Below are 72,089 nucleotides of genomic sequence, written 5' to 3'. Positions count from 1 at the left end.
CAAAGCTTTATTACTCTGAAATTTCTGTAAGTACTGATGCAGAGGAGAACCACTTGAAACATGCAAAGCAAAAATCAATACTACCGTGTCGGGAATTGTGCACATTAATCATTTTGATCTAAACAAACACTAACACAGAGGAGAATCACTTGAAACATGCAAACATATGATGTAAGAAATGAGAGGGTCACAGAGCAATTCTTCTAGAATTGCATTGTTTTAATATTAGATAAGCAAATTGAGCCTGGTGCCCAATTGAACTTAAACCAGAAGTAAATATGTGTGTATGTGGGTGGGTGTGAGTGTGGCTTTTTGGCTGTTTTAGGTGTGGCCAAAAAAAAAATATCAAAAGGGGCATATTTTTGACAGAATTATAGACAACAATCTCACAGAAGTGCCTTTTATAAGTATAGGCAAAATCAATCTGAGGGGGCTCTTCATTTCACAGAAAATTCCCAAGGGCATTTTTACAAAAATCTTGGATTAGGCAGGGTTCCACACTTGAGCAAAAAGCTCATATGGGCATGTTGAGCTAGTTTTAAGTGTAGCCAAACCTGCTTGAGGGGGGCTCTTCATTTCTCGGGTTTATAATACAGTCAATACAACTACTAGTCATATCTTTCTTTTTTAGTTACAGGTTGAAATATTTACATCACAGCTATTGTTGCATATTTGTTCTGCATATTCTACGCTTCAGTGGTAAGCAGTTACAATTCAAATATATATATATATATTTTTAAAACATTACATTGTTTAAATAATTATTTGCACGTTGATGCTCATGTTTATATGTACGCTCATGTAAGTCATATAAAATAACATTGGGACTTGGACCAATAAACCAGTAAATATTAACACGATCTTTACAAACTTATAGCAAATCCTCAACAGAAAATTCGGTCATTTCCGAAGTTAAGTAGCACACATAAACGCCATGAAGGAAAACTGTCTCATTTTTATTAAAAGTGACTGTACTTATTACATATACATAACAATAACACAAATTTCCTGTTTTCACTTTCTATGACCAGACTGACTTTAGTGTAATGCGACTTGTCTATATATTTAAGGGAGGAATGAAAGCTGTTGTTTGGACAGACACTTTGCAGATGACAATTGTGTTCGTTTCAATGATTGCTATTGCCGCCAAAGGTTCCTATGATGTAGGAGGGCCTTCTGTTGTGTGGACCAGAAATCTCAATTCGACAAGAATAGAATTCTTCGAGGAAGTATTGCGTTCAAAAATTTCGACGACCTCCGTGGTGGAAAGGTCGTCACAGTACTGCGGGGCCAGAGGTCACTTGTTCGAAACCCAGCCTGAACATAGGTGATTTTTGTGAGTGTCCCTTCATCAATTTCATCAGATCATCACTCATCACTCATCCTCATCTTTGCAATTAGCTAAAAGTGGTAGAAGAGCTAAGTAAAATAAACCAAATCAATCAATCGTTTCAAAATATCTTCCTCTTCAACTTCCTTGGCATAACAGCGTTCAGACATTAAGCAATGGGAATGTATATGTGCGAGTAAAATAAGAAATGAAATACAATTAATTGATTTATCTCTCCGATATGAAAGGCCTTCCCAATGGTGTGGTAGTAACATCGCCGCCTTGTAATCAAGCGGTCCCGGGTTTGATACCCAGTGGAGGATTCTACTTTCAACTGTAGGTGCAGTCCCGTGCGCATTAAGTGGACATAATATCAAAAATTAAAATTCTAACACTCCGATATGAATTACGAATTGTCCTTGTTTCTGATGTGCATATTAAGTTTTATGGGGACCAATCAGATGAATTAATCAACAAAAAAATTTAAAACATTATTTTCAGCAATGTGGAAGCTTAAGGGATGGAAGAAGAAGAATAGTCATCGCATCAGAAAAGAAAGTATAAGTTTAGAAATTAATTAATCATTACCTGAAAATTTGCCAAATTTAACGTTGCTTTTGTTTTCTCTTCAGTTGTACTCACTATACACAAGTATACAGCGAAATAACACTTTCTCAGTTACCTTAATCTTTGTACATTCATTCATTCATTCATACTTTATTGGTTTTAGCAGTATAACAGCTCTACACCAAGTGTCCTAAACATACGTCATACATGTAACGTGATACTGTTCCATCAAATTACAAATTTTGACTATATACAATTTTCATGTACATTATATATCTACATCAATATCATGCAAAATCTAAAATTGATAATAAATACAATTGTTATATCTGCTGACTATATCAAGTTACATATTTTAAATATTTACAATTTTCATATGTCAATATTAATATTATGAAAAATCTAAAAATGAAAAATACGATTGTTACATCTGGTGACGATATTAAAGAGGATAAAGACGTTGGGAGAGGTATTCCCTTTTTTATTAAATTCTTGAATAAGATCTCCCTTTGAGTGGTATAAAGCGGATATTGAAATATAACATGATGAGCATCTTCCCGATCTAGATTGCACTTGCACATAGGTGAATTAACTAAATTAATTTTATATAAATGGTGATTTAAACGTATGTGACCTGATTTCAATCTTAGTATTAAAAACTAAAAACTTTCTGGGTATATTAAATGTATACAACCACGGATTCTTATTGTTTAAATTTAGTACATTTTTATATGAATGACCCATATAAGTAAATTTGTTGGATTTTGTTTTTAACTCTTGGTAACATATCTGTACATGATAATAATATATTCGCTCTGTGATCCATAATTCTTGCTTCTTTAGCATTTTTCTCTGTCAGTTCATTATAATGGAAGTCTGAATGTGCTGGTATATATGCAAAATGAATTGTCCTTCCTCTGTAGTTAACTTGCCATATAATCTTATTATGTAAAGTTCTGCTGATGCCATATATAACTTTTTATATGAAGATTGCACACTGTATAAAACACTTCTAGCATCTGTTAATATTAGTATCCTTTTCTAAAAGGATCCTAAAAGCACATCCTACTTCTTTATTTTTTTATGCATCTGTGTATATGAATCAATAATTCTCCCAATTTTGTAAATATGATTGAATATTTGTATAACTTGTTAATGAAACATTCCTTACCGGTATTTAATCATATGAAATTTCATAAATTGGATTTTTGCTATGCGTTATTATTGTTGAAAATAAATCTTGAAGTTCTATTTTACATTGTAGGAAAGTTGACTATTGTCCCTTTATTTTGTTCTCTTGATATAAAATCCATTGGTCTTGCATAAGTTTATTTATTGAATGTTCTTGTGTTTCCCAGCAAATTTATTTGTAATGCATTTGCATCTATACTTAAAAGGTTTCTCTATGGATTCTAAATACACTCCAACATTGGGAGCTGAATTCATGAGTCCCAATGATCTCCTCAAGACTTTTCTTTCTAAACTATCTATCTTACATAAAATTATTTCTGTAGCATTTCCATATATGCTGCATCCGTATTCTAGCTTAGGCCTAAAAAAGTTTTTGTAATATATCAGCATTATTCTTGGGTGAGCACCCCAATTAGTATTTGCTAAAATTTTTAGCATGTTGAAATTTTTTTCACCTTTAGCTTGTAAATACCTTATATGATCCGTCCACGTTAATTTTCTATCAAAATTAATTCCTAAATATTTTATGTTTATTTTGAAATGAAATACCAGCAATTTGTGTCAACGTATTTGGAAATTTATGTTCACTTTTGTTATTAAAACGTACAGCTTCTGATTTGTTCTGTGATATGATAAAGTTCATTCCCTCCAGTCAACATTTCACTTCATAAAAATTATTTTCTATTTTCTGATTACCTTCATATGGATTACAAAATGATCCTAATATACTCAAGTCGTCTGCATACTGAATTATTTTTATTGTAGAATTATGAAATTGAAATATTCCTCTCATATATATATTAAATAATAATGGACTCAGTGAACTTCCCTGAGTTAATCCTTGTGATGTGGTACGGGGTCCACTAAGTGTGTCCTGAAACCAAAACAATATCTTCCTATTTATCATAAAGTTCCATATTATCTTCATAATTATATTCGGAGTATTTGTCTGACTTAACATATCAATTAATATATGAGGATCAACGCTATCATATGCACCTTGTATATCTATAAAGTGAGCAAATGTATATTGTTTCTTATACATTGCATTTTGAACATGCAATGTTAATGTTGCTAATGCATCAATACAACCCTTGTTTATCCTAAAACCGATCTGATATGGATAAAAATATTGTTCTTTCTCAAAATACCACTCTAATCTTTTTAATAATAATCTTTCAAATAACTTATCAATTGTAGGAGCCAACGTAATAGGTCGATATAATTCAGCTTCTTTCGGATCTTTATTTGATTTAAGTATAGGTAGTATCAGATGTGTTTTCCAGTTTTGTGGAACATTCCTACTTCTCAGAAAATTATTATAAATATTTACAAGTACTTTTAATGCATTGTCCGATTGATGTCCTATCATTTCATACGTTATTCCATCGTATGCTGGGGCAGTTGCTTTATATTATTTAGAGTTTCTCTTAGTTCTTGCAATGTTATTTTTGAATAAAATTCATCACTGGAACTTATATTATTTATAATCTCGTTTTTTTTATTTCTTACATAACTAGGTGTAAACTTTTTTTCAAAATGTTCTTCCCAAATTGTTATTATAGGTGAAACTCTAGTTTTATGTCCTTTCCTAAGATAATTTATTTTTTTCCAAATTGTGTTTGTTTTAACAGATGGTGATAATGATTCACAGAATTCTTCAAATACTTGACTTTTTGCTTTATTGAAGATACGTCTTGCTTTAGCTATTACTTGTTTTAAATTTATCCAATTATTTGGCAAAGGTTGTTCAGCAAATATTTCAGACAATCTTATTCTTTCTTCTTTTGCATCTTTACACTCACCATTCCACCAACTTATAGTAGCAAATTTGTTTTTATTATTAATTTTACTCCGTTTAGTTACAATATCCATTGCATACGTTATTAATTGTAAATAACGTCGACTCGTTATATCTTGATCCTCTTTAATATCTTCCATTGAGATATAAGAATACAAAATTACAGAATATAATTCCATATCGATATTTTTAACATGTCGGTAATGAATATATTTCAGGTACTGAGTGTGCATCATTTAACAGTGTAATGAAAATTGACAAATGATCACTACCCCTATTCACAAAATCAACTTCCCGAAACAATTTATTTATTATATTATTTGACACCATAGTTAAATCTATGGCTGTTGGTGATTTACCATTCCATGGATAATGAGTAGCTGACCTATCGTTCATGAAATGTAATGATCGATCACCAACCAAGTCCAAAATACTACATCCTAATGCATCTCTATAATTACAATCTCATGCTTCATGGTGAGCATTCATATCACCTGTAATAATAACATTGTCTTGAACATAATAAAACAATTCATTAAAGTGTGTTACTTTAATATGTTGAGATTTATAACTCGATGGAATATAAATTGAAACTATTGTATACTCTAATGTGTTCATCTTAATTTTCACTGCTATTAATTCTACATTAAATAATTTTATCAACCCTAATGATTCTGATAATGTTACTCTCATAAATGTTATGCTTTCATGTATACAGGGTGTTTCGTAAGTTCATTTACAACGCATGGGAGGTGATTGTACGAGTGAAAATAAGGTGGAAAGTTCATGTAACGAAATTATGGAAACGGCTTTGTTGCCGAGTTATTAACGTTTGAAAACGTGGGAAAATGATTTTCCGAAGTGAATAATGGCAAAACGGGTGGAGAGAAGTCGTCGGTGTTGGGCGGTCCACTAAGAAATTGGGTACGCTCTTGTCAAAAAATCACGCGGAAATGTTGTGCAATGTCGGCGCAAGGGATTCCCCATAGGACGCGAACGAAGATGTTGACGGGAGTTGGGTGGGTGTGCGTTCTGCGTGAGCTGGTAACGACGAAAATTGGCATGTGTTGAATGGCACCAAAAAACAAAGAAAATTTCCTGAGCGAAGGGCACCATGACGTAAAAACGAAAATTTTATTTGCACTTCTTACAAATATATCATAAGGCCCCAATTGGGTATTTTTGTAGTTAATTGTTTCATGATCTTTAGATACTTTAACTTGATATGCACTTACTTTATCCTGTGACAGGTTTTTCTGATAGGTATCACTTTTGTCTTGACTAGTTACGCTAGTAGGAACCCAAACTTCCATACATTCCGAAGTGTCTGTGTCATTTATTTGAGTATTCATTTTGTTTAATGGCGTCGAGCCATATTAATCACTAATATCATATTAATCACTCTACTTCCATATACTATACCAACACGTCCATACTATTCTAAAAATATTAACTGGAACAAATTTTCAAGACAAATCAATCTCTCTGCTGAAAAATACCAACAACAAACTTTAGGGAAAGATTACAAAAACTATACATCACTAATTAAAGAGAATTTGAACAGATCTACAATTTCCCGTCCACGTGACTCGAAAAGAAAGATTGCTCCGTGGTGGACGACAAACTGCCAGAAATTCATAAACGCTAGACAAAATGCATTGCTCAAATATAAAGAAAACCCAACAATGAACCATTTCGTGAAGTACAAAGTAACAGGTACTTATAGCAAATTAAGGCAGAGTTTTGGAAAGAGTTTTGTTCCTCATTAGCAAATGAATCATCCTTAACCACAACATGGAAAGTTATTAACATAATGTCTAATGCCAATAATATTAGTAGATATCATGGAGGAGACATAAGCAGTAAATGGATGACAGAATTTCACCAAAGCCTAACACCAGACTCCAGCGACTGTGATTTTAACGCCATATTAAATTCAATGAATGAATCCACACCATCAACATTGGAATGTCCATATACCAGTGCAGAATTAAGAAATGTTATAAGTGAAAGGAAACCTTCGTCGTCACAGGAATGGATGGCATATGATATGAATGTATACAAAACTTACCGCAACTGGATATAGATAAATTATTACAACTTTATAATGTGATATGGACTAGTGGGCAAGTTCCCCTTCAATGGAAGGAAATTGTTATTATTCCAATCCTTAAACCAGGAAAAACACCAGGATGTTCTAAAAATTATCGGCCAATAGCACTAGCATCATGCTTATCAAAAATTTATGAACATCTTATACTTAATAGAATTACGTGGTGGATTGAATATAAGAATATATTACCAAAATATCAAATGGGATTCAGAAGAGGAATGGGGCAATAGATTTTTTGACTACACTTATTTTAGACATATGGTTGTCAATTGTTTGTCGCGAATTTTGTATAGTTGTTTTTCTGGATCTTTCTAGTGCATATGATGCAGTCCTTATAGATTTGCTTCTAAAAAATCTCAATCTTTCTAAGCAATTCATTAAAAGTATAGTTGGATTATTATTACACAGAAAAATTTATGTTCGTTACGGCCATCAATTTCCGATTGCTCGCACAACTAGTCATGGACTTCCGCAAGGTGTGGTGTTAAGTTCAACATTATTAAATTTGTATACTTATGATCTTGGTAAACAAGTATTGACGTATGCTAGATTATTGCAATATGCAGATGATATTGTTATATACAAAAGCAGCAAGAATCTATCTGATGGTATAGAGAAAACACGACTGGCTTTATGCAAATATGCACGTGGAAAAATAATCTGTAATTGTGTTCCACTGAAGAAGATTACAAACTCCAGTTGTGTTAGACATTAATGGATCACACATAAAACAAATTAGGACACATAAATTTCTTGGCATTATGTTGGATGATAAATTGAAATGGAAATCCCAAGTAGAACACATGGATGAAAATGCTCTTAAGGCGTTTAACATTATAAAATGCCTCACAGCAGTAGCGTAGCGTCCTAATACGCCCATACGCCCGGCGTTCCCTGATTTAAAATTTTAAAAATGTGTAAATGCTGTAAATATAAAGTAAAACGTGACTAATTATATACATGTTTGAGAATTATGGCATTATAAAAGCTATTTTTCGCGATCCATCTACAACGCTCCACTAACAGCTCTCCTTGTAGCATGTCTTTGCTTGCCGCACGCCGGCTAGGTTTGGCGTACAGGACCATGCCTGCCTGTAGGCAGAGAGGAGGGAAAGCTTGTGGCTTGGATCTCTACAGCACGGGCGAAATGCTCTCGCCATACGCGGGCGTACGGAACACCTGATTGGTTCTAGGGGCCATGTGACATTTCCTGCCTTCCGATTCAAGGCGCTGTACTTCCGATGCAGACCACAGAAGTAGAATTCCTACCCGGTTTTTCGTGCCTCTGCTCGTGCTGTGTGATGCTACAATACGCAATATTGACTGACGTATCTTTAATGACCACTGCATTGTGTACTTTATCGCAAGAACAGTGAAGTGTATTAAAAAATAAAAGAACAAAAAAGTTTTTGTCAAACAAGTTGATAAAGTCCTCGTGGTAGAAGTTCTGCCTATGGCTGCTTTACCACCTAACCCACAAAACTATTTATTTAAAAAATATATTTTTTTCGTTAGTATCCAACTGCCTAATATTGTGCCAGTGGAAATGTTTAGTATTCGTTTCAAAACTCTTAACATCATATGATCTCTTGACAAAATTATTTTAAAATGTTTATCAGCATTCTCAAGATACAATCAACAGTGGTCTGAAACTCTGAATTACTACTAATAGGTACTGTTACGTCAGTAGAGTGTACGATTGTTGGATCATCCACCCACCTTCGTGTCAATGTGTTTTGCACAGCGCGCTAAGACGCCAGAGGTTTCCGGTTCGAATCCCGGCCTACGCATGTTTGTTCTTTGTGAGTGTCTCTTCACCAACTTCATCAATATCATCACTCATATTCATATTCCCATCCGAAATGCTCATGCTACGCCACTGCCTCACAGTCAAGAAAAAGTGGGGAGCAGATCCTAGACTACTCCACCTTGTTCACAAGCAAATGCTAAACTCAAGATTAGAATATGGCTCTTTCTTGATTAAGAATAATCTAAATTGGGCATTTGGGAAAATATCTTCAATCAGGGACGTAGCTAGGTTGATCAGTTTGGGGGGGGGGGCAAACATAAGATTTTTTTCTATCAAACTATTATAAATTAACAAACTATTTATACACCATATAGGCCTACACTGTATACATACATTATATATGTATGTGTGTATATATATATATATATATATATATATATATAAATAGTCTTGAAAGAAAAGGAGCAAGGGCGTATGGTTACATCGTCGCCTTGTAATCAAGAGTTCCAGGTTCGATACCCGGTGGATGCTCATAGTGGTTCGGATCTCACTTTACACTGTAGAACCAGTCCCGATTAGCCTTACTGTGTATAAAGTGGACTTAAAACACCAACTCAATCAATCAATAAATTGGAAAGGGACATTATTTTCTTCTGTAGCCCCCAACAGTCTACGGATATACTCTCGCGAAATCCACAGCTATTATTCGGGAAACTAAATGCAGAATGAACTCATTAGCTTAATGGCTGATACAACAACAACAAGGTTATTAGTCTTTAGATTTGCAAATTTGCTGGAAGAAAATTGAGAAGTAGGTAAAACCCTTTTCCGTGGTTTTAGATATAAAGTGCCGGAACAAGACTTACAAGTATTGACAACAGTGCAAATATGAAATGTGTACGTAATTAGTTCAAGCTAGGCATTTCATGTATACAGTTTATACCGGAATCGAATCCGGTATCTCGTAGTTCAAGGCGACCGCGTTAAGCACTATTCTTTAGGGCGGGCCCGAGTCTTCTATGGCATCTGATTGTTCATTTGGAGAATGATGACGATAAATTTTATGCACACGTCTAATTTCTTAAAATTAATCTTATTTGTGTGTGGAAAACTATTTATACACCATATGATGACACTGGATAAAACAAAGTTCCCACACGCTCAAATGATTACGCTCTCGTCTTTGGTTCGGCAGGATCAACAACCCATACAGAACACATCTCCAAGGGACGTCCATAGGACGTCCACAATGTCCAATTCAGATCCATGGATATTGTAGATGTCCATAAGACGTCCTGTGGATGTCCCGTTCTGGATATCCAGAATGAGATATCCCTTCCTGGATATCCAGAGAATCTCCGATCCTAGATATCCATAGGACGTTCCGTTCTGGATATTCATGGGATATGTGGTATTACGTCTACGTCCACGTGTTATCACAAATTTGACATAAATGTTTTGATATCCGTGTAAAGATTCAGTCATAGTATCTAGTGTCAATTATGTTAGCACTGAAACTCTGTTGTAATAAATCGTATATTAAAAACATCTTCCACGAGAATTACGTTGCCCGTAGGCCCATTGTCTTTTCAGCGAGTCACACATGCGCGCCAAGCAGGTCAAAGTTGCCACGAGGCTTTTTTTGTGTCTCGTCTCGAACACAACGGCAGTTTGCATGAGGACGATGCCTTGGGAGGTAGTGAAGAATAAGCGCTGCTTACTATGCTTAAGCGTGTGAATACAAAGTACTTTTCGGATGTGTAGATACGTGTGTGTGTGAAATTGTGTGCGTAAGTGCGTATGTGTGTGTGAGTGAGTGAGTGAGATGTAGTCAAGGAAAGTTCTTTTCGTGTCCAAAGTATGTGCGAAAAATATCAGCATGAAACGCCGCTAGGGTTCGACTACCTGCACACACGCCCTCACGGCACAACGTTGCAGTTGCAGTTTCTCAGAATAGTACTTGACTGCAACGTACCGGGTTCGACGTTGTGACGGGGAACGTTATTCAGTTTTACCCATGATGTTAGCTCTTTTCTAGCCGGCGATATGATGTTCTTATACACTCAGGGTTCGGGTATATAGGTATAATGAAAGTTAGCGTCGACGTAAACAGTTTATTGAACTGGGGTGAAATTAGATATCCGCACAAAACAAAGTCACAATATCTCCTGATAAGATTTCACTGCACTTTTGTCGTTCTTGAAGTTCCAGGTTCGAATCTCCTCTGCAGAAGTCTTGGAGAGGGAGGACAGGGACCATTCAATTTTTCTCCAGTGGGGAATAAAGGACCTTATTTTTCTTTTATGGCATTGGGTCGCCTCTGTGCTGACTTGGGGACAATAGGGCATTAATTAAACGACTCAAGGAACATTTAAATCTGCTTTCCTAGTAAAGAGTAATATCAACAAAGCAACGGAAATTTACTATAAGCTTACAAAGGATAATGCTTAGTTAAACTTTATTTACTTTAATTAATTACTTGAATAATGCTAAGCTGAAGGCAGTAATAAAACACTGCTCATTTTCCCTTAATGAAAAATTAACTAACGATGAACATCACCCTTCGTATAATCTACCTGGTAGGCCAAGAAATATTGCTATCGCTCGTATAATCTACCACAGTAGGCCAAAAGATGACGTCATTTCTGCATCGACTGTTGTGAAATGTATAATCTACTAGTAGGCCAAAGAATACGGATACCCTTCGTATAATCTACTAGTAGGCCGTCTCCCAACAGTAAATATGTCCACGAGCTAAACCGTAACCCAATACAATGCGTATAATCTACCTGTAGGCCGCACAAGGAGTCCGTTTCTGTTCTACAGGCAGGCCACACTGTAGGAGGTTGAGCTTGAAACAATGCGTATATTCTACCCGGTAGGCCGAGAAATATTGCTACCTCTCATATAATCTACCAGAGTAGGCCACACTGTAAGAAGCCCTCTTGTATCCCTAAGCACCCGTGTGCTTGCAATGCTGGGCTATTTGCGGGAGCAGAGCCGAAGAGTCAACCGAGAACTGTCTGGCCGGGGCAGCGTCGCTGCTTATATACAATTCCGAGCGCCGCGCCAGCGCCTCTAGTGGATTCTCGTGAACTACGAGAGCGCTGCTTAACATGAGGTGCCATCTATACAGATTAATAATGAACTATTAGAAACAATAACGCTCCCTAGCGAGATATGGTAGAACTACGTTCTCTACCAAGCATAGCAGTGAAACCCTATGCAGAAGCGATAACACAATAGATAAGATTATACAATGCTATTCAACAATGACAATAAAAAGAACAAATGCGTAACTTGTGGCGATCTCGCAGGATCATTGCAAGCATAATGTCCAAATTAGGTACAATTTTAGTCCAGAATATATCCTTATCCACAATGAAATAAAACATCCAGAAAACCACGTGACAATTCATGTCCGAAACAAGTCCAAAAGTCATCCATATAATGTCCAAAACACATCCATAAATGATCCACAGGATGTCCAAAGCATGTTCAAAAGTGATCCACAGAATGTCCGAAACATATCCAGAATGTCCAAAACACATCCAAAAATGATCCACAGAATGTCCAAAACACGTATTTCCTGGATATCTTATGAACGTCCCCTGAACGGACATATGGATATCCAGGGAACATTATATGGATGTCTACTGGACATTCCGGGACATCCTATGGATGTCCAGAATTTCTGCATGTATATTCAGAGGACGTCCATTAGACGTCTCCTGGATATGTGTGTGCTGTATGGGAACCTGCCCGGGTTCGATTCCCGATGGAGGCACATAGTTGTTGAGATCTCACCTTAAACTGTAGGCCTAGTCCCGATTAGCCTTACTGTGCATAAAGTGGACTTAAAACACCAGTTCAATTAATGAATCAATCGAAAGGTTCAAGGTTCGATCTCTGGTGGTAAGGCCGGTAGCCAGAATTTGATTTCGGAAGGGCCTTATGCCTTATCGGTAGCTACCTAAAGACGAAAAGGTTGGGGGGGAGTAAATGCGCTGAAGATGAATTTCTTGGTATATTGCAACTTTCCATATACAAGATGTTTAATCCTGTTAATGAAGTAAATTTAATTACATTATTAAAATCAAATATTTGTAGGATTTTGGGAGGGGAGAAAGGACTGCAGCCTCCAAAATTTCTGTGCTGTTCCAACATCGTGAGGACAATTTGGGAAGTACTTGAAAGCGATATGGAAGCAAATTCTGCTCTCGAACCTATGGGACTCGATGTGATGACCACGCGCAACCGAATGAAAGAACTCTTCGCAGGCCTTGTCCCTCAATATTAATTTTACTGACTAATTGTAAGTTTTTCTCGGCCTCCTCGATGACGCAGTAGTAGCGTCGCCGCCTTGTAATCAAGGGGTCTCGGGTTCGATAACCGGTGGAGGCACATAGTGGTTCGGATCCCCGATTAGCCTTACTGTGCATACAGTGGACTTAAAACACGAACTCGATAATTGGAAGGTTTTAGATGATCTAAACATGGCTTTTTATGCATCGTACAACTTTGCTTCTTTTCACCCTACTTTTACAGTTTTTCTTCCTAAGAATTCTACTGAGTATAACACGCTACGAAAGCAGAGGTCCAAGGTTCGGACATTGAACAGGTATGGTTGTATCATGTCTGTCCCATCGCTTTCCTTCGCCTCATCATTCATCCTCATCGTCGCATTTAACCCAAGAGGTAGAAAAGCGGCGTAATATGAAAATATATAAATGATTGATTTGGTTTATTTTACTTCACTTTTCTGACCCCTTTTGGCTAATCGTGAAGATGAAGATGACAATGAGTGATGTGAAATTGATGAGAGGACCATCATAAAGAACACACACACGCCCAGTCCGGGATTCGAACCCAGGACCTCTGGCATCGTAGTGAACCTTGTTAACTACTGCACAACAAATAAAAACAGAAAATGCTTGATAAGTAATTTGCTTCTCCATAAATCATTATTATATTATAAGTATTATTCGCTGTATGACTAGGGATTAATTATATTTGTATGTCTAGTCAACCTAGCCACCTAAGCAGCAACAGCTTCCGCATTTGCAGGTGGAGGCTAAATGAAGAAAAATCACAGAAAGTCAGAAAAATATACTTGTAACATAATACTTATAGAGCATGCAGACGGCTGTAAATAAAATTGCTACATACCTAGTTTTCTTCCTTAATTGAAACGTGGTTTATTCTTCATTATAGATAAGATCAACCACCCTCAAAGTCGAACCCAGGATCTTGTGTGGTAGTCAGACTCTCTTTTAGAATGCCAATATGTTGGGTATTTGGTCGATCAGTCGATCCTGATCCATTGTTTCCAGAGGAAGACAACCTGCCAGCTTCTCATTCGACATTTTACTCGCGATGTAGGAAAAAGAGATCACAAACACTTCGCGATTCTATCTTCTAGCGTTTGCAGAAGTATACACCGCTCGGACCACAAATCCTACTTCAAACTATCTGACAGATATCAATTGTCCACCAAATCAACAGATGAACCGACCGCTTCGATGTTTCTCCGAATTTTCAGAAAGTTGCATTTCCCCTCCTTTGCAGGGCAGGTCATTAGCAGGAGGGTTGAGTGCATGTGAGAAGAACCGCTATGTCATTCATTCCCGCGGCGAGAAAGGCACAAGCAATAGAATTCTGTTCTTGGAATTTGAAACGCATGGGGATATCTTTTCTGAACCATAAAATAATTAACCCAGAAAGTTCTAGCCACCCGCAGCTAAATCTTCCTGTTTGTGTCGTTATTTCGGTGCCCATGGTGCCAGTGCAGGGCCAGATGAAGAGAAAGTGCGGGTTTTGGGGGAATCCTGGATCTGGTGTGCAGCAGGGAGGAAAAGTGCATTTTCAATAGGTTTCAGACTTCCCTGACTGGGGCGGACCACAAAACCATTAACTGCATCCTCTCCCAATACATTTGTTTGTGTTCAACAAGAAAAGGGAAAAAACACGGAAATAAGATAGAAATGCCTTGCTTGGGTTCGTGCTACTGAAAATTGAAGAAGTGTTTCAAACTGCAAGCAAAATTTACTGAAGAATTATTTTGCAATATTTGTCATCAAAGTAAAATTTCCAGCAAATACAAAACAGTTTCCCGGAGCCACGTGGACGTTTGCCGGACCATTACCCCGCGTGCTCCCCCTAACGACGTCCCTGTCTTCAATACAATATCATATTTTATGCAGAATCTTTGGTCTATGGAAAGGAACACCGAAACAAGCGACGTTTGTTGAATTAGGAGAACCACCATTTCAACTACGGGCACAATATCTTGCGAGAAAATTCGTAATGAAAAAGATGTCTTCCATATTCAGTCCTATAATACAACAATTATCACTTTTACAATCTTTAATGTCATCAACCCGTACAGCTAAATGTAAATTAAATCTTCCAATCGTATTCACAGCATACAAGTCGATTAAGGATTGCATACCGAAAGTTATTAGATTTTCAACGTCTCCGTGCTTTACGACAGACTATTTTAAATTAGCAACAATACTTCCCGTTCACTTTCCTCCATATCCAGATAGAGATACACGAACGTCAATGCCAAGCATGGTGAATAACATATTCATGCAATATGTACACTCTGTAGTGCATGAAGATTTATACTATATATATACAGACGCATCAAAGGCAGCTGGTAACAATGGAGCTGCAATATATTGCAACAGGCACGTATCCCACAGGGGGCTCGACCCTCACCTCAGGAAATTTTTCAGTTAACGTTAGATAAAATTAGGTTTTTGGCTTCTTGAATAATGTGAAAATAATTTAAGGAGAGAAATAATTATCGAGGCAAGACGGAGAATGTTTTATACCCCCTGTTATTGTTAATAGCACGTATCCAAGGTGGGGTTGAGGTGGCTTGAGCCCCCCCCCCCCCCCACCAGGATTTTTTTTTATTTTACACTAGATAAAATTAGGTTTCTTCGCTTTTGGAATAATGTGACGATGATTTAAGGAGATAGACAATTATCGAGACAAGACGGAGAATGTTCTATAACCCTGTTGTTGATAATATTGCACGTAAGCTTTTCTTGCGCTTTCGGTGTTGTCGCAGCGCACTTAAGCACTATGTAGAGACTTATCAGCATTTGGAAGTTGCACAGCAAAGGTAGCACCACACGTAGGGCGATTCGTTGTAATTTCTAATCTCTGGAAGGCGGGAGAGGGCACGTTCTTGAATGAGAGAAGGAGTCAACTACTGGCAATAACGAATCGTTTAATCTGCGGAACGTTCTAGAATATAGTAATGAGGATATAAATACGCGGATTCAATTTTTCGTTGATCTGTATAAAGAATCGGTTAATGAGATTTCAGAGGTAAGTGTCACAATTCATACAGTCGATTAGTGATCAGTCAGCGTCCTCTGGTTGCTTATAGTAATTCGAAAATTAAGACATTGACAACAGCAGAACTCCCGGGGCCTCAGTGTAGTGCTAGTTCGGGTCGAGGGCCGAAGAGCAAGTGCCTCTCTCTCTCTCTCTCTCTCTCTCTCTCTCTCTCTCTCTCTCTCTCTCTCTCTCTCTCTCTCTCTCTCTCTCTCTTTCTCTCTCGTGAATATTTCAGCAGTACCGGATATTGGGGTGGTTTATTAAAACAGAAATAAGCTGCATAGATCAACTGAAAATCAAAGTTTTGAGTGATGATTTAGTTTTGCCAGAACTAAATTTCGTATATGCAGTCCGAGAATATCATAGTATAAAAAAATACTTTGTTTAAGCTTACTGGGTTCGAAACAAATTCAAACACTTAACTACCATAAAGAGACAGCCGAAATTTTTATGAATGTCGAGATGAGAAAGCAAGAAGATGTTGCATATGTAGACATTTTAGGCGGAAATTTCAGGCTCTACCAGAACCCGAATCAGGGCTCTACCAACTGAGCCACCTAGCCATCCTTGACTTCAACCGATTTTTCGTTAAAATGTCTACATAGTACATGTCCTGTGTATATCAAATCGTAAGGTGTTGCCTGTATAGTGAAACAGCACAGAAAATATAGGAGAGAGAAGAAAACTGAGGAGCATTCCCACCGGTTGAGGAGATTTTTTTTCTTCTGTGGTCAACAAGAGCTACTACTTCGAGGTGACAATGACAGTGGCCTACTAAGGGAGATTTCACACCGTGTCGCCTGAGGATTTCACAAGTCGAAATTAGGTTTGTGCGGCCTTTTGTGTCGCTACGGTGTGAAACGTTGCTGTTGATTGGTCCATTCCAATCGACATGTATCGCGTGTCCTTCGGTCTGAAACCTTCTTAAGTCTTGAAAATCCAAGTCACAAGGATGGAAAATTAGAGCCTTGTTAAGGTTAGGTGTGAAGGCAGGCAGATGACAGCACCCTAAAGGATCATACCCAAACCTGCAGGAAGAACGCATCTTACTTTAATCTCCAATACGGAATAATAAAAACTTCTGGTGAGTTGATTTTTAAAAATGTGTCCGAGATAAAGAGTGGCGTTCCCAGGATTTTCGGAAGGGAGAGGGGTTACGCATACCTACTATTTTTGGTGGTCAGTCCTGATTTTGTCATTTTTTCCTGTCTTTGACGTTCTTCTTTTATGTTTTAAAAAAAAAAGGAATACTGGGTCAAATGGGGTTATGACCTCACCAACCCTCCCTTGGGCACGTCACTGGAGATAAATGAGTAAGCATTTGATCATACTGGGAGACGAAATATTAGATGCGTTGGGAACAGAAGGGTTTTCACTGTGCATTAATTGTTTCGTGATCCAGTTGTATTCGAGATTTCCTTTGTTTCGTGCCGATATATGACAAGACAGTGGAAGCTGTGACAGGCATTCTTGAATACTTGTGAGTGCTAAGGCCTGAATCTGAACAATTTGGTGGGTTTCGGCTTTTATAAGAGCTGCAAACATGGAAGGACAAGACACGTTAGTGGTATTCAGGCTCGAATCAGACAGAAATATTCCAGAGCTGTCTGCGTCCAGTTCGCAGCCCACAATTTGAATCTCGCGTTGTCGAGCGGATTGTCCATCCCGTGCATGTGTAACAGCTTTGTAAAAACACTCAAAGACACCATAGATAGTTTTATGCCTGATGAGAAGAAATTAACAAACACACATACTGAGTTGGTTCCGGCACACAATGTTAATGCATGGAAACAGAGGAGTCGAGTGGTAAAAATGTTCCGATTTCACGTTCTGATTAAAATGACAGCCTTACAGTGGCGACGATTTAAGGGATAGTTGCTCCCCATTTTTTTGCCTCAACATTATGGCCTCTTAATGTTAAGCCTTGTCTACCAAGAGAAAGTAAACCTTCCTTGCCCCGCCTCCGCCCCCGTTTTGGAACCCAATGGCCACCACTGGTCTAAAATACAATTGTTGAGCACCCCCCCCCCCGAAAGGAATTCCTGGATATGTGCCTGTGTTGCAATAATCTAATGGAATACAAAATCTACCCATTACCAGCAGAATTTTCATTATTCACGGCGGAAGAATTCGCTATTCGTTAAGCATTGTTGTACATACAGGAGAAAAACCTCAAAAGGATAGTGATCGCCACTGATTCAGCGTCAGTCTTACACTTCCTGGGATCGATAACAGGTGATTACTATGTAGACTGGTACATTGTTAACATAAAAAGTTTGTATCACAAACTAACCAACTCAGGATACAGTATTTCTTTTGTCTGGACTCCTGGGCATACATCCATAGAAGGGAACCACATAGCAGACGCATTAGCCAAGTACGCAGCTGAAGAATCAAGTCACCGATTGCCTCAGATTAAATTTTCTGCAAAAGCGCTAGAGTCGCATGCTAAAACAGAATTGTTGAAAAGTTGGAAGAAACAATGGTCAATTACAGGGAAGACTGACTAATGGGAAAAAATATTATTCAATTCAACCTCTTATACCTAAAGAACCTTGGTATCAAGACATTAACCTTTCAAGAAACTCTTTAACAAGCCTTCTTAGATGTCGGCTAAATTACACCTCTGCCCCTAAAGACTTGTACACTAGGAAGATTGTGCAATCCCCAATCTGCCAGTGTGGTGCAACTGAAGGAACACCTAATCATATTATATTTGAATGTCGTCTTAATGCAACTACGCGTGATTATTTCTTAAGAGATCTAAAAGAAGCAGGATATAATGGCGCATGCGCCTTGTCAACACTTTTGAGGAAGCCAACTAAGAAAATAATATATGTACTTATCAACTATATATAAAAAAAGTAAAGTGCTCCTCTGTGCTTAGCACCACGCCATGAAGGCGTATAGGGGGTGTGGGGGTAACGCCCCATACTTTCTTGATCCGGTCGTGAAAGGGTAGATGTGATCAGCATCACGCCCCTGACCGCCTTTACCCCCCAGGGTTTCCCTCAGATACCCATGTTATTCGACGCTATTGCGAGAGAAAATATTGTATTATAAAATTATGAAATTGTAAAATTATGAAATGTAAAACAAATGTAACTGGTGCAGTACTGAAAAGCTACAACCAAATATATATATATATATATATATATATATATATATATATATATATATATATATATATATATACACACACACACACACACATACATACATACATACATACATACATATATATATATAAACAAAAACAATGAAGAGCCACTTTTCAAGCTCATGCTTTGATTCAATTGAAACTGAAAGGACCACCTAAGATAGTAAAATATGCAAGGTTGCATATCCATATTTTTGTATTTCCTAAATTACAGTGTTGCAAACTGTGCGATTTTGACCATTTTACCAACTACTCCTTAACTTTAGATTGTAATATTTCGGCAATCAGTCCACCTATAGAAGTGATTTGTACGTTGTTGGAAAGGTCTTGAACATGGGCGTAGTTAGGTAGGGGCTAGGGGGCTAAGTCCCTCTAACGCATGCCATATGTGCTCAAAACAATTAAGTAAAGAGAAACTGCACAAAAATGTAAAATTTGTCATGAAACTTTCACGTTTTGCTCTTGTGGTGTGGCAGTCACACAAGGAAGGAAGTCCAAATTATGTTTTCATAGAATGCAATATATGTTAAAGTGCATGTACAGTGGGATCTATGAGTATTACCGTGCAAATTGTCCATGACTATTTTCATTAATTTTTCTCTTACATCCTATGTGTTTTTAAGCTATGGATTTTTATGTATGCTGGTGAGGAAGTTGTCAACAGCTTGTTTTGAGTTTTCTTTTAATTCTTGAAGCTGTTATTGGGTCAAATGAAGTGCACGAACATGGTGATGAACAATTTGCAAGGTAATACTCATGGATCCCACTGTACATTTTACGGGACCATATGTACCGGACAAGTTATCAAAGAAAAAATATCACCGGTATTTCTTTTGATCTTCCACCTTGAAGCGCATGGTAAACATTTTTTTATTTACATTTTACTTGGGATTGCCGCTAAGCAATTTTTTCCCATATCTATGGTAAACATTGTTGCATTGTAGCCTTCTTCTTCATCTTTATTTTATGGCTCATACCGGGTTTGCAGTTTCTAGCCAAAGTTGCTGAGTTCAGGTTCTAACCATTCTTAATATCTATGTTCCAAACTGTTGTTGAATATCATTCACTTTCTTCGAAACACTAACGTCTTCCTGTTCTTATGGTATAACAGTTTTGTGAGGTAAGTAGTGTAATTGGATTGTTTCTACGCCGTACTTGGTACGAGCCCTTTTTTTCCCTCTTTTTTTATCAATTGAATATCAGTTTTTGACATATTTTGACAATTTTTGGTCGATGTTTTAGCGTTTAGCGATGTTTCAGTGCAATTTTCAATTTTTCCCACCTCGTACTTGGTACGAATGCCACGATCTTACGTGATATAACTTAACCTATCCTTTTTTATTACGTGCTAAACTACACGAGAGCCTCTACATAGTAGTGTAATCAGCCCGTTTCACCAACATCAAGTGGGGTTCACCAAAACCTCAAAAACTCACTTTCTCTCCACGTTCCGCGACTCATTTATTGCGCTGACGATGTTTCACAGCGAAGAAAACAGCACCAAAACCTCAAAAACTCACTTCGATCAATTGGGGTTCACCAAAACCTCAAAAAACTCACTTTCTCTCATTTATTGCGCTGAAGATGTTTCACAGCGAAGAAAATAGCACCAAAAAAACTCACTTTCTCTCTTTCCGGTAATTTTACCGGAACGTTGAAACGTTTCGGTAAACGTTCTTATACGTTCTTAAACGTTTCAACGTTTATATAAGAACGATAAAAACGTACTGTGATACTCATCTTCACGATTAGTCAAACGTATCATTCATTCGCTGTTCATATTTTCCATCGTTAAATTCTAATAATTATGTATTTTATCTAACAACAGATTAAATTAAATACCGAACATTATCGAGAAGCAATTCCCAAAACATTATCCTAAAATATTAACATTATAATAAGCGTCCTTGCATAGCCATTTCAGTCTTCAAATTGCTTCCAATAGCTTCCATACGTTGATTCGCAATTAGTCAAACATGTCAAATGTAACTGCTATTAGTAAACGTACGAGGAAAAATAAGTTTTGTAGAAATTCTCTTCTCAATAAGAATACTATATTACTACCTTTATTACATTAAATATTAATTAATTAATTAATTCTCTAGCACTCTTGATTCTGAAAATTCGTTGTTACAGTTCAATTTGTACTTATCCTGAGCAAAATTTATATATATTCTATTACAATCTTTACAGATTTCTTTTAGATTCATCTCCATCTTCGTTTTGGTCCTTTACCATCAGGTTTTCCAACAAGACTCCTGTAAAATCTCCTTTATTCCTTTCTCATTCGTGCCCACCTAAGTATTCGTGATTTAATCATCAATCTAATAATACTTGGAAACTAACATAAATTATGTACTTCTAAATTATGTAAACTTCACCATTCACTTGTTTCTTTATCCCTTTTAGGCTGAAATATTTTCCTAAGGATCTTATTTTCAAATACTCTCAATTTATGATCCTCTTTCAATATAAGAGACCAAGTTTCACACCCATATAATACTACAGGCAAAATTACTGTTTTGTATATTTTAACTTTTAGTTTCTTAGATATTAAACGAGAAGACAAAAGTTTATGAAGAAAAAAAGTAACATGCATTTCCTAAATTAAGCCTACTTAAGAGACCTGTAGGAAGACCAAGACGAAGATGGAGGGACAACGTTGAGATGGACCTAAAGAAAATCGGTAGGGATGGAAAAGAGTATATAGAACTTGCTCAAGATAGGGACAAATAGAAGGCCTGTGTTGCTGAACCTTCGGGTTTAAGAAGGCTAGGGAGTTAGTTAATTAGTTAGTTAGTTAGTGTGTCTCACTGCTACACGGAAAATCCTACAGGAGTTTTTATTTTTCTTCGAAGCTTCTAACATTTTAAGATATATCCTACCATATTCTACATATTCAACGAATTCATTTGATTACAATGCAACAACGTTTTATTATTACATCATATGTTTCAATATTTTCATAGTCATCTAAACATTTGACAAAACATTTTTTTTTAAGTTATGAAGATAGGAAGAGAAAAAAGTGGTTGAATAATTTCGAGAAGTATTTCTTAATAGGGGACACATGTTTTAATTTTTTTTATTTTCTTTCTTTCGTGTAACCACTATGTTATTGATAGGAACGATGCAAGACCAACATTACCACTATGTTATTATATTGAAGGGGATTTTTCATTATCAAAAATTGTGTTCACACACAAAACTTAGTACCTGTCTGCATCCATACCTAGATCAAAAGATTCGAACCACTTGTAACGTATTTAATTATTTACGCTTGTGCTTGTATTTGCTCTCTTCGGGTTTAAAAAAAGCCTAGAGAGTTAGTTAGTTGATTGTTTCCCACTGTACTATTTCAATTTTTGAATAATCACATGTTAGTTATAAACGCATCGTTGACATCCTGTCTGATCATATATGTGTTTGGGTTGAAGCTTCGTATCTACCTGCAACATTTATTTTCTTTCTTTTTCTTGTTATCTACTTTATATATTGAACATTAGAAACAACGCATTCCCATTAACAATATTTCATATTATGGAAACATTTAAGTCTATACGCCATCAGAGGTGTGATTGCAACAACGTGTTACCACTACGTCATCCGACAAAAAGCCAGAATCGGTATTGTTATATTTTATTGCTCAGGTCATTTCATTTTTTTAATATGTATAGCTATAGTGAACATACTAACTTAAGCCCTCAGACTCGTAAACCAACAAATATATACACCTCTGTTAACTGCCTTGTATTTGGGGGAGGGGGTAGCTGTTGGTGCAATACACTTTGAAGTTTTTTTTGTTTTCTAAGTGCCACACATCAATTTCATCATAATTATCATTATTCATCCTCATCGTTGCCATTAGCCAAAATTGCCTCTTCTTTTTTACAAATTTTCGTACCGATATCGCCTTAGCAGATTAACAGAAGTCGTCTAAAATTTGAACTCGTGACACCTCCCAATACCGTTGCAAGCTTATTTGTGATTGTTCCCCTCAATTATTTAAAGTACCTCACTTTCATATTCAAATACACACAAGTAAAAAAAAGATTCATATCACATTAGTGATTTTAAATTGTATTCTTGGGGCCACTTTCTAACTGTCATACGCGAGAGCTAATATTTTGCAACAACTATAATTACCCAACACTAGCAACAAGAACAAAAAAATTATATCAATTACTTGTATAATATTAATTAGTAACTTTAGATAATATTAATTATTAGTTTTCAGTTGTAATTAATTTTAAAGAAACAATTAATAACATGTTAGGTGATGATAACCACGTGCAAAAATCATTGCATTTTTTTTTACACACAAACAAAGCACCACTTTGTTCACAAAACATCTATAACAGATGGTAGACAGTTACATGATTCTAGTTAGGATGATGTTGGATAGGGATTGAAGAAGACTATTTGTTGTAGTGACCACAGTATTGTTTTTTTTTCTGTTTTCTGTTCTCTTACGAGAATTAATATAGGTTGTCATAGAACCCTCCAATTCATGACTTAGCAAAAAAATCTGTTTGCGGATTCATCATGTACACCTATACGTGAGAAAAAGTATGAATAGAACCTATGTTCGGAAATCGAAAATGGCGACCGGAAGTGAGGTTATCTTGGAAACGGTAAGACTTGGAAAAAATCTGTTTGCGGAGTCATCACGTACACCTATACGTGAGTAAAATATGAATAGAACCTATGTTCGGAAATCGAAAATGGCGACCGGAAGTGGGGTTATCTTGGAAACGGTAAGACTTAGGAAAAATCTGTTTGTGGATTCATCACGTACGCCTATACGTGCGTAAAAGTATGAATAGAACCTATGCTCGGAAATCGAAAATGGCGACCGGAAGTGGGGTTATCTTGGAAACGGTAAGACTTAGGAAAAATCTGTTTGTTGGTTCATCACGTACACCTATACGTGAGAAAAAGTATGAATAGAACCTATGTTCGGAAATCGAAAATGGCGACCGGAAGTGAGGTTATCTTGGAAACGGTAAGACTTGGGATCGCCGATCTATTTTCCAGTATGTCGCAACCGCATAGACAACATAGAGTTGGTGGTGACGAACGAGAAAGGAAAGACGTGGTGGATTTCGCAGGTGTCACGACGACGGCCGTCCTGGAGATCGACGTATAATAACTAACCATACACATCATGGAGCAAATCGAAAGTTACGAATTGCAATCTTTCCCTCCGAACCGTCGCACGTTCGCCAATCTCAACGAAGCGAACCGGGAGATCGAATACGACGTGGACGTAGGCGACGGGTTCGTTCATCCTCACAGAGCGGACCTTTACCTTCAATTCGACGTGGTGAAGAAGGAAAGCGGAGAAGCGTTTCCGCCCAATGCCAATTTGAAACTCGTGGACAACTTCGTGCCTCACCTGTTCTCGCAGGTTGAGGTGAGGAAACACAACACCGTCATCGACAGAATCGATTATCCAGGCATCACGTCGACGGCAGTGGGAACATTGAAATTATCCAAAACGGACGCAGCATACTATCAGGCGGGAGGTTTCGAAGCGGGAACGAAAATATCGACGAGAAGTCTCACGGTGCTCTTTCCCATGCGTCTGCTGCCGGGATTCTTCTCGGACTACAAGGAGATCATGTGGAAGGGAGGACTGAGGATCACGTTTCGAAGAGCGGCCAACGACAACGACGCACTGATGCGATACAGTAACTTGAACGCCGACGGCACGCCGCTGCCCAACACTTTACCCGAAGCAGCCAAGTGCGTCATCCGGAGCATGGAGTTGAGAATGCCGGTGGTGGAATACGAAACGAACTACGCCCTCAAGTACAAAGCGGAGATCTTGAAAAGTCCACAGGTGGCGATTCACTTTCACGGTTACCAGTGCGTGCAGAAGTTAGCGTCGGGAAGTCACATGGAATTCGACGTGACGACTCAGTTCAACAACATACAGTTCGACATGCCAGATTTCGTCGTAGTGCTCTTTCAGACCGGGAGGGACAAGAATCATGAAAAAAATTCCAGCAAGTTCGACGACTGCAAGATCAAGAACGTTTATCTCAAGAATGGTAGGAACGAAGTGTTCCCGCGCGAGAATTACAACCTCGACATGACCAAAGACGATTACCTCAAACTTTACGAAGCTTACACGGCTTACAAGCGCGTGACCGAGGGAAACGTCGACGTGTACTACACGCCCAACGAATTCAAAACCCACAGACCCATGTCCGTCATCAATACCACGAAAAGGAAGCAGGTCGTGGTCAACGATCGCACCAACATCAAGATCGTCTGCGAGTTCCACGACGCGCTGCCTGCCGATACTGTATGCAGCGTCATCCTGGTCGCAGAGAAGTCCTTCATCCACGACGTGAAGAACGAGAGGGTCACAGAGCAGTTTTAACAGGTTTAACATCTTTTCTTGCACAATCAGTTACAATAAGAATTTTGTACTAGCACAATCAGTTACAATGGCACAATACGAATTTCACTAGTTCAGATCAGTTACAATGTCAATTTCATCAGTTATCAGTTACAATGTCTTTCTTTTTTTCATCAGTTTTTGCACTATAGCACGAGACAATCAGAATATGCACAAAATTTGTTTTTTTTACATGAGAAAATTAACAATAAAATTCTTTTTTTTTTATCGTTTCAGATGCTGTCGAACATCAAAAACACATACACACACTAGAAAAAAAAATCATGCAATTTTATTTGTAACACACACATATTCTCCATCTTCATCAAGAAAATATTATAATAAACATAATTTTTTTATCTATCTCACAATAAAACTCTATATCCAAAAATTACAACATCAAATAACACTAGAGTCGTTAGTACACGTTGCATGCATTACGGAGGTCCTCTGTAGAGTTTCATGGAAGTTTGAGAGAAAAAAAAAAACACGTGAAACTCTATAGAGGTGTGGTTATCTATAACCGCAGCCGTTAGAACCTTTACTTTTTTGGTTGGGCACCACGCACCCTGGCGAGGTTATAGGGGCCAGGAATCCTAAAAAAAAACAATTATTATTTTGTTTGTTTGCTTGCGTCACAATACGGAAATAATGAAAGGCACGCACGCGCATATGTGTGTGTGTGTGGCACATCGTTCCGAGAGAGGTTTACAAAGGTCACGATATATAAACATAGCCGGACTTGGAAAATTACGATAAGGTGCATTCATCCTTCAAGGATGAGAAAGTGCATTTACTCATCACGCTGTGTCAGCGCAATAAAAGAGAGAAAGTGAGTTTTTTTTGGTGCTATTTTCTTCGCTGTGAAACATCTTCAGCGCAATAAATGAGAGAAAGTGAGTTTTTTGAGGTTTTGGTGAACCCCAATTGATCGAAGTGAGTTTTGAGGTTTTGGTGCTGTTTTCTTCGCTGTGAAACATCGTCAGCGCAATAAATGAGTCGCGGAACGTGGAGAGAAAGTGAGTTTTTGAGGTTTTGGTGAACCCCACTTGATGTTGGTGAAACGGGCTGATTACACTACTATGTAGAGGCTCTCGTGTAGTTTAGCACGTAATAAAAAAGGATAGGTTAAGTTATATCACGTAAGATCGTGGCATTCGTACCAAGTACGAGGTGGGAAAAATTGAAAATTGCACTGAAACATCGCTAAACGCTAAAACATCGACCAAAAATTGTCAAAATATGTCAAAAACTGATATTCAATTGATAAAAAAAGAGGGAAAAAAAGGGCTCGTACCAAGTACGGCGTAGAAACAATCCAATTACACTACTGAGGTATATTAATTTAAATTGTAGCGTGAATCATCGTGGTTGTTTAAATAGTAAACCTATGTTTTCTAGCGAAACTACATAAAGAACTACTGTATAAAGAATCCAAATAACTGCAGTCCGAGGTTCAGATAGTGTAGATAAGGATATCGGAAATGGTACCGACGTTTTGGGTTCGAATCCTGGCTCTGAAGGGCCTTTCTTTGTGCGAGTCTCTTCATAATTTTGCTCAAATCAGTATTTTTACCCATGTTTGCAATTAGTTTAAAAAAGAGCAACTAAAAGCTATGTGGGTTAAGTTAAAGAAATAATAAAGACGGAACTGTGTATATCGCTATCAAATCGCGAAGTTACACAGCCGTGTATCAAATTATAGTGTAGTAGTAGTTGTGCGTTTGTGTTTTTTCTTGTGTAGTGGTTGTTATGTGTTTGTGTGTCTTGTGCAGTAGTTGTGCTGTGTAGTGTGTTTGGGTTTGTCTTGTGTAGTAGTTGTGGTGTTTAGTGTGTTTGTGTTTGTCTTCTGTAGTAGTTGTGGTGTGCTTGTATGTGGGTTTGTCTTGTGTAGTAGTTGTGCTGTCTAGTGTGATTGGGATTGTCTTGTGTAGTAGTTGTGCTGTCTAGTGTGTTTGTGTTTATCTTGTGTAGTAGTTATGCTGTCTAATGTGTTTCTGTTTGTCTTGTGTAGTATCGGTGGTGTGTATGTATGTGTCTTGTGTTTTAGTTGTGCTGTCTAGTATGTTTGTGTAGTAGTTGTGCTGTCTAGTATGTTTATGTTTGTCTTGTGTAGTAGTTGTGGTGTGTATGTATGTGAAATTGACGTATTGCACGAAGATAACGTCTTCTCCAAAGCACTATGTCGTCACGGTCAATAAGAGCACTGCGATTCTTTCGGTGCACAAATTCAAAATTTAAATCAAGTAGCACTTCGTCATAACAGTGAGTTAGTGTGTTTGTGTGTATCTTGTGTAGTAGTTATGCTGTCTAATGTGTTTCTGTTTGTCTTATGTAGTATCGGTGGTGTGTATGTATGTGTCTTGTGTTGTAGTTGTGCTGTCTAATTTGTTTGTGTTTGTCTTGTGTAGTAGTTGTGGTGTGTAGTTTGTTTGTGTTTATATTGTGTAGTAGTTGTGGTGTGTTTGTGTTTATATTGTGTTATAGTTGTGATGTGTTTGTGTGTGTCTTGTGTAGTATTTGTGCTGTCTAATGTGTTTGTGTTCGTCTTGTGTAGTAATTGTGCTGTCTAATGTGTTTGTGTTTGTCTTGTGTAGTAGTTCTTCCATTCATATTGGGGGTTAGGCGTAGAGCTGACAACTCTGCACTGTAAAAAGACATGTCAAGAAACAGCAATATAAGGCCATGAATGTTCCCAAGGTAAAATATTCCGGAGGTAAAATAGTCCCCCGTTCGGATCTCCGGATAGGGACTACTTTGAGAGGTCCCTGGACTAAGGATAAGATCTACATTAGGAATAAGGATATTAAATTAAGCACCCGGAATGTTCTCAGCCTTTACCGGCCTGGGGCATTTCAGTGTACAGTTAATGAGATAGTTAAGTATAAATTAGATGTAGTAGCTGTCCAGGAAGTTAGGTGGCCAGGAGAAGGGAATTGTAAAACTAAAAATTATACTTTTTTCTATGGTGGTACTGAAAATCATAATTTTGGAACAGGCTTTTTCATAAATAATAGAATTATCTCGGCTGTTAAAACAGTAGAATTTATTAATGATAGGATATCATATGCAGTTTTACAGGGTAGGTGGTGTAAAATTATTTTACTAAACATACATGCACCAACGGAAGATAAAGATGATAATACTAAAGATGATTTTTATACAGAGTTAGAACAGGTCTTTGATAAATTTTCTCAGTATGATATGAAAATTCTGTTAGGTGACTGTAATGCACAGATTGGCAAAGAAGAGACATTTAAACCCACGATTGGTAAAGAAAGTCTTCATGAATTAAGTAATGATAATGGTATAAGATTGATTACTTTTGCAACCTCAAAGAATTTAATTGTGAAAAGTACCACTTTTAAACATAAAGATATCCATAAATATACCTGGTCTTCTCCAGATGGTAAAACTCATAATCCGATAGATCATATTCTCATTGATAAGAGAAGGCATACTAGTATAATTGACGTTCGTACACATAGAGGTGCTGACTGTGCCAGTGACCATTATTTAGTAATTGCTAAATTAAGAGAAAGACTCTCAGTGATAAATAATAAGCAAAAAAATCTAAAAGTTATAAATTTGATACAGGAAACTTTACTGATGAAAGAATTAAGAAAGATTACCAAATTAAACTGTCAAATAGATTTGATATTTTGCAGGATTTAAATGATGATGAATATATAAATGAAACAGACGTAAATAAGAATTGGGAGCACATACGTAATGCAATAGAATCAGCAGCTATAGAAAGTATAGGATACCATAAACCGAGAAAAAGTAAGCCATGGTTTGATAATGAATGTCATAATCTAATAGAAATCAATAATCAGGCTAGACTTAGGTGGTTAAATAACTCTGATGATACAAATCTAAGCAATTATAATAGAATAAAGCGAGAAGTTAACCGCATGTTTAGAAGTAAAAAAAAGAGATTACTTGAAAAGCAAAATTAACGAAATTGAAACAAACAGCAAAAACAAAAATATCAGAGATTTATATAAAGGTGTAAATGAATTTAGAAAGGGATGGCAACCTAAAGTAAACTTGATAAAAGATAAAGACGGTGATTTTCTAGCTGACCCAAGGGATATTCTAAATAGATGGAAGAACTACTTTAATGACCTTTTAAATGTTCATGTAGGAGATAAATCAGAAGTAAATGAAGTGCACACAGCAGAACCTTTAGTTGCAGAACCTAACTTGACTGAAGTTAAAGATGTTATTAAAAGGCTAAAGAATAACAAAGCACCTGGCATTGATTTAATACCAGCTGAGTTAATTAAATATGGTGGAAACTCGTTAATATGTCAAATTCATAAATTAATTTGTTTAATATGGAATAAAGAAGAAATCCCTCAACAGTGGATAGAATCCGTAATTGTTCCTGTGTTTAAAAAAGGTGATAAAATGAACTGCAATAATTACCGTGGCATTTTTCTACTCTCAACAACATATAAAATATTATCTAACATTCTTTTAACAAGACTAACCCCATATGCTAATGAAATTATAGGTGATTATCAATGTGGATTTAAAAGTAACAGATCAACTAGTACAGATCAAATTTTTCACATGAGACAAACACTTGAAAAAAGTAGGAATATAATCAAAATGTCCATCAGCTATTCATTGATTTAAAAAAAGCATATGATTCTGTCAAAAGAGATAAATTATATAATATATTAGTCGAGTTTGGAATACCTAAGAAGCTTGTTAGTACGATAAAAGTATGCACCAGTGAAACCGAAAGTAAAATTCGTGTGGGTATTAATGTGTCTGACAAATTTACAATTCATGATGGGTTCAAACAAGGCGATGCATTATCTCCATTGCTCTTTAATTTTGCCTTAGAATATGCTGTTAGGAAGGTAAAAGGAATTAAAGAAGGACTAAAATTAAATGGTATGACTCTGTTGTTAGCATATGCAGATGATGTAGACTTAATAGGGAATGATATAAATACAATTAAGAATAATGCTAAAATATTTTTCAAAACTGCTAAAGTTAACAAAGTGAAATCTAAATATATGCTTACAGGCCGAAACCAAGTGTTAGGTAATAATCAAAATCTAATTATTGATAACAACTAGTTTAAACCAGTTTCCAAATTCAAATACTTAGGAGTAATATTAACAAATGAAAATTATATTAAAGAGGAAATGAAAAGTAGGCTTAATTCAGGAAATGCATGTTACTTCTCTCTTCATAAACTTTTGTCTTCTCGTTTAATATCTAAGAAACTAAAAGTTAAAATATACAAAACAGTAATATTGCCTGTAGTATTATATGGGTGTGAAACTTGGTCCCTTACATTGAAAGAGGGACACAAATTGAGAGTATTTGAAAATAGAATCCTTAGGAAAATCTTTGGACCTAAAAGGGATGAGGAGACAGGTGAGTGAAGAAGGTTACATAATTTAGAAGTACATAATTTGTATTCATGTCCAGATATTATTAGAATAATTAAATCAAGAAGACTTAGGTGGGCAGGCCATGTGGCACGAATGGGAGAGGAAAGTGGAGTTTACAGGATTCTTGTTGGGAAACCTGATGGTAAGAGACCTGTAGGAAGGCCAAGACGAAGATGGAGGGACAACGTTGAGATGGACCTAAATGAAATCGGATGGAAAAGAGTATATAGATCTTGCTCAAGATAGGGACAGATGGAAGGCCTGTGTTGCTGCAGCCATGAACCTTCGGGTTTAAGAAGGCTAGAGAGTTAGTTAGTTAGTTAGAACTAATCTTTAGAATTTACTCAATTGTTCGACACCAAAATTTTCTTAAGGGAGCTTAGCGAATATATATATCTTGCTCTTTTCCCACCTCCAAGTTAGCCATTATCCAACTCATTGTGTTTAGATCTTCCTGTGTACGATATCATGTGTGAAAATAAAAACTCAGCACAGTTAATTGTTAATTTTGGTAAGTATAAAAGCAAAAAGGATTTCGATTTTGGAAGGAAATACATAACTGGTTCTGCTCACTCACATAACATTATTTGCCTATTTCATTATGGTATTTGTCATTGTTGTGTCAAACGAAATTACAGTGACGTCAGTTAGGGTTCTTCGGATATGAACATTAAAAATGTAGGGGTGTAAGAGGTAGCCTTCCACGTAGTACACCCTCGACTGCATTTTGCAGACTAACGAGGCTCTGGCGACTGGCTCTATGGCCAGTGTATGTTGTCCTGTCTTTGTCCTTACGTGTGCTGAGTGCCCATTTACAGCCTCAGCTTTTAGCCTAAGTCAGAATGTTTTAAGGTTTTAGTTATGTGACATTACAGCTGTGTTATTTGTTGTGGTAAGGGGCTTGACCCCGTATATCGTGTCGGGTGCAAAATAGCCTAAATGCTGACGCACCCATAATTTTAAATTCAAATTCAAACATTAAAAATGTAATTATTTAGCACGTCTAGTTTCAATATTAGAGTTCTCGCGTAGACAACTCACGCCTGTTGTGGGAGATGTCCGTGGTTCGATCAACCCTGTGGGAAAAAAAATCGCCGGGAAATTTTCGGGCCTAGAAATGTTCGAAATTTCTCGAATTCTAAGCGTCATTTTCGCCTTAAGTGATTATTTTGCATTTCTGTATAAAAACTAACCAATTACGATAATTTCCAGACACTTACAATGCAGAAAACGTAGAGAATTAACGACTTTTTAAAATTACAATTCGGTATTTCCCGACTGCTCGGGATCCCGAAAATTCGGTAAGTCATTTCCCGAAGTCGGTATCCGGACGGGAAATTTTTTCCCCGATTTCGGTCCCGAATTTTTGGGATCCCGAAAATTCGGGAAGTCATTTCCCGAAGTCGGTATCCGGACGGGAACTTTTTTTCCCGATTTCGGTCCCGAATTTTTGGGATCCCGCACACCCCTACAAATGGATGCTTTCCTGCATGTTGCAGCCAGCAGAAGATCGACGCATGTTTTGATGCATCGGCATACTTTATTTCACTTTGCGTGGAAGTGAAGGAGTAGTAGTATTTAAAATGTCGACAGTTTATGTCTGCATCCAGTTTATTCGCCCCCGTGCAACAAAATCGGCGTGACATTCCGTACTATTGCCTACAGAACGCATATCACGAATCAGAAGAAGCTTCTGTGCAGACGAAGCAGGGACGGTGTCAGGGGTGGGCACGGGTGGGCAATCGCCCACCCAAAAAATCCTGGGCCCACCCGATTGCCCACCCAATCAAATTCACTAAGTACATACACTTGGGAATATGTGAATGTTTCAATAAATAAGTATATTCTCGTATTCATTACTTGTATATTTTACTCATGAAGATTATGTATACTAGAAATGTTCACATATCATCATCCCATAAAAAGCTGTCTTAACTTTGTCATTAGAATGCAAAAAAAGAGAATTACTAGAGAACTTGAAACAAAATAAACTGTCATCAATTGAATACTTCTATAATTAGAAGCAGCTAGTAGACTTAGGAGGTGCAAAATTATGCAGGGTATGGTCAAGATGAGATCAGGATTTAGGGTGATCTTGAGGACTGCAGCTCTGGGCCTTCACTGGGGAAAACTGCTTGGAAAAGTAGAGCATAAATAAAAAAATGAGGTACTTCGGATGTGATGAAAAATGTAGAAATACGTATAACTAACCACCTCATGTAGCTTAGCGAAAAGTTATAACTGAGACTGTGGAGGGGATTGGAGAGGGGTCTTCGTGTTGTAAGCTCCAGGCCTTCACATATATAAATCCTGGCCTGCGCATGATTAAATTAATCTCTAATAAATAAAAATAAAAACCCCATCTTAGCGTTGCTTCCTCTAGCAACACAATAAATTATTTCGACTTTTTAATTAGGTCTACATTGAAATTCCAGAAGTGTCTCTTTCTTTATTTCATTACAATTTTTACATACATGTCATCTTCAAATGTCTACGTGATATACAAACAACAACTTTGTATTCGTTCTGCTAATAAATACTAATAAGAAGTAATCACAATAATCACTACAATACCGAGGTGTATAAATTGTGATGTAACAGTTATGTGGGTTTGGAAAAAGCTACAGAATTATTGAATTGACAATAGCCTATCAGTTACGTAATCATGCCATTTTTATTGTGATTAACTTACGTAGAATTAAAAGAAGAAAGGGGTTGGTAGGAAAGCTTTGTTTTAAGGGCGTCAGAGAACTAATCAATCACGATGAGAATGGTTTAAACTTTAGAAGCATCAGAGGTTCAGCCAAAAAGGTCGACAGAATCTGTAGATGCAGATGAAGTAAAGAAGAAAGGTGTCACGAAATATCAATTCGGAAATTTTGTTTGTTTGTATTTAAATCCACTTTTATGCTCAGATAGCCTAATCGGGAGGTGGCAGTAGAAACCAGAACCTCTTCATTATAAGGAGGCAACTTTATGCCATTGGAGAAAAAAAATATTCAGAAAGAACTTACAGGAAACGTGTCATTTTATCACCACATTTAAGAGGGTGTATTGCCAGAGACAAATATTTGAGACTTTCGGAAAACAACGTTATTGTTCACTGAGTTAGCTGCCTTGATCCAAGAATGAAACAATATGAAATTGAAACTACCACCTCAACTTTCGAAGGATATGAACTAATGAAACTCCACTTTTGAAAGAGTAAGTTGTTGCTGATTCGACTGTTTTGTTCTATGTGAAGTCACTTTTCTGCTAACTTGGCTAAGGGTGACGATGAGGTTCAATGGTGATTAGGTGAAAGTGACGAAGGACGAAAACAAATGCACGCAGACACTGAAAATACAACCCACCACAAATTATTATTTTGACTGTGGTTCCAGGCGCCAGAGATTCGTTCACCTGCAAGATTTCCAGGGTATGCTTGGCAGGATAGAGGTTGACATTTGAGCGCTTTCGAAAAGGTCGCGCAATACAACCCAAATTATCTGTGAAAAAGAGATGAATTACCGGCTATAGTGATCAATTTCGATGAATTCCTTGTGTCCAAAATCACATTCTACAAAATGTAAACTATTTGTTACCTCAGTGCATGTGTTTATCTAACCACACGTGCATCACTTCTCCCGCATGAGTAACGAAGACTAACTTCAGAAAACGAATAGCAACTTAGTAAGGAAATAATCTCTTCAATTCTTAACAGATTTTTCATTGTTACTTGATTATTACTTTTGGGCGATGTCTTGTCAAAATAGCCTTTCATAAGCCTTGGGATACTTTATGCAGAATGAAGAAAGATTTTTTTTCGAGTGTATGCGCACATTCCCAATAAGACATTAATTTTAATCCAAATATCAAGTGGCGGCAATTAGGAGGAACAAGTCGGGAAAGTCCCCCCCCCCGCCACATTATGCCACTCGTTGCATCCACACTATTGCCTCTTAATGCTAAGACTTTTCTACCAAAAAAGTAAACTGTCCTTGCCCCCAAGTTTTGGCACACGATCGCCGTTACTGCAAACATACATTCAGACATTTGTCAGTTGCAATAACCTTGTAAGCCAAGAAAAGTTATCATTAACCACCAAGTTTCAGTCAAAAACTAATATGATGAAAATTAAATGATCAGGAACATGCATTTAAATTACGAGAAAGTAATTTAATTCTTCACCATTGTCTACAATCACACTTTCCATCACTGTGGCCGGATAACTATATAAAATTGAGTATGTGCCATGTATTTTTTACACTTGAAGGACAAAATGTGATGCAACCGATTCACATTTATTTCACTACATTGACGTGAATGAAAGAATGTGATTAGAACGTATGGCTGCGCACACACAAACACTTCCTTGAAATAATTGTATCCATCGGAGATAAAGAAGTGGTACAAGATGCGAGAATATATTAGAAAAGAAAGATGAAAGACACCAAACACACATACGCGTGCGTGTGTGCCGCTTAAGAGAAAAATTTGAAGAATGGAACGAGAGAAGGTGAAACCATGGTGAAACGGAGAAAGAGTTAACAAGCTGAGAAAGATATAACAAGGCATTAAAGAGTAAGAAAGAAAAGGGAAATCGGGAGTGTAAGAGGGGAGGGGATACTTATACATGTATGTCATACATATATGTATATGGCCTTACATTTATACCTGCCCACCCTAATCTATAAATATACAGCTTCTGCCCACCCGGTGAAAAATTTCTGGCGCCGTCCCTGACGACGCCATTTTGAGTCACCAGTCGCACCAACTCTTGAGTACAGCGCCTTGAATAACGTAGTGTGGAAAACGACCCAAGAAACTGGTTCCCCGAGACGATGATAAGTAGATGGCAGTGCGATCGACCCAGGTGCTAATTTTGTTATGAAAGTAATGCGGCTTACTTAGTTTTTGGAATATATTGTGTAGATTTGTTTCTCCAGAAAGGCGGTAAGTGAATTGATGGGAACAGTTATATTTGTGGAGTGATTTGCAGTCACGAAATGGCATTAATTTGGAAAGAAAAGTAAAATAAAATTAATAAATAAATAACATGCGTAACACAAGAAGAGACATCGCAATGTGATTCCGGACGTCAGGTCTTGGACTGTGTATTAGAGTTTATTTTTCTATGTTATTAGAATATAAATAGTATCCTGAGAGATATTTCATACCGAGGCGACAAACCACAAATGTCGCTTGAAAGCGAGCAGTCGGAAATCAATGCAGCCTTTCGAACCGTAGGGACAAAAGCTCTGACTGCACCGTTTCCTCAAGGAGATTTTACACCAAAGCGACACGCGACAAACGAGACGAGGATTTCACACCAAAGCGACACGGGTCATTCGGTCCAAGGCAACTTTCATACCGAAGTGACACATGTTGCTTGGAAAGGAGCCAATCAAGAGCAACATTTCACATCGTAGCGGCATGACGGGAAGCACAAGCCAGCGTTCGGTTGGTGAAATCCTCAAGCGATAAGTGTCGCGTGCCGCTTGTCGCTTTGGTGCGCAATCTCACTAAAGCAAGACACTCATTGCATCGCGTATGCGCGAACAACAAACCACGGCAACATGTTGCAAGCTATTGAGGAAATGGCCCAGTTTGAGCGACGCAGAAGCGACAAAGCGACACGTGTGGCTTATCGTGTCGCCTAGATCTGTTGTTGTAATGTGCGGTTTATTTTGTCGCCTATCTGTTGTTCGCAAGCAACGCTTGCTAATAGACTGAAGGCACTATGTCGCTTGTCACTTAGTTGGGAACTCCCCCTGTAGCGCGTCGGTTCGGTCTCAGCACCCTTCCTTTAAGGAGCTTTCCGACCGAAGTAACAAGTAGCACGCGAATACGCCATATGAACGTGTTGTTTGCTGTTTGGACCCTCATGTGCAATGAATGCTATTTTACAGTCTCGAAGTGTGTGTCACTAGTGTGACAGTGTCGCTTGTCCCATTGGTTTGAAAGTTGCCTTACACACATGTCGATGGCACTAAGAAAGTTTTGTGGGGTTCTCCTTGTCGTTTCATGCAATCATCATTATCATCATCGCCGCGATTAGTTTAAAGCGGAAGAAAAGAGTAAATATCAAAAATACAAATGCTTCAGTGTGTATATCTTTAAAAGAAATGATGATAATAATAATGAACCTAATTCATACACAAAAATTTAGTTGCCAAGAACATTCCACGCGTATTTTTTTTCTCCCGTATTATTAACGAAAGTATGACGATAACAGGACGTGGTCGACTGTCTAGAATGTTCGTTAATATCTTCGCGACCACTGTACCAAATATCATAGCAATTATCACATTCGTAGAAATGCTTCATGTAAAAGAATCAGACGTTGCAGCGAAAACTCCATTTACTTCCATTATCCGGGGTCAACACCAGCGCCTCTAGCGGAACATTTTCGAGTGGAACCAGCCAGAGAGCGCAGAAGCATGCCGTTTTCCACACTACGTTATTCTAGGCGCTGTATCTTGAGGCTGGTGTAAATTGATGACGTCATGGTTTAACCTGGTGAAAGCTTTGGTGGGCCCCGGTGAAATACGGAAAGCCAAAGGGTGCATCAGCGGTGCACCACCGAGTCCATCGGTGGATTCTGGAAAGCGCGGCGAGGTTCACCCCATCTGTTTTATACAGGGTCAACGAATTTAGTAATAATTTGTGTTTTATACAGCGTATAATAATACACTTGTATTTTGAATAGCATCTTTTGCAAATATGCTGTATAAAGAAACAAACTTCCCGAGTACTAATTGAAGTGAGTGTACAGTGGGATCCATAAGTATTGCTCAGCAAATTGCTCATGACTATTTTCGTTACTATCTTCATTTTACGTATATTTAAGGACTGCTTTTTACTGGTTCAGAGGTTATGAGCAGATTGTTTCGTGTTTTGTGTCAGTTCTTGAAGCTCTCATTGCATAAAACAAAGTGAGTAGGCATGGTGATGTACAATTTGGTTGTTAATACTTATGGATCCCACTGTACCAGTTACATATCTTTTTAACAGATGATTCTGGTACCACTGCAAAGGAAAGTTCGAAGGAATTTCACATATGTAGAGGGTGAATTTTATCCTTTTATGGCTAAGAAGTCCTAATATGCTAATTAGTTTTATATGAGTTTCTTAAATAAGAGTTAATATTCAAATATAAAATGTTTGACGACGAAAAAGAAGAGGTACGTATGTACATGGAGCTCTATAATGTTAATCAGTTCGTATTGTCAGTATGTACATAACATCGATTTGATTTCTTAATGTACCATACCTAAGTGACATAAGTAACTAAATTCGCAATATGTACAGCATTATTATGTGTTTAGAAACTGTCTGTCCTGCTGAATATTTCACAGCAATGAGCTAATCACTTGCGCTTTCAAACTATGGGAATGCTGTCTTAACGAGTCCGATATAGCCTATTATTCGGAACATAAAGAGACCAGTTATGTCTCGTATGTAATTTGTTAATTTTAGGTATTTTAAGAAAACGTATTTTGAAATAACAATGAAGGGTAAAAATTTACTATCCTTCGGACACCTCTAATTTTTTCGTTTCGTCAATTTTTGACATTCGTACTTACGTATTCGCCGAACATTCCTGAAGGTGTATCAATGTTGTTTTGATGAAATTAATTGCAATTTTTCACATTACCAGTACGTCTTTCTGATAGGCCTTTTTGCTTGCCTGAGACGAACTAACCTAACCACGTGCCAATGGTTCGCAATTATTTCCAATTTCTAGATCCTGATACTAACACGACACCAAATTTTAACTATGTTTCCTAACCTAACCACACGCCAATGGTTCGTGGGGCTAGCGCCAATGGTTCGCAATTATTTCCAATTTGTAGATCCCGATACTAACACGACACCAAATTTTAACTATGTTTCCTAATCTAACAGAACTAACCTATCCACGTGCCAATGGTTCATGGGGCTAGCACCAATGGTTTCCTTTCAACGAACAACATGAATTTCAGCTATGAAACATTCCCACATCACACAAAACACCTTCCCGATGTTCGACAATGCTACAGGAACTTATTACGGTAAGTAGTTTCTTCTGTAAAAATAAATGAATGTGTCCGAAGGATAGTAAACAAGTACCGATTCTTGATTACGAGGCCAAAATTAGTGAGTATGCTGAATTTGAAAGCAATTGAAGATACTTCCGGTATTGTAAATTTGCTCCCATTCTAGTAAGGTTCCGATTTACTTCTACAATACTTACAGTCGCCTGTCAATGGAAAATACATTGTCCACGGGGAGTATGCATGCTTAGGTAATGTAATTTTTAAGTTTTTTTTTTTTTTCAACATCAATAACTTTTTCGAAATCAAAACAGTGCTAATTACTTTAAGGAATTTTGAAATTTTGTGACAATGATTGCCAAAATTCTCCAATAATTAGTCTTCCTGCTACGATAATTTGAAAAAAAATCATAAAACAATTGGAACTGTTACTGTAAAAACAAATTGGTCTCATATACATGCAAGTTAGTTATTTTACGTCAATTTTCCGCCACTGTGTAAAAAAACAAGCATGGGATAGAAAAATCATTCTACAAGAAGAAGTATGTAGCAAATATTTCTTTCACATCTTTATAATGTATATTTACATACATAGCATGTTCATACAGTGTAGAACAAGCACATGTATGACAAGATCAGCATCCAGATATTAAAAGTTTAGCAGAATATACAATTATAGTTCAATATACCGTAGGTAATCTTATGTTGAAACCAGAAAACCAAATTTATTTGCAAGTAACCATGGCTTCTTAGGAATAATATGAAAATATTTGAACAACTGATGATTGGTACAAAGAAAAATTTTATCTTGATTATAACACCATTAAGCCTTGTTTCCATGATTATGAAAAACTAAGTATGCTGACCAAGGCAGTAATTTATTTGGTAAATGTCTGTTATATCGGAGACACTTTTCTTCAAATTTACAGGAGAAACTACTTACGGAAATGGGTTTCTGTTGCATTTATCAAACTTCGTGGAGGTATTTTGTCACTATGGAATGCTGCACAACAGAAAATAAGCACTTTTGATGTAATAAAGTAGCCTTTTGTGCGAAGCGACAACATTATGCCGTTGTTTCCATTATGAACCTGCAGATGGCACGAGTGTCGAAAGTCAAACGCGGTCTCGCGAGAGCAAGAAGTGTTTCCAAATGTGCCTTTTTTTTACCAGAATTTTTTTATTTTAATTTTTTTAACTATGCTTACCTAACCCAACCTAACCTAACCTTGCCGGAAATGGTTCGTGGGGCTAATGTGAATGGTTTTTGGGTCTATCGTAAATGTTTTTTGTGGCTATCGTGAATGGTTTTTGGGGCTATCCGTCAATGATTTTTGGGGCTATCGGGAATGGTTTTTGGAGCTATCCGTCAATGGTTTGTGATGACATAATGAACGTGAAAGTAGGTATTTTTCGGTTAAGAAGGTTGCAACACTGCATGCCCACTCCAAATCGGTAAAAATTTACTATCCTTCGGACACATTTATTTATTTTTACGGAAGAAACTACTTACCGTAATAAGTTCTTGTAGCATTGTCGAACATTGGGAAGGTGTTTTGTGTGATGTGGGAATGTTTCATAGCTGAAATTCATGTTGTTCGTTGAAAATTAATTCTCCGACTGAGAATAGCGTTTGGTGCGTACAGCTTCGTACACCATCACCTTCGTACACTGTTGTGACTATCATGACGCGTCGTGATTGTGTTTTGTTCATGTTCATTCGGCATCCAGTGTTTCGAACTGCTTGCGTTTGGAACGAGAGTTAGAAGCATGACGTGTCCTGGATGCGTGGTGAAGTTTGTACCGGGTGTGGAGGATCCAGTGGGTTTTCTAATTGAACACGGGCTCGTGAAGAAAGGAAAGGAATGTCCAAAATGTGTCAGTGAATGTAAGCTACTCGTTAGAAGGAATAGGATGTAGGTATATGCCTACCTTGCTACCCAATATATACAAATTTGTCTTGAATCTATAAAGTTTGAAAGCCATCGCAGAAAAAATTGATGTTGATAAACTTTTACACTGCACTGTATAACTGTCATGAAGATACCTTGGAGAATTGGTCTCACAATGCATTTAAGAAAAATCTTTCACCACATTTGACAATGGTGGATGGAAGATTGATTTTCCCAATGTTGCGACACCTTTAAATTATGCTCATATTTGACTAGGCTATATTTTAAACTGCTCGCCATTAAAAATGCAACACCCAGAAGGAGTAATCGGAATCGGACGAAATGTGCACAGTGTGTAGAGGAGAGGTGCAGAAGGAAATGATTAGGTGTTCAAGGCCGTCATGCGTCATGTGCGTCTGCCACGCCATCTGGTAAGTGGTACCTGTAGCAGGTCAGATAGGTGCAGAAGAGCAGTGAAAGTGCATGGTCGTGAGTGTAGTGTATTAAAATCGGTCAGCAATGCCACGTCGTCGAATACGGCAGCGATTCCAGCAGGTTTCCCAGTTCGATCGCAGCTGAATTGTTGCATACCGTGAATGCAGATTATCCTACCGTGAGATCGGTGCCCGTGTAGGACGGAATGCATCCACAGTGATCCGTGTATGGAACCAGTGGGTCCAGGAAGGCACTGTAGAGCGACGTAGAATTTCACAACGTCCGTGTCGGACGACGGAACGAGAGGACAGACGTCTGATACGCATGGCCCTTACAGACAGAACGGCCATGTCAACGAGGATTGCGCATGAAGTACGGGATGTTTTACAACGTCCAGTGTCCCCACGAACCGTGCTTCGTCGTTTGGCGAACCGGGGAATTTTTTCCCGGCGCCCACTGTTGGGGATTCCTCTGATGCTAGAGCATAGGCGTTTGCGTCTGAGATGGTGCCAAGACTGTCGTGCATGGATGGCAGAGTGGAATGCTGTAGTGTTCTCTGATGAATCCCCCTTCTGTATACAACATCATGATGGACGTACACGCGTGTGGTGGCACCGTAGCCCTAGGCTTCATGATGCCTGCATCATGCATCATCACACAGGGCCTTCATTGGGTATCATGGTATGGGGTGCCATCGCCATAGGTGTTCGTTCGCGTCTCGTACACATTCAAGGGACATTGAACAGCCAACGGTACATCACACAGGTTCTCACCCCTGTTGCTGTCCCATTAATCCATGCACTGCATAATGCCACTTTTCAACAGGATAACGCGCGCCCCCATGTTGCAAGGAATGTCCTCGCATTTATGGAAGCTAACTACGTGCCCCTGCTTCCTTGGCCAGCTCGTTCGCCGGATATGTCGCCAATTGAACATGTCTGGTCCATGGTGGGTCGCCGGCTGGCCCAACTCAGGTTTCCGGCACGTAATGTTGAAGACCTCTGGCACCATGCGGAAGCCGCTTGGGACGCCATACCGCAAGCAGACATCGATAGACTCATTCTGTCCATGCCTTGCCGTGTTGCAGCAGTTATTGCCGCCCGTGGAGGCTGTACACGCTACTAGCTCTTTGGCGTTATGCAACCATGTTCTACGTGTCACATGTCACACCACCGAGCTCTAACTGTAATCATTTTCTTATCTTATTATGAACTACATATTTGCCAAGTTTCGTGTTTCTATCTCATTTCCTTCTGGGTGTTTCAATTTTAATGGCGAGCAGTGTAGTAGATTTAAGAAACAAATGTCTCAGAAATGATAGGACATTGCTTGAGCTCTTAAGTTTTTATTAAAAACTCTCTAATATAGTGCATTGATTTGGAAAAGTTGATGACCAATGTGGAGGCTTTAAGATTAAATTCACATAACAACTAGATAATAACTAACCCGTGGTTCGCCAGCCCTTGAATGGCCTAGGCTGATATCCAGACTGACAGTCTTCCTCCCACAATCCTACTGACAGTCTTCCTCCCACAATCCTACCTAGAGGTGTGGAGATCTTCAACCGATATTGGGGTGACGTGGGGTCAGCACATTGAACCCCCAGCCATTATAGGAGATTTCCGAGACCGGGTTATGCTGCTCACTTGAAGCTCCCCAATTTCCTCACAATGATGGGTTGCCACCGGTCCCGTACACACGCCGAGAACCCAGGCAGACTCAAACCTATGCCATCCCGCAGTCGGAATCTAAAGCTAGGTGCCTTTAGATCGCACGGCCACAGAGGAGGACTAGCAACTAGATACATCTGATGAATTATATGGTTTTGCATTTGAGTGAAATCGCTCAAAACTCTTCGAGATGGCAGAAGAAAAAAGATTTTTCACATATTGAGGTAGCTACACATTCTGATTATAGTTTCAAATTTCTGTCTAAACTGCATTTTTTGGCAGATTAAATTTTAGGGCATCACTTGAGCTACAGTTTGGTAATAAAAAATAAATTAAAAAATGGGAATATGTTGCATTGTTAAGAGGGAGGTGGAGTTTGGCGAAGGTCGCCGTGAAAAGTGCTTAAATTTAACATGGGCTTTTTTGCATTTTGTTGAATATAACGTTTTAGGACAAAAATTTGCCGGAAAACACGCAGTAGATGTGAACTTACTTTATGAAACTTTGAGTACATGACACATTTATGCAATTTCAGTTCGATAAATGTGCACAAATTCCATTATTTTTTTTCAATTTCCCATAAGGAAATACGTAAATAAGCACAGAATGGTTATAGGATTTGTGGGTAGCACCAACGAAAATGGCCATTATGATGCATACTAACGTAATGCTCAATCCTTCTATGACTAAGCTAGGGAGGGCTTTTCTTTCAAAAGTCACTTGCACAACCCAAAATGATTGTTTAAAAATGTCATGTATTATCGACGGCGAAAGATACGGCCGCTTCAGCCGAATTTCATTCATGATAGTTCGCCACTTGGCCACTAGATGTCTGTTCGAAAATTGCCCCAGGCTGACGGGAGGGCTAGTTCGCGCGGGTGTTTTAATTCTCTGCACAGCTGGGTTCCGTACCCTCGTCAGAAGGTCCCGTAGCTGTCACAGCATGATTTATTGCCTCTTTCCCAGGCAAGAAACCAAGAAAGCAGGAAGGCCATGAGTTTGTGTATGTTTGAGTGTAGAGAAGCAGAGCATATTTACCGTGACACAGTAACTTTATCTCGACCCCTACCGCGAGGGACGTATTTAGGGGGTCCAGGTGTCCCAACCTCCCCCCGAAAGACTTACCAAGTACAAAAATTAAATAATGAAAATAATGAGATTATAAAATAACTTCAATTAAGTAATGAAAATAAGGTTGTTGTTTAATCGCAAATTGTTTATTTCCGCAAGAATATTGGAAAGCAATACGATTTTGAATGACAGTACCAAAGAAGATTTATGCAAGAATTATTACTACTAATAATAATATGCAAACAAAATATTACCAGGAATTTTACTTTCGTCAGCTGGATCTAACATCATTTTTTCATACTCAATAAATATTATATTCTTTATCTATTTGACATTAATTTCCTTGCCAGGCCAGTTTCTATTTATTTACAAATTTTGCCGACCTTAACTACACGTAAGCTAGATAATTAATACGTGATGTTATACTGCACTGTTGTTATACCGCCTTCTTACCTATTCATGTAATAAAAATATATTAATTAATTTAATATAATTATACTTATTTTAATTTAACATTATTAATATTATTATTTTGAGACATTACGTTAGGACGCCCCTCCGAAATATATATCTAGATACGTGCCTCGTGTTCGATTTGAATAAAATGTAGAAAAGGCGGGGAGGGTGGTAGCGCTTCCTCTTTTTACATTTCGATAGTTTTACCTCACATGTAGTACTTTGTGCAGATAGGAAATACGTGTACACACACACACACAATTGATGATTCGCAAAGGAACTTCGTTAAATTCCCATGCTTGTTCCGCTCACAAATCACATCCTCCAAATTACAATAGCCTACTATTGTTGTTGCTTACATATATGTGTGTGTGTGTGTGGTTCCTAGAACTTCACTACTTCCAATCATAAACTTGATGTGACTCTTACAAAATATTTGTTTTTGGAGTGGAAAGATCATGAAAAGGTCTACTGTTTCTTTGCAAATCTTCAATTAATGTAAAATTTAGTATAAAAACATAATTTTGGCTGACTTGCTAACTTGAGATTTAAAGAAATTATTAATTTGAATTCTTCATTAACAATAACAAAAGCGACATAAAATGGAGAAGGACAAGATTCTTGGCTTGGTTGAGAATTACATTAGAGATGTACAGGTTAGGAAAGGGGAGGGAGAATTCCCTGTCTTCTTCCTCTTCAGCGCGAACCCTGCCTCCTACATTCTACATGTCCATTCAAAATGTCTTCTTAGTTTCGGATATATTTTGCCTCCCCTATAGCGTAATGGTAAAGATGAACCTCATAATGTCAAAAGGTCCCGAGTTTGGTACCTGGGGCTCCAGCTACGGGACGCGCGCAGGTTCGAGTCTCCTGGGAGAAGCGTAACAACTTTTCTCCTGATATTTCGGCCAGTCAAACTCGCGGCCCGCGGACCGCATGTAGGCCCCAGCATACGTTAATGCGGCCCGCCTTGGCCCCACTTAACACTTCATGCTTGAAATTATCTATACATTTGTAGTTATCCCGTTTTCTCTTTTCTCGTGATACAGGACCAGACTCATCCAAACTTCAACACATTGACCAATTTTCCCTACACAGGTATACATTCCATTATAGAGTAGGTGTTGTGTCAACTAAGCAAGGTGATTGACAGGTTACTTCTGAAGTACGAAAATATCTTGCCAGCTGGGGGAGGGCAGCGTGCATACTTTCTGTCGCCTATAAGTCTGTTTCTTGATTTTCAAGGATTTACCTGGAAGAAAAGCCAGTTTCTGTAAAAGTTTCAGAGAACCATATCGCTGCCCAAACTTCGTTGGAGTAAGAAAAGGACTATAGAAGAGGAATGTAGATTTTTCAAGTGAAATGCTTACTTTTGTTGTGAAGTGAATACTGAAAAGCGTAGAACTTTTGTACCCTGATAAAATAAATCCATTCAGAAGTATTTCTTTATCACGAAATAAATTTGCCATAATCTGTGGCGGAGTGGTTAGCACAACCCGTTGCGACACCAGAGGTTGCGGGTTCGAATCCTGGCCTGAGCATGGGTTTTCTTTGTATGTGTCCCTTCATCAATTTCATCATATCATTACTCATCCTCATCGTCGCCATTAGGCAAACGTGGCAGAAAAGCAAAGCTAATAAAAACATCAGAAATACAGTTGAGGAGAGGATTTATGACTTAGTCAATGAACAATTGAAAGCGAAATTTGTTCGTGTTGTTGCCTTTTCCCTCACAATATGCGAAATTACGCACGTCTGTGAGCTAGCTCGGTTAGCTCCCTTCATTCGTGGATGCGATTCTTATCTCGATATGACAGTAAAACTACTTGAATGATTCCTCCCCGTGACACAAGGGCTGATATTTTGAAGGAAGTGGAGGTCATTTTGCAAAGTTACAGTCTTCCGTTATATTAAAACTTTTTAATAAAGTTATAATTTGTCCTTCCCAACTTCTCAGGAATACTAGGAATGACAGGAATATTTGTCCACAGTAAAAATACTACGTGATGAAGTTGGAAACAGGTTTCAAGACTTCAGAGGGTGCGAAGGGCAATAATCTTGTTCTGCTCTGCTCCCTTTTCTTTTGATGATGCGTGTGCAAGTCCTGACTTCGAATGGAACGTATTTAATTGCAGTGCAACTCGTATAGGTGGGCTATCCTTGATTTTTCTTATATCTCCCATAGCAGGATCCTCGAATAAGCTATTTTGCTGTAGAAATTTTATTAATTTTGGTTGCACTTGCCTTGGTGAAAAGTTGTTTTCCATAATGAAGATTAATGAAACAGCCGAATGATCAAGAATGACTGACAAAACATTTGTTGTCTGCATTAAGAGTTTCATGCTAACAAAAAACTTATTGCACACTTTTGAGAAGCTTGTTAAAAAAAACAGTGAAATCTGTGCGAAACGAAACTATAATTGCAAACAAACAGTTACAATTGTAACCAATTTATACTCGAAAGTAACATGTAAAATACTATAACCATGAAAAAATATGGAGGGAGGTCTATATAATTTACATATCGATGCTGCAATAATAATCACTGGAATCCCCCCCTCCCTTCGGCCCCCTTGGGTCGAACCACTTAGTTCTGGATTTTAAGGTGTTGGGGTTCTAGATGTGTGGCCCGGATAGTTTTGACATTATCGTTATGCGGCCCTACTCACGAATTGAGTTTGACATTGCTGGTCTATAGGACCTGTTGAGGATATATATGTGTGTGTGTGTGTGTGTGTGTGTCATAGAACATCACTACTTCCAAACAAACTTGATGTGGATGTTACAGAAACATCTGTTTTTGGAGTGGAACGATTACGAAAAGGTTTACACTGGCCTCCCCGATGGTGCAGTGGTAGTGTCGCCGCCTTGTAATCAAGGGGTTCAAGGTTCGATACCCGGTGGAGGCACGTAGTGGTTTCTGATTCAACTTTAAACTGTAGGTCCAGTCCCTCTTAGCCTTACTGTGCATAAAGTGGACTTAAAACACTAAATCAATCAACCAACAAAAAGGTTTACTGTTTCTTTGCAAATCTTCAATTAATGTAAAATTTAGTATAAAAACATAATTTTTGCTGACTTTCTAACTTGACAAATTATTACTTCGAATTCTTCATAACACGTATAGTGCTGACCTTGAAGATCATACTATCATTAGTTGGACTGAAATTTCACTTGGGAAGCAATCAATTAACGTTGGGAAAAATCACAATAGGAGAAAGCAACTAATGTGATGCAGGAACTGGTCATATGTTTCCACAGGGGATTCCCATCACCACTGAGAGTTTGTCCCCACCCTAGGCCGATTAGCCGGCCCCGTGGTGGAGTATTTATCTCATTTCGCTACGACGCCAGTGGTTCCGGGTTCGAATCCGGTCTGGGCATATGTGTCCTTCGTGAGCGTCTCTTCATCGATTACATCATATCATCATTAGCCAAGAGTGGCAGAAAGGCGAAGTAAAATAAACAAAATCAATCAATATTGGCCGATTAAAGCTGCTGTGAACTCCAACGATGAGAACTGTGCAAAGGGACTTAATTCAGATCATAACAAAGAAAACTACTTCATCAAAGTGTATGTTCAATATTATACTATTGTTTCCTGACATCTTTGTTACTACTGTACATTTTGTTACATTGTTTTGTCCGTCTTTCTCCTTTTCAGTTTTTCCATATGTTATTACGCATGTCCACGTTTCCCCTTTTTAAATTCCAGGTAGTTTCGCTCCTGCCCATCTCTAATAGGGACTCGATTCGTTAATAGTTGAAATAATAATTGTTACTAATTCTTGCCTTATTATTATCATTATTATTATATATCGATTTTGTATAAAAGAACACCCCCTTAAAAAAATACTTTCTTTCAACTGATATTCTCTACCTCCTTCTTTACTCTCAATTGATAATTCCAATCTCAACAAGAAAATTCAACATAATTATAGTAGCCACTGTAATCAACCAAATTTATTCAGTCAAAACTTCAGTGATGAAGGTTCCGCCTCGGGAGCCTGCCACTCTTCTCGTTCCATGCAAGAGTCAGCCAGCAAGCAGTGAAATGCGAATTGCTTTGCCAGTGGAGAAATTTTAGCCTCCGAAACCAGAATGAAAAGAAACAGGTGGGTGTCCTTTTCCTGGAAACTTCACTGCGGGAGTCACGCGGAGGGGAGGGGGTGGTGAAGGGAGGAAGGTTCTCTTCCTAGTCCTCTGATATGTCGCTAGGTGTCTCTGTATCGCATCGGGCCAGGAAACTACTTTCATGCCAACCTCCAGGCCACTCTTAAGAAGTGTTACAATGTTTGGACATGAAATTTTCAATGGAGCAAATTACTTTCGAGGTCAAGTCAGACATTATATTTTTGTGAAATCAGCCAAGAATGTTTAATATGATGGACTTCAATTTGGCACACTTGATACACAGAAGAGATACTTTACTTGAAACACCCACAAATGTAATGAAAAAACACATCTGTGATAAACTACCAACACACTATGTTTGAGCAGATTTTAAAGTAGGGGTCATTCAATGCCAGTTCAACCAGACCACGGTACCCATGATCTCAGATTTCGATGAAACTTGGCAGATTTAATTCTACCTTCCATGGTGATGGTGAACCCCCCCCCCCCCCACACACACACATATACAGGGTGTTTCTAAAGTTTGATTCCAGCATGTAGGAGGTGATTCTACAAGTGAAAATAAACACACAAGTTCATGTGACGAAATGCCGAAAACTGCACCCATTCGGATTTAATGAAGTGAGAAAAAGTGTGAAAATTATGTTGACAAGGAAATAGTGGCACAACCGCCAACCATATTATCGCGGCGAAGGACGTTCCACAAAGAAATGCGGCATGCTCTATTAAAAAAAGCGCATGGCAGATGAGTTGATGCGCAAGGGATTCCCCAATGGAATCGAATGGGTCTGTTGAAGTCATGGGGGTAGGGAAAGGTTTGGAGTGATTAGCAGGGACAACCTGGGTGATGTTTTAGGTCACAATGTTGTGTTGTCGATATTTGTACGTACCCACATGCAGAAAGGCCGAAGCGTGACCTTGACTTTGGCATTTCCCGTTAGTGGTGCTAACACAGTAGTTTTCTTCCGGCAGGAAAGCACCAGTCACTGCCATTCATGCTTCACATACTGCGATATCAGCATCACCACGCATCAGATTACCATCACACGTTTGCGGTTGAATACGTACAAGTGGAAGGACGTGAACTTGGCAAATTGGGCAAACCTCGCAATAGGCACTGATGGTGTTATCGATAGGCACGGCCCATCGTGTACAGTGCACTAGTGTTCGTTGTTTACGGGTCGGCAGATATCCAGCAATAGGGATGGCTGCATACACCGCAGAGGAGCTGGCAGACATGCATCTCATTTATGGCGAGACAGGAAGCAATAGCCATGCAGTATGGCATTTGTATGGGGAACGTTTTCCAAATAGCAGGCTGCCGTCGCACACCTTCTTTTAAAGAGTGCATACTCGACTTCGGGAAACATGATCAGTGCTACAACCCCATTGAGAAATTGGAAGACACCCCACTTTGGGTAATTGTTTGATAGGTAGTCCCAGGTTTTACCACAATGAAAATTATTAGACATCATAATCAATACATGTTAAAAATAATATTAAAAAATTAGAATGTTCATATTTTTCATAGTAAAAAATTCACAGGTTTCAGTATAGTGTGTATGAATCAATTTTACACTTGGCATACAGCTATAGTTTTGACAAATGGTCCTAAAACACTCACAAATTACCACTAATATGAGTGAAAATAATATTGTTGGAAATGTTGAATAAGTGGGAGAAACATTATTGTGATGTTCATCCAGTTTTAGTTCACAGAAATTGTACTAAGACCAGACTTTGTGTACAGAACGCATATGGGTCAGTCCATACCAAATGGTCCAGTACTGGATGCGTGACCACTTTAAAATTTTCAATGTTTTTGTTCTGACACCTATGCAGACTTTTTTTTTTTTTTTACTAAAACTTGACTTTAAGAATGGTGGCCATTTTTTGTTTCATGACTACGGGTATTTTTGGCCTTTGCAGACAGTTGCGATAATTATGATAACAGCCAGGAAAAATGAACAGAACATTTCAAGCTTTATTTTATGTTGTGTGTCTTTGTTCACCATCTCTAATGAAAATGGCTGAAACTTAAGTCCAAAATTGATATTCAATTGTGAACAAAAATCTTAAGTTTAGGACTTTTTTTTTTTAGTAGGGAAGTAATATAATATGAGTGCTATAATTTTTATTAGATAAAGCATACACATTCAAAGTTTTGGCAGAGAATATTTGATCTATGCTACTGGTCTCTTCTCTTTATTTGATACAAATCCATGACTATGAAGCTACCTTTTGTCTTTCAATTGGGTGGTTTCAGGTGGAATGACCCATATATATTTGCCTCTAACTTGTCTGGTTTTATTTTTATAGTCCCTCAAACTTTCAGTGATTGCTAATTTTTTCCATTCCCAGAGCCTCCAAGTGTGAGCTGCATTCTTGTAGAAAACTAATTCTATCTCCCTTATACATTATTCAATCTTCCTTACACATCATTCAATCTATTTGAAACTTCACAACAATGTTAAACAAGCAATAAGGATTTCATAAAAAAAATGTCAACATATCACATTCAAAATTTAGTACACTAATAAATTAATATCTGTATTCAATGATCTGCAAATTCTACATCTTTTTGTAGAAATCCACTCTTTAACTAAATATATAACAAGTTGCATGTTTTAACAAGTTTTACGATTATACGAGGGCAGGCTGAAAAGTAATGCCTCCTATTTTTTTTTTTTTTTTTTTTTTTTTTTGGTGGTGTAAAGACATTTTGGATTTTGAGCAACCATGCATTGTACTCTTCAGACTTTCCCCCTTTTCCATCCAAGTTTCAAACTTCTATCACCAGGGGTTGCTGAACTAGAGCGAGGAAAATGGCAGCATGTAACCATACTATGTCGGTGCACCTGAAACTGCTTGTGGTGACGGAGTTTCTAACTGCAGAAAATGTGTCTCAAGAAGTTCTCTGTCAAATTGTGAGCATGAACAGCCCAACAACATGCAGTACTGAAGTTACACATTCATTGCCATAAAAGCCTTCATTCTCTGATGAATGTTGATTGGGGGACACATTTTCTGCAGTTAGAAACTCTGTCACCACACGCAGTTTCCGGAGCACCGACATAGTATGGTTACATGCTGCCATTTTCCTCACTCTAGTTCAGCAACCCCTGGTGATAGAAGTTTGAAACTTCGAATGAAGAAGGGGGAAAGTCTGAAGAGTACAATGCATGGTTGCTGAAAATCTAAAATATCTTTACAGTCAAAAAAAATAAAAATAAAAATAGGAGGCATTACTTTTCAGCCTCCCCCCCCCCTCGTATTTATATGAAGTAACCTAAAGTAGGATGTAATAAATTTATTTATTGATTTAACAGATTTTAAATGCTGCATTTGCCATTTTACATTGGGATGTAATAACAAAAACTAAAATTACACGTGATAGAATGACTTGCATATTTTTACTCAAAAGCCTTCTAAAATCTGCCTGATTGTCAAAAACGTCTTATTTGCTTTGCTAAATTTTTGTATTGTCTGCGCAGTCTGCGGAACGGGGAATAATGTATCTTGGCTTCTTAGAAGTGAAAAGTTGAGTGTTTCTTGTTCTGAGAGATGGCACTCGAAAGTAATGTTCCTGGAGATGATGATCAGCCAGTTTGTCTCTCGTGAGGAGTATGGATATTTAACATTTTCAGAAGGATGTCGTTTTGCATGTATTTTCTACATGGTATTCACTGATGAACAATAGCCAAGAACAAATTTAGAATGTAATTTAATCTATCTAAATTTGAGGGACATGCCATAGAGCATATTATTCAATTTTAGGTTAAACAAATGATTTGTAAAAAGGGCCAAGAGCAGACAGGTTATTTATTTCAGTAAAACAATAGAGTAGACCCAGCACTTCAATGGAATCCTTTAGTCATTGCAGAGATTTCAACTCTTTGAATGCAATTATTTTCTATGAAATATTTTGTTTTTAAATTGGAGGTCATCATTGCCTATATTAAGGGCCTTGTTACTACTTGATCCAAATGGAACAGGTTGTGGAAATCCGTCACTAGATGAACATATAAGCTGTGGTAGCTCAGTTGTTAAGGCATCTGACTAACATACGAGAGGCCCGCATTCGATCTCCAGTGCCCACCCAGCATTGTATAAAGTGGGTACCTGGAGGAAACTATGGAGGGTAAAGGCAGGCAGGGGCATGGTGGTGATCACATCAGCCATGATAAAGAAAGTGTGGGACCCTAACTCCACACCCCCAAGTATGCCTTCATGGCATGGTGCAAAGCAGAGGGAAGCACTTTACTTTTCTTTTAGATGAACATGCATTTATTTAGAGTCCTTCATGAGATAGCCTACCTCACAATAAGGTGTGTTCAATTGTTTGTGTCAACTATTTACATTACTATTCACTTCATGAATACTAAAAGGTTAATAAAAATATAGACTCCCATCTCCCATTTTTTCCCCAGTGTCAGCTTATTTTACATTTTGAACAAGAACTTCATAAGCAAGCATAATTTCATGGGCAGTTCAATTTTCAGTCAAATTGTCCTAGTTAGCAAATAATTCATACATGATTTAGTAATAATATCTATCCATCATGGAAATAAATGAGTAATTTTCATTTCAGACACAATTTGTTGTGGATGAAGTGAGCAATATAATCAAAGAAGCAATAGAGAACACAATTGGTGGGAACTCCTACCAGAATGCTAAAGTGAACTCTTGGACTTCCACTGTGGTAGAATCATGTCTGGGTGCCCTAACGAAACTTCAGAAACCCTTCAAATACATAGGTAAGATTTTTCTTTGTTTTTCATGTTTACTGCAGTGAAATATATTTTTAATAAATTGTGATTTCGTGTAAGCTTTAAAAAATAGCAGGACGATGCATATTTTTCAATGGTATCACTGTTAAGCCTTGTTTCCATGTTAATGAAACATTCAAATGATGACCAAGGCAAAATTTATTGTATAAGAAATATATGCTAAAAACGTAACGTTTCTGCCCTCTAACAGGGTCTGCCTCAGACAAATATTCACACTAAACTCTAGAATTCTATCAGGTCAGCATTTGAATGTATTTTCCAATTTTTTCAGTTTTCATTGTCATTGGTTTACAGCAGGGTTGGCATTTTGCCCGTTTTTTTTAAAAAACCCAACCCGGGTGTTTTTTTTAGTTTTTTTCAGGTTATGTTTATAAATATATATATTTTAAAAATGAAATACATTTTTCTCTGATAGTAATATATTGGAACATTCAATTTGTATTGTTTTAATTCACTGAATGAAAAACTATTTAATATTTTCTGTTAAACAAAAAACATACATAACCCATGTTGCAACAGACCAAAGAGGGCCCAGGCCTACCTACCGACTACCGGCAGCACTCCTATCTGATTCTACTCTGAGGTGGGAGATCATCCAATCAGCACGAGGAACCCCCAGTCGTTGTTGTAGGTTTTCATAACCGGATTACGCTACTCATTCGTAGCTTCCCATTTTAATCATGATGGTGAGTGTTCTCCAGTGTCATACACAGGCCGAAATCTCTGGAAAAAAGCTGTTACGTTTCCCCAAGGAGACTCGAACCTGCACGCGTCTCGTAGCCACAGCCCAAAGCATGACCGCACAGCCACAGTACGGGACAAATGATTAAATTATCTAAAATACTATGTTCTGAAAAATTTGACCAACAGTTTGATTCTACTCTTGCTGGATGGCGTAATAGTTAATATATCTATGATCATTCCCACGGTTGCGCATTGCAATACTATACTAATGTTTGATAGCTGTGTTGGTTTAGTCGACCTCTGTGGCGGAGTGGTTAACGCAGCATTCTGTAATGCCAGTGGTCCCGGGTTCGAATCCTGATTCTGACGAGGATGTTTCCGTTTGTCTAATGAGAAAATAGAGAACATTGATGTGTGTGATAATTGAGAAAATAGAGAGAAAACGAGGTATACTACTGCTTAGGGGTATTACTTTTATTACAAAAAGGTCGACAGGCTGTTTGACTGCCATGCAGAATACACAGGTTCGAATCTTGGGCTGGGTGATCGAAGGTTGGAATTTTCCCGGTCTTGTCCCTGCACAAAGCAGCTCTGGTACTCACCCGTCCTCAAATAAATGGGTCCTGGTGGGGGGGGGGTGGCAAATGTAGCCGGAGTTTGGTTGTGATCACATCACCTCCAAAATGGCAGAGATCGAGAATATGTCAGACCCTACCCCATATCCCCTGAATGTGCCTTCATGGCAGGGTGCTGTATGCACTTTAACTACTATAGAACATACGGTAGCTGCACACAAACTTTTCAATACAGTTTGTTCACAGTAGATATATCACAGTTTTGTTTTCCCATTATTTTTGTCGATGTTTCAAGTTTAAATATGTCCTCCGTGTATTCTATTAACCATGCCAAAATTATAAGGCTGACATATTTAATTGTCTTGGCTGATTTCATCCAAATGGAATACCGTATCCATCCTCCAAAATATCTGGTTGCTATGAAAGTAATGTCCTAACGTAGCTGAGACTTGGTTTTCTTAACGAAAATCTAACCTCAAATATTAGCATAACTTAAAGCTCTCCCAAGGCATGTTAAATCAGTCTATCATCCACTATCTTTAAACATGGTCTGTCATCCACCATCTTTAAACTTGATGACAAATTATTCTCAAATACAATATGACACCAATCCTTTAAGTCATCTTGTAACTTTAAAATTTGCGATTTTACCACTCCTCTCCTAAACTATGAAATATAATTTTAAAAATGTTACTGCAAAATTGCAGACCGACGAATTATCTACAATGACTGAGTAATAAGTAATCCTTATACTCCGAAAATGCATTGTAGACAGTTTTTGGGATAAAGAGAGCATGGCTTAGAGCGTGCATGCAACATGAGGAAAATCAGATTTTCATTCATCATCTTGAAACACTTTGTCCAATTTCACTTACATCTAATACCATTGCAGTCTGTCAAGTTTTCTAGTTGCAGAAACATTTTATTATGGTCACTAAATAGGTGACTTGTCTTTCTTTGCCCACCCATGCTCCTCCTAAACCGTGCATTATGTTTCGATAATTTTATTGTGACTACAGTGCAAGTAATGTCACAATGGTCGAAATTGTAGTCTATAAAAAGGTTTGAAAATGTTAACTTATGGAAGTATACGTTTGCATTGTATTTACTTGAGTACCCAACACCCCCTATTTTAAAGAAGAAAATGAAATTGTGGTAGATTATGAGAGGGCTCGACTTCTTGGATATAGAGCATCTAACCACTTATAACATTTTCCTACATGGGCAAACAACCCATTACATTCAATCAATGCACTGAACTGGAGGGAGGCAGGGAGGGGTTACTGTCTCAGTGCAAGGCATTGGAAAGAAAACAGAACATTTGCACACATACTAAATTTATATCACTCTATCTCAAACAGTTTTCATTTTACAGCACTTTAAAATGTCATTAAATCAGTGTTGTCCGTCACTCTTGAGACCCTCGACACAAGATACCCTTGCTTACATTTTATTCCTTTTCTCCTTAACCAATGATCAGATATCTTTGAAATTTTACGCAAAGTTGAATGAAATAATGAGGATATCAGAAAAGAATACATGAGCACTCAAAAAAATTTACAAAAGCCTATAAAAAGACTAATAATGGCCTTGTAGCCTAATTTTTGTGGTGGGAAACAAGGTTGCAAAAACCTGAATTTTCAGCATGTGGTCTTGATGGAACCAAAAGTTTTTGATGTTGAAAATCATTGCAAAGATATGCTCTTTCTCTACAAAGAATGAAATTTATGGTTTTTTTACTCCTTCTGGCAAAAAATTTACGTTTTTTGGACATTGCGTAAAATTTCAAGGTCAATCCATACCAAATGGTCAGGACTGCTCGCTTGACCATTTTTTTAAAAAATCATTTGTTTGTCATTGTAACCCCTGTACAACGGTAGTTCAAAACAGGCATTATTTTTCTAAAACTAGACTTCATTTGAAAATGGTGGCCATTTTTTGTTTCATGACTTGCTACATTTTTGACCTTTGCAGGCAGTTGTGATAATTATGATAACTCAGCTAAGAAAAATTATAGAAATCTGGGGTAAAAGCATTGTTTTCAGTACATTTCAGGCTACATTTTATGTTCCATACTTCTTTTCACCATATCTAATGCAAATGGCTAAAATATAAGGTCAAAACGGACTGTTTTTTTTTGTTGGTTTTTTTTTCCAATTTTGAAGGGAAATTGATGCATTTACCTTTCATCTCACCAAAGTTTCTTACTAGTTTAGAAATGCTCTTGCAATGAAACAAATAGATTAAGTGTACTGTTCCTCCAAACTACAGCACATTTCAGTAAACATTTGGTGAGTTTTGCATAACTGCTGCTAGGTGTTTGTATCTCTATTTGCAAATTATACTCGTGATATGTATGTGTGTATGGATATGTAATAAATATGCATATATTGTTTTTAAAATATAACACTGCTCTTTCCAAAAATGAAGAGTGGGATTGAACCTACAGCTGTAAACAACTAACACTACTAAAATCAGCACACAAAATACGAAAAACCATGTGATTTTCGAGTACCAACTATTTGACAAAGGTACTATATAGTATGCCCACAATGTAAATGCATGGGGCCTGCAGCTAATTCTGGAACCAACACGCAGGAATGAGAAATCATTTCAAACGTGTAACAATGGCACTTTGCGTTTACAGTTCATGAGATATTAGGATAAACATGTGAGAATAATTTACCACGGAAACCTGGATCTGCATTGCAAACTTGAAAGTCTATTACGGCTTGTAAGATAAACTAGTTAGAAACAGCACGTAGATGAATAAAATGTGCAAGATTTCTTACGACTCTTAACACAAAATTCCATCGTGATTGATTGATGTGGTTTATTTTCTTCACCATCCTGCCACTTTTGGCTAATCACAAAAATGAGGATGAGTGGTGATATGATGAAATTGATGCAGGGACACTCACAAGGAACACCCAAGCACAGGCTGGGATTCGAACATGGGACAAAATATCATCTTCAAGTTATCCAACTGAGAAAGGTGGGAAAGTGGCAAGATACTGTCCCAGTTGTCTGTAGATTGCAGATTTGAATCTCTTTTAGAACCAACTATCTTTTTCCTTGCATTTTTTTAAATGTATTGTTGACATTTATTGGAGACAATACATGCAAAAATATTATTTTGCTGCATCTAATAACTCGGTGATGTCACTTGGGATATGTATTTTTATATAACTTCTCTGACGAGTACTAAGTTATTTCCTACAGAAGACAATAGGTTGAAAATCGTAACCCTCTATACTCAGGTTTTTTATAACAGGATCGTCAGATGATGGTAAAATATCAGTTATTTGCTTACTGTATCGTGGGTTTCTTGATGTAAATTTGTTATAAAGTTTTACATTTAAATCCATGCACAGACATAGACTTTAATGTTGCAATTGCTAGTAACCTCATGGCAAGCTGTGATTTCAAGAAAACACAATGTTGGTTCAATTTACACTATACACGTCAATGTTGTAAGAACCACAAGCAGAAAAGAAACCATCAAATGCCACATTATTATTTAACTTAAGCTGTCCAATTTGGTTCGCTTGTTAACTTGTTTGAAAATGTTCATCCTTGTATATTAATAATAGTGGCATTAAGAATATCAGTGGTCAATATCATCCCAGATAACCTTACAGTGTTGATATATTGTTCCGAAAAAGAATAAATATGCAATTCATTCCTACATCCAGGTTTCTCTAATTCTAATAGTAATATTTATTAACATTGATGTAAAATCAAACCACGTTTTTTTATTTATGCAAAAAAGTTAAAAATACAAACTTATTGGAATAAACTGGAAACAACCTCTAGTTCAATATATACAGGGTGATTGGTAATTCGACCTATCCCTGGAAAGGGGTGATACTAGAGCACATTTGTAACAAATTTGAACCTATGCACCAGGGGTCGGAAATCAATGGGTTTTGAGTTATTGCAGTTTGTAGATTTTCGTGACACATTTAGACTTGCGACCAAAAAACTACTACACCCTGGGCACTCAATTGACACATTGCTAACAGCTGACGAATGAGTGACTACTGGGGAAAAAATTCATGCCCAAAATTCCCATACCCACAGAAAAAAAACGTCATTGGAGCACACGTCATGAAGAAATTTGGAAATTATCATTTAAATGGAAGAGGATTACTCAAAAAAATGGTAACACACTTAGCGTAAAAATTACGGATAAAACTTCCTCATTTCATAAGCTCTCGAAAAATATACATATGTTGTCACCTGGCACATGGGTTGGGGGGAAAATTTGAATATATAGCGGAGAAGACACGTTGTAGACCACCATCATCTGACAAGAATTCTGTGAACGGACGAATCCAAATTTGACCGCGAAGGTATTACGAATTTTCATAATGCGCATTTTTGGTCCCATAAGGTTCATAACCCCAGAAAATCTAAAAAGAAGGCTCACCAGAGAAAATTCTCGCTAAATGGGAATCGTCCACAATCATGTGATCGGGCCATTCTATCTGCCACAAAACCTAAACGGCATTACCTACGAAAACGAAGGGAAGAATTGACGACGCTCCTGGAGGATGTGCCGTTCGCCACAAAAAGGGGTATGATTTACAAATGGCTACCCAGCCCACTATTTCCGGGGTGTGCGACAGTGGCTGGACGACAATTATCCCATGCGATGGATTGGTCGAGGCGGGCCGATTCTCTTCCCGGGATTTGACGCCATGCGACTTTCACATTTGGGGTCACATGAAAGAGTTAGTCTACAGTACACCAGTGTATTCCCAAGAAGAGTTGAGAGAGAGAATTGTGACAGCCGCCCAATACATAAGAGACTGAGTGTCAATGCGAGTGACTGTGTCTGAAGTACGCGTATTGCATACGTAACCGGGGGAGGCAATTTGAACAGGATTTGTAGTTTTTGTAACAGTTCATTCTGACAACCTGGAATCATGAGAATGGTAAATATGAGGGTTACTATTTATATTTTGAGCCTAACAATGAATTTGGCATTGAAAACTGCTTTAATGTTTTTCGAAGTATTCTCCTTTATGGTCAATACACTTTCACATTCGTTCGAACCATTTGTCAAAGCAGTTTTTCCAATCTTCGTGAGACACCTCCATAATATGGTTTTTGAACGCATCAACGGCATCTTCCGCCGACGAAAATCGTTGTCCACGCAATTTATTCTTGACATTCGGGAACAAGAAGAAGTCATTGGGTGCCAAATCAGGACTGTACGGTGGATGACCCATCAATTCGATTTTTTGACTGTTCATAAAGTCGGTTGTTAGACGAGATGTGTGACAGCTGGCATTGTCTTGATGAAGAATGATCCGACTGCATTTGTTTGTTTTCCGTATTTGACCAAAGAGCTCTGGCAAACAAATTGTTGTGTACCATTCAGAGTTGACCGTCTACGTTCCTCTAAAGGCACAGTTGCCACATGACCAGTTTTCCCGAAAAAACAGGCGACCATTTGATTCGATGTGCTTCGAGCACGAACAACTTTTGTTGGATTCGGTTCATCTTGAAACACCCATACAGTCGACTGCTGTTTACGTTCCGGCTCATATGCATATATCCATGATTCGTCACCTGTTACAATCTTATATATGTCTTTTGAAGCACCACGATTGTATTTATTGAGCATTTGTTTGCACCAATTGACGCGAGCGTCTTTTTGAGTTTTTTTTCAAATTGTGTGGGATCCAACGAGAACATACCTTTCTCACAGCTAAATGATCATGTAATATTTTATATATGCTGGTGGAACTAATGCCTATGGTTGCCTCAATCTCACAGTATGTCACATGACGATCTTGCAGTATTAGGTTTTTCACAGCATCAATGTTTTCTTGAACAACAACTGATTTTGGACGACCTTCGCGAATCTCGTCGGTGAGCGAATATCGGCCACGATTAAATTTCTTATACCAGCGTTTCACAGTGGCAAAGGATGGGGCTTCATCGCCAAATGTGGAAGTAAGTTGATCGATGCACTCTTGTCTTGATAATCCACGTCGAAAATCGTAAAAAATCATCGCACGAAAATGTTCACGAGTTAATTCCATTTTATTGTTGTCGCGCAATCTCCAAGGCAACATAAACAACACAAATGAAGCTATTGACAAAACATTTGAAGTACGTTATGGTCAATAATGCCAGACGATTCCGTGCAAACGTCAAATCGCGCCTAACTTCAATCAGTGTTGCCAAGGCTCAAAATATAAATAGTGGCCCTCGTAACATTATTATTTCACTCATTTTTGTTCCTTTATTTCTCACAACCGACAACTTCTTTTCACTTTACAAAGAGGTCTACAACGTGCCTTCTCCGCTTTATATTCAGATTTTTCCCCCAACTCGTGTGCCAGTTGACAACATTTGTATATTTTTCGAGAGCTTATGAAATGAGGAAGTTTTAATTTTTACACTAAGTGTGTTACCATTTTTTTGAGTAACCCTCTTCGATTTAAACAATAATTTCCAAATTTCTTCATGACGTGTGCTCCAATGACTGTTTTTTTTTTTCTGTGGGTATGGGAATTTTGGGCATGAATTTTTTCCTCAGTAGTCACTCATTCATTAGCAACGTGTCGATTGAGTGCTCAGTATGTAGTAGTTTTTTCACAATTAGTAGTTTTTTGGTCGCAAGTCGGAATATGTCACGAAAATCTACAAACAGCAATAACTCGAAACCCATTGATTTCCGACCCCTGGTGCATAGGGTCAAATTTGTTGCAAATGTGGTCTAGTATCACCCCTTTCCAGGAATAGGTCGAATTACCAATCACCCTGTATATACTGAAAGAGCATTTGCTGTAAGTTGATCTGACAGCAAGCTTCATCTAAGAGCAAATTTACTATCATAAGCGGCTGTTTTACAAATATATGTGTGTATAATATTTGATTGTAAAGAAATTCACATGTCTATATTCGAGGATATTTATAATTTGAAAAATAATTAAATATAGGAAAGTTATTTGTCACAGTGTAGGTTCGAAGGCACACGTGTTAAGAGCTTCCATTGTCAAGTAAAGAAAATATGTATTGTCATGCAATATCAACATGTATCATGAGATCGAGATTTTGAATCCATAATTCTAATCATTCACCTACAGCATCTACATTATATGGTAACATTTGCAAATTATAAGCTACTTTGAGCATTTCATCAATGGCAAAGGGTATTTCTTTTTACTTGCTCTTTCTATTTCTGGTGGGTGTCATTTTAAGACAGCTGTAACTTTTTACTTTCTGCTTTCTGCTGCCCATAGAAATCTTTTTGACACATTATTTAGATTTCACCTCCAGGACTCAAAGGAAATCAAAAGTGGGAATGACATGTGCAATTCATACAATTTGGTCTTAAAATTTTTCACATTTAATTTTTTTTACACTACTTTATTGCTGCACTTTCAATTGCATGTGTATTTTTTTGTTTTTATACGTTCCTGTGTTCTAGTGTATCAGACCCACCATTTGGTGTTAGAATCTGTTGTACTGTGGGGAATTGGAACAATTTCAAATTGAATTGTTGCTTAAGCCCATTTTATGCACAGAAAGGCTAATTGGGACTGGACCTACAGTTTAAAGTGGGATCTGAACCATTGTGCCATGTGCCTTCACCTGATGTTAAAGCCTCAACCCCTTGATTACAAGGCAATTACATTACCACTATGCCATCGGGGAGTCCCAATTGTAATAGTTTCATTTCTGCCCTTAGAACTTACAGCTTCAAAATGGCTCTTTTGATGATATTGTTTTTGAGGTTGTGGTACAAATTGGATAACACCTCTTCCAAGCTTCTGAATCTTCTGGATATAGATATAGTATTGTACACCCAATGGCAAAATAAATAGTAGGCGAATTGTCCACCATCATTTTCATTCAGTCTGTTTTTCACAATGTGGTGATCATGATTTGAAATAGAAACATCAATATTCGGAGGACAACATCTGCTTTCCATCAGCAGAATTCCATTCCTTAAAACAAGACAGGACGTGGAATAAAAATGAATGAAAATATTGATGGACAATTTGTTTACTATTATCTTTGCCGTTAACTGTACCATGAAGTTCCAAATGAAACTTCAAACTATTGATGAATATTCTCAGTTTTTTTACACATCCAAAGGTCACAATAATAAGTCTTTTCTTTCTTTCCTTGTGAAAAATGGTCTTAATAGATTTAGGCATCAGAATTACATGTTTTAGAAGTGGAAAATAGTCGTGACATGTTTTGTTGCACAATTACAAAAGTTCATTGTTTTCGCGTGTTTATTTGCACATCATGTATTCTTAAATATGAAGTGAAATTTATTCCAATTCTTTTTTCCAGTCACCTGCACCATTATGCAGAAGAATGGAGCTGGTCTTCAAGTGGCTAGTTCTTGTTACTGGGACAATAGCACTGATGGTAGCTGCACAGTTCGTTGGGAAAATAAAACAATGTATTGCATTGTGTCTGTGTTTGGGCTAGCTATTTGAAAATTGTTTCCTGGATCCTTGTCACATGAACTATTGAACCAAAACTTACCTTTGATTTATATGTGAATATTATACCATAATGTTGCTGCACATTCCTGGTTCAGTTTCATCTGTCAGCGATGGCATTTCACTTTATAAAGTTAAGGTTATGCGTGTGGTATATGTATGATTTTATGAAGAAAAAAAAATATCACTGCATTAATTTTCTTAAGGATGTGTATATAGATTGAGTGTAATTTTATTTCTAAATAAAGAGCTTGTTACTTAAGAACATGGAATTGTGTTCATTCAATACATGGAAATCTCTCTGGATTCTCATATAAATTGATAATAAGAAGGGGGCGGATTTTTGCATACTTGCATGTTTTTTTTTCATTAAGGAAAATGCATATACTCTCAACGGATTTATCCAATCACTTGATGTGGATTACTCTGGTAAAGTTTTATAGTGCATATATATATATGCATATTTTAGCTTAAGTGCATATATTGGGAGTAATTTTCATGTAATTGTTCGTTTCAAGTTTGTCTGCTTCATTTTTCCCGTTCTTTGTGTCGGCATTAAAAAATAGTCTACTTCCTGTAATCATGGCCACTAGCTGGGTGAAGAACATTCCAAAACTCATCTCATAGTGTTGCAGGTGGTCTGGTTGCGAAGATAGAGGAAACCCACCCTTTCACCAACCAACCAACCACCTTTCAAGGATGTGAGTCACATCTCCAAATTCCAGGGAGAACACCGGGGTCACGGGTTATTTTAGGATTATGTGTTAATGTGACATCTGATAAATCTGTGGTGTGTGTGCTGTAGAAGTGACAATAAATGCCAAAGGAGATAAGAAGTAACAGCATATTGCTCCAACAGTGGGTAGAAGGTAATGATACGTTTACCATGTTATTTATTGTCAAGTATTCTCTAAACATGTAATTCATTTCAGGTATATAGAGTAGTTTTTGGCTGCCTAAATGGAAATTTGCCAAAATGCAAATTTACCATTCTCAAACAGAGCTTTCATTTTTGGTAACAGAAAACATTTGTTTCCTGCCTAGGCCTGGACACTGTGATTCTTATAAATTTGTGTTAATTTTTACGGACAATGCTTCTGTATAATGTAGTGAGTACAAAATAAGAAGACAGTAGAAACTAAGGGAATGATAGTCAGATAATGAAGATATGCACCATGAGCATATTTTATTCTTAAATTAGACTTAATAAAAAATACAATAACTTGTTGCCATTATGTCTGTCGATGGATTGCAGTTAAATATTCAAACAACATACTGCTGAGGATTAAACATGATTTTTGGATAATTTTCTTCACGAAAGTAGTAGTGATTTGAAGTGCTAATTTTACTACAGTGCTCAAAAAAAAGTGTTGCATATTCAGGGTTTGTGATCATTTTATTGTACTAGATACATGGAATCATATTCAAGAGTACAGGGGAGACATACAAACAGAAAGAAAACAGTGCAGCCATGCAGAAGAAACAAAATCACACCTTGAAAATGTGGGATGCGAAACACAAAATAAAGGCAGGGCAATACCATGTACCTATGGCTCGCAGGCATGCCTGGGATCAACAGATGGGAGTTCAGTCCGTGTATAGCCACCTCGAACCTGAAGACATGCTTGAACATGCCGGGGAATGCTAAGGATAAGAGTATTCAACTTCTCCTGAGGAAGACTGTCCCACTCTTGAATGGTAGCCTCCCGCAATTGCACCTTGTTCGCAGGAGGATTTTCGCTGCTGATAATTGCTCGCTTCAGGTGTCCCCATGCATGCTCCACACAATTCATGTCTGGAGAATACACCGGCCACACCATGCGTCGAATGCCATGCAGATCAAGGAACTCTTGAACCACTCTGGCTCGATGTGGTCGAGCGTTATCATCCACCAGCGTAAAGCCATCCCCCACAGTTGTAGAGAAACCTGCTATCACGGGTTCGAGAATAACGTTTCTGTACATCAGACTAGTCATGTGACCCTGGAGAGGAATTAGGGACGTACGTCGACCAAACATGATTCCACCCCAAAAATGATGCATCCCCCCTGCTGCTGGTGACGTTCCTGGATGAAGGGCTCGTTCAATCTCTCATCTGATGGTCTCCAAACTCTTATGCTTTTGCATGACGGGTGCAAACTGATGGTGACCTCGTCTGTAAAGAGCGTGTGATCCCACTGTTCCTGACTCCATTCGCTGTGCATTGTTGCCCGCTTTACACGGTCTCTCTTATGGTGTGGTTTCAGAGGAATCTTGGGTATGGGTCTTCTTGACGTCAATCCTTCCTCATGAAGTTGATTCCGCACTGTCTGATTGGAAACATTCACTCCTGAGCCCCTCCGCAGATCTTGGCACAAACTGGTAGCAGTTGCAGTGGGTCTACGACGTGCCAAAATCACCACGTACCGATCTTCCCTGCATGTTGTTTTGCGTGGCCGCCCTGTCCTTAGTCGATCAGCAACTGATTGTGTCTCCCTGAACTTTTTCCACACTTGAGAGACATCACTTTGGCTCACTCCCACATGGGCAGCGACGTCCACTTGGTGGTATCCCTCTTGCAGCAGCGTTACAATTCGAATGCGGTCCATAGCAGATATGGTTTCTCGAGGCATGTTGCCCTTTGTTTTCCACCCTCTCTCTGTGCAGTTTCCAACTCACAAGTGCAGATAAGACATGGACAATGCCTCCCATCGGACTGCTTTTAAATCTGCTCAGGGATCATGTGGCAACTACTGCCCTCTATCTGCTGAATATCAAACTCACTTGGGGCAATATGTCAGTTTCTGTCTCGGGCATTTGCTCACATAATGAACATTGTATACTTCTTGGGGAATTCAACAAATAGAAACAGAAAATGCTTGATAAGTTATTTGCATCTCCATAACTCGTGATTATATTATAAGTATTATTCGCTGTATGACTAGGGATTAATTATATTTGTATGTCTAGCCAACCTAGCCACCTAAGCAGCAGCAGCTTCCGCATTTGCAGGTGGAGGCTAAATGAAGAAAAATCACAAAGTCAGAAATATATACAAAAAGGGGCATTTCCCTCCTTGCAAGGCAGGTCATTAGCAGGAGGGTTGAGTGCATGTGAGAAGAACTGCTATGTCATTCATTCCCACATCGAAAAAGGGACAAGCAATAGAATTCTCTGTTCTTGGAATTTGAAACGCATAGGGATATCTTTTCTGAACCATAAAATAATTAACGCAGAAATTTCTAGTCACCTGTAGCTAAATCTTCCTGTTTGTGTCGTCCTTTCAGCGCCCATGGAGCCAGTGCAGGACCAGATGAAGGGAAAGTGCGGGTTTTGAGGGGGATCCTGGATCTGGTGTGCAGCAGGGAGGAAAAGTGCATGTTCAGTAGGTCTCAGACATCCCTGACCCGGGGTGGACCACAAAACCATTAACTGCATCCTCTCCCAATACATCTGTTTGTGTTCAACAAGCAAGAAACAGGGAAATAAGAAAGAAATGCCTTGGTTGGGTTCTTGCTACTGAAAATTGAAGAAATGTTTCAAACTGCAAGCAAAATTTACTGAAGAATTATTTTGCAATATTTGTCATCAAAGTAAAATTTCCATAAAATACAGAACAGTTTCCCGGGGCCACGTGGACATTTTCCGGGTCCAGTGCCCCTGCGTGCCCCCCCTAACGACGTCCCTGCTTTGAAATATTTTATTATAATTGCGTAACTTGTCTCTCCTCCAGAGAATTCGTGTACTTCTTGCAGAGACCACCTTTCAGTTTGTTAAATAAGAATGTAATTTAACTTCGTTCAATTTTTAATATATTCATACATCTTCATTTTTATTCTTTAAACCTGTACTTAACATGCATTTGACAATTATGTTATAAGAGTTCTGTGCCCTGCCTAATGTTATTAAGTTCCAAGGATCATTTGTGAAAATTCGATAATAATAAGTAAAGTTTAATTAATTGCGAAATATATATAAAAGGCTACGTGCTATGCTAAGTGTCTTGTTTTGGTATCTAAAAGAAGGGGCAATGTATTCAACATAATGTATTTTTATCCCTGCAGTATGAGTGAGAGTGTGAATGCTTGAGTGATATAGCCTGACAAGTTAAGTCCCGATATGCGCAGATCGCTGCGGAGCACTTCCTATTACGTCATCCTCCCCACCACTCTTCTACTCACTGGTCTGGCGTTGAGAGTACCAGTGGTACCAACTCAGCAAAATTAAGCTAAAACAAATATGACGATTTTCATGGTACAGTGGCTCTCAGCGACAGACAAACCTGCAAACGAAACTGAAATCGATGCGGAGAATAGGGTGAAAGCATTGTGAACAATAAACAAAAGGAAATTTTATTTAAAAATTCAAAGTGTACCTTATGTGAAACAGTATGCGATTGACACGAAATTTAGAAACGCGGGCACACCATAATACGACTTCCGCCTTACCACGCAGACTTAAATCCCATTGAACTTGTGTGGGGGGAAATCAAGGGTAAGGCAAGGGAATTCATTTCGGATTCACTGGATGCAAAGAAAGATTTGCTGGGAAAATTATTTAGTGAATATTCTGTACAGAAATGGATTAAATGTTGTGAACACGTGAAAAAAATTGAAGATTCTTACTTTGAAAGAGATGGACTTATGGACGAGCGTGTAGATGAACTGATAATTAGACTTGGTGAAGCCGATTCAGACACGGACACAGATTCATCGGTAGACACAGACTCGGATGAGTGGGAGAGTGAAACTGAAGAAGGAGAACAGGAAAACATTTAGAAGGTGAGCTCAGTTCTACCGTTTATATATTTTTCATTTTTCTATCATTTTATTTGTTACATTTCTTATGCTGGTAAGAAATATCCCTAATATAACTTAATTCATTTAAGATTTAAAGGGAAAATATCAAAATGTATTTAGAATTTAGCGTAATCAATAGGTAGCGTAGGTGAGGGGATACTAATTCATGTCTTTCACATTCAAATTTCATTGAAAATTCTCAGACGATTCCTCTCCCTCCAGGTTTGCAACACTGCGAACGAACATCGCCGCAGACAATGGGGTGGGGAAATGTGATGCGAGGTGCGCAAACAATGGATCTTGTTTTTAAACTTGTCAAGTTATAGTGAGGGGTTGTGTAATGTGTGTATATTTTATACAATATACATTTACGTTATTTTACAGATAACTATGATATCCTCATTAATATTGGTATTTAGATTTGTTTAACGTTAAGTCTTGTTCAGCTAATTTCTGCTGGTTTAGGACTAAATATCAATTGTTATTATTATTGACGTCATTATTATTATTGATTATTATTAATTATTCAACATCACTTTATGCTCGAATTGGCTATGTGCCGGGGCTGAAAACCGATCCGGTCACACGAACCGTGGAATCAAACCGTTAAGCTTGGCACCTAGAAAGGGGACTTTGGTCTCCCGACAATGGTGAAGTTTCCCCGTGAGATTTGGCGCCCACGAACAGGCACTCACTGGGAAATGTCAAGTGAGAAATGCAAAATAAAATCATTCTCTGAGTGTATCTAGTTTCGACATGAATTTCAGCTTAAAAACTCTAAATTTGCTACAGATATCATGGTCTCAAGATTGGTGTCACTCTCCCACCCATCCTAAACCACACACTATATTGCAAAGTTTTTATTAAAAGCTTCAAGCTCAAGTAATTTCATAACACTGTCGCAGTGCAAAGCATTTGAAAGAATACAGTACATTTGCACACATATTAAATTTTGAGAAATGAAATTAAGCATTCCACCGAATAACGCTGTATGGCACTTTTGGGAATGTGCTGAGTTACCAGTGAAATCATGCTGCGGCCCTGCTTCTACAGGCTAGAAGCTACAAGGTCGGATGTTACCCAAAGATTCCTACTGTGCATAAGGTTTTATGTTGCTTCTACTGTAATCCAGTAACATACAACAGGTTTTATCTGTTGTTCTCGCATTCACTGAAATGCGCCATACAGCTTTATTCAGTGGAATGCTTTAAATGAATAATTTGAAAAGTGTTTGATTTAATTATACCACAATTAACTTTATTCTACTTTCACGACATTTCAATAAAATGTACTCATTTCTCCTTTGTAATGTTTTATACATGGAATAGATTATTGTAAAAGTTGATCGTCACAGGTGAAACTATGTGTCTTTCCCACATACAGAAGTGACATATCTAAGGTGCTACCTACCACATTTCAAAATTATAAACTTTGTTCATTCAATGTTTTATCTAAATATTTCAGACCCTTTTGATTTTTTGTTCCTTGGATATATGTTCGTATTATTTCTGTTAAAAGTCCATTTCTAGCATGATTTAAGAAAAGTATCTGGAGGCACATAGTGGTTTGGATTCCACTTTAAACGGTAGGTCCAGTCCCGATTAGCCTTACTGTGCATAAAGTGGACATAAAACACTAAATCAAGTCAAAAGTATCCTGAAAAAAACTACTGTGACTTGTATCACATTAATTATTTTGAGTATTATAAGCTTGGCTAAGCCTTTATTTTACTAGTTTTCTCAAACTCTTGACAATTCTAGAACTAAATTACCCTTAAAAGGTTAAAGGGTTAAATAATTTAGAGGTTCTACAATTGTCAACAGTTTGAGAAAACTAGTAAAATAAAGGCTCAACGAAGCTTATAATACTCAAAATAATTAATGTAATACATTAATTATTTAACCCTTAAAGGGAAAATGTGTCTCTCAAGATACATATAATATAGGAGCCTCTATACGGCCAGCATATTGAGATTTTTCGCAGGAGTGGCAATGGGTCTTACAATGTACTTGTATAGTTTCATACTGGTGAGTGGTGCCATCTTTTGAGTTTTTGTAGAACATACAAGCAAATATGAAATACTATTTGCTGCAAGATGGTGTACAACAATAAGTTATGCTGCTGCAGCATGCATGTAGGTTTATTTCATTTGTAATTTCCAAATAATATTTTCATGTATTTTTTGTTGAATATTTAACAGAAATGTGCTATAAAACATAAAGAGATAAAAAAAATATAGCCACATCTATTATATTTGGCTAAATTCAGGGAATGAAAATTGAACGTATCCAAGCAGATACATTGCCCATTTTAGCATTATTTGATTTAGGGACCAGATTGTAATGCATGTATGTGATATTGTACACATACAATATTATGTTTTCACTATCTTTCAATAAGAGTTACTTCAAAACTCTACTCTATTTTTTGGTCCGGGACTATATTCTATGCATAAATTCAATTATGTTATAAGGTATTTTCTGTATTACTAAAAATATTAGAAATTGATGTTATTTCATAATTCACTCTTCTTTTATTTGTTGGAAAAGGCAAGGAAAATGAAATGATTGTGCTGAATGTGATTCATGATTAGGTGAAATTTATAAAAAAAACACTCCCAAAGCCAAAGGATCACATGTGATTGACTGGGATTTGAATCCAGAACATTTGATGGCAAGATAGTGAGTTGACCCCTCACAAGCTTACAGAAATGGCAGGTTTTATATTACCATACAGGCGTACAAATATACTTTTAAAATTCGAATTATTCATTATATATATTTTTAGAAAATTCAATTTTGCATGTTTTATGAGACTCTTGGAAGCCAGGAAAAGTTTTGAGTATCATTGCACCTCACATAGAATTTCTGACTTGGAAGTTCTTCAAGTGAAAGTGAACATACTGCAAATCACTGTGATCCTATATTAGTTGTCCCCATGTTTCAATTTTGGAAGTCGGGTGCCATGATCCGCTGAAGATATTTCGATGTAAATTGAGCACAGGAAGAAAAGTGACATATCTCTTGAAGATATTCCATTACCGCCAACTAGAATATGAACCACAACCACCTTTGTTGTGAGACCAATTCCTCACTGGCTCATATCCGATAGAATGATATCTAGATCGGGGGTGGAGGGGGTACATAGATACAAAAACTGCACAAAAGAACAAAATAGGGCACTGAGGGTAGATGTAGAAACTGCCTCAAAGGACAAACATAATGGGTGGTCACGGAAGTCACTTGAACAGGTGGAAAAAAAAAACGGTTCTCCCTCACGGGGGTTCGAACCCGGGCCTCTTGCATGGGAGTTAGACACCGTACTGACTGAGGTACCGTGGCTATATTTTTTATTACAATAGCATATAATAAAATAATTTTCATTTTGTGAATAAATATAAACAAATATATGTTCTGTTTTTGAATCCTAAAAGATACATTGTGCTATGTTGTCAAAGTTTTGCACAAAGGAACTTTGTATCTCTCAGGATACAACAAAATTGGCATCGTTGCAACACGAATTTACAAATTTTACGTAACTTTCTGTCATATTTGAGTTTAAAGTAGTCTGATTGTAAAGTGTCATATTTTTTGGCAATTGGAACATTTAAAGCAATAGTTTACAATATTTTCTGAAAAATAAACAACACATTTTCAGTGGGTTTTTTTTCGAGGGATTTCTGATTTTCTGAAAAACCCCATGTGGGGAAAACAGCTGGGTCCACCAGGGCCAATCCTGATACATAGTGCAGATGGTTTGCTATCTGATTTCAATACAGGGACGTAGCTAGGTTGATCAGTTTGGGGGTGCCCAAAACTTAAGATTTTTTTCTATCAAACCATTAAAAACTAACAAACTATTAATATACCATATAGGCCTACATATATGTACAGTATGTGTGTGTGTGCTTTATATATATATATATATATATATGGTTGGAAGAGAACATTATATTCTCCTGTAGCCCCCTAAATTTTACGAATATAGACTCCCGAAATCCACGGCCATTA

The 72,089-nt window shown here is 37.7% G+C and overlaps 1 protein-coding gene across 1 annotated transcript; it reads left to right on the top strand.

Annotated features, from left to right (window-relative positions):
* The first annotated feature begins 38,097 nt into the window (after positions 1–38,097).
* Positions 38,098–63,567, top strand: Dlc90F (dynein light chain 90F). Its single transcript, XM_083137467.1, has 3 exons — positions 38,098–38,263; positions 53,365–53,530; positions 63,148–63,567. The coding sequence occupies exons 1-3, from the start codon at positions 38,240–38,242 to the stop codon at positions 63,294–63,296; spliced, it is 339 nt and encodes a 112-aa protein (XP_082993593.1). The 5' UTR covers positions 38,098–38,239; the 3' UTR covers positions 63,297–63,567.
* The last annotated feature ends 8,522 nt before the right edge of the window (positions 63,568–72,089 follow it).

This window comes from Lepisma saccharinum, chromosome 16 (genome assembly GCF_977018435.1).
Source record: "Lepisma saccharinum chromosome 16, izLepSacc3.1, whole genome shotgun sequence".
NCBI classification, from domain to species: Eukaryota; Metazoa; Arthropoda; class Insecta; order Zygentoma; family Lepismatidae; genus Lepisma; species Lepisma saccharinum.
This window is presented reverse-complemented; position numbering and strand designations above follow the sequence as displayed.

Coding starts and splice junctions, on each gene's coding strand:
- Dlc90F (XM_083137467.1), top strand. CDS start 38,240: ATGTTTGACGACGAAAAAGAAGAG. Junction 38,264..53,364: donor TTGACGACGAAAAAGAAGAG/GTACGTATGTAC, acceptor TTTTCATTTCAG/ACACAATTTGTTGTGGATGA. Junction 53,531..63,147: donor GAAACCCTTCAAATACATAG/GTAAGATTTTTC, acceptor TCTTTTTTCCAG/TCACCTGCACCATTATGCAG.